The sequence below is a fragment of the Glycine soja genome, chromosome 1 (genome assembly GCF_004193775.1).
Source record: "Glycine soja cultivar W05 chromosome 1, ASM419377v2, whole genome shotgun sequence".
In the NCBI taxonomy this organism is placed as follows: Eukaryota; Viridiplantae; Streptophyta; class Magnoliopsida; order Fabales; family Fabaceae; genus Glycine; species Glycine soja.
In genome coordinates this window covers 4,025,827-4,097,915 of record NC_041002.1, presented here as the reverse complement: position 1 = coordinate 4,097,915, position 72,089 = coordinate 4,025,827, and the positions used below count along the sequence as shown (strand labels likewise).

The 72,089-nt window shown below is 30.9% G+C and overlaps 2 protein-coding genes and 1 pseudogene across 4 annotated transcripts; all 3 read left to right on the top strand.

The window, feature by feature from the left end:
* Positions 1–31,260: 31,260 nt before the first annotated feature.
* LOC114410488 (paired amphipathic helix protein Sin3-like 4) lies at positions 31,261–43,600 on the top strand. Of its 3 annotated transcripts, XM_028374473.1 has the most exons (25): positions 31,261–31,497; positions 31,593–31,888; positions 32,305–32,457; positions 32,599–32,785; positions 32,885–32,983; positions 33,113–33,277; positions 33,784–34,108; positions 34,521–34,657; positions 35,736–35,811; positions 35,889–35,921; positions 36,046–36,329; positions 36,443–36,597; positions 36,793–36,920; positions 37,034–37,288; positions 38,606–39,295; positions 39,439–39,509; positions 40,583–40,697; positions 40,770–41,215; positions 41,593–41,693; positions 41,797–41,935; positions 42,019–42,171; positions 42,274–42,437; positions 42,535–42,640; positions 42,758–42,941; positions 43,171–43,600. In XM_028374473.1, exons 2-24 carry the CDS (start codon positions 31,812–31,814, stop codon positions 42,914–42,916), a joined length of 4,218 nt encoding a protein of 1,405 aa, XP_028230274.1. In that variant the 5' UTR covers positions 31,261–31,497; positions 31,593–31,811; the 3' UTR covers positions 42,917–42,941; positions 43,171–43,600. The 3 variants fall into 3 exon arrangements, 2 of the variants coding, with proteins under 2 accessions (XP_028230274.1, XP_028230261.1); XR_003666306.1 differs by having other exon boundaries at positions 40,583–41,215; positions 42,758–43,024; XM_028374460.1 differs by having other exon boundaries at positions 40,583–41,215.
* A 4,695-nt stretch (positions 43,601–48,295) lies between these two features.
* Positions 48,296–55,808, top strand: LOC114410482 (DExH-box ATP-dependent RNA helicase DExH15 chloroplastic). The gene is made up of 8 exons (XM_028374447.1): positions 48,296–48,805; positions 48,897–49,072; positions 49,228–49,341; positions 49,967–50,075; positions 50,161–50,247; positions 51,434–51,552; positions 52,838–53,018; positions 53,296–55,808. Exons 1-8 carry the CDS (start codon positions 48,356–48,358, stop codon positions 55,546–55,548), a joined length of 3,489 nt encoding a protein of 1,162 aa, XP_028230248.1. The 5' UTR covers positions 48,296–48,355; the 3' UTR covers positions 55,549–55,808.
* Positions 55,809–57,085: 1,277 nt separating this feature from the next.
* Positions 57,086–63,113, top strand: LOC114410476 (annotated as a pseudogene).
* Positions 63,114–72,089: the final 8,976 nt, after the last annotated feature.

Sequence of the window (72,089 nt, the reverse complement as noted above, 5' to 3'; positions counted from 1 at the left end):
ATTAGTCACATGCATCAAACGCCACAAAGCAGTAGCAATAAAATAAAAGAGGAATGATTAATTAGCAGGAGGTCAATGAACTTATTACGTGTTTAATTAATTAATCTTAACTTTGATAGTTAATTCTAAGTTGGTTTGATTATGCACCTCATAATTCATTTTATAATGAAATACTAACAATAGTTGGCATGTACTAGAGAATAGCAGCACATGATGAAACCACATGTAACGCATGCCATTGCACAAGAGCATCTGTTGCTTCATGTGGAAGTGGAATTAATTGACAGAAAAACAAAAATAATAAATATTCATTTTTTTTCTAATAATAATGATCAGGAGAGTATCTTGCAAATCTAATTAAAGAGGACTAAATGTGGAGCATGTGAATAAGGTAAGGAGGAAATATATATAGTAATTTGTTATCCCAAAGAGCTAGCACAAAGGATTCAACTTGTATAGCTATCACGTGACCCTTGAATATGGATATCCACTTAATAGTAACCATTTCTTGAATGTTTTAAAATCTGATATAAAATATTTGAGACGAAAAGTCATTCAATTAAAGGATTGGAATCCTTGTTCTTGTTTTTTTTTATTCGTTTGGGAAACAGGTAAATTATATTAAATTCAAAATGATATAACAATAAATGAGGTATATCCCGTAACTAGAGAAAATCAAAAGTCTTTCTAATACAATAAGGTTTATATCAAGATGTTAAAACAAATACAACAAGTGTATTTGTCTATACATAAAAAACTTAATCTTGCTAATAACCTTTATTACAAAAAATTATAATCTTCAAAAATCAGTTTGTTCCTAGACAATCAGGATACAGTAAGCTGTAATTGTTATAACTAGACAACGAAATTTTTATTTGTTTGAATTGTACTGAAATGTGTGTTATGATAATTTTAAGCTGCAAATAAAACATGCATATATTTTTTATGGTAAAAAGCAAAACATTTGGATTGGTTATGGAGGGGAAATGCACCTTCCTTTCCAATTGGTTAGTACAAAGATTTGTTTCTGCTCCACAATTAGGGAAAAATCTTTTTCTTTGTCTCTCTCTAATAGTAATTAATAGAGATTCCTTATGCCTCATTTTTCACCAACTAAACCGTTATCTTTACAAAAAGCAAGGACCCAACCAAAAGAATTGTGGTTCTGGTGACTAATTGAACTGCCCCAAAAATTATGCCACAGTTATGATTTATGAAAGGTGAGAATAAAAATCTAGTAAAAAGAAGAGGAAGAACCAAGAAGGAAAAAAAGACGAAAAGGGCAAAAAAGTGTTATCATTCTAACTACCATTCTAGCTACTTGCAATGGAAAAGACTAAAGAGATTTATCTGCCACTCCGTGATTTAAGTTAAGAGGCAGCAATGATTTAAAGCATCAAGAGTGACCAAAGATAACCGGAATGGTATTGGCATCTACCAGAACCTACAAATAGTGTCTCATTATTATACACAGAAGCCTACATATCATATACCCCATAATTCATGGAATAAGAAAAAGAACAAAGAATAAGTTGATGAATCCATGTGACCATTTCCATTTAATTTTCGTGACAAAGACTTGGCAGTTCTTGGCCTTGTGCTGTAGTTATCACATTGATTAAACCAACCATATATATAGAGGAATCTGGATATATATCTGCATCTCCATCGTTGTTTATTATCACCAATGTTCTCGTTACACTGAAATGTGATAGGAATATGTGGGTAAAATATTGGGAGATCTTTGCAAACTTAAGGTATTATATTATATATGAATTACTGCGATTTATATGTTGTTTAATAGATTTTTTTCACCAATGTGGGAAGTTGTCAAAAACAATTTACACAAAGTTGTTCTTTGTAAACAATTTATATTGCGGGAGTTATTTTTGTCACGTTTAATTTATTTTTTTTCTGTAGCGGAAAATATCACCTTGAATAGTATCTCTTGTTTTTTAGTGTCATATTTTTTATATTAGTTATAAATATAATTCTTGCAAAAATTGTTTTAAAACTACACTATATCTATATTATTTTTCTAAAACACTCATTTTAGTAAAAAAAAAAAAATCTTATTTAACATGTGTATTTTTATCTAATGTGAGTTTATACTCAATTTTGTTATCTCTCAATATTTGTCCAAATTGTTAATCATATTCCACCATCAATTAAGATAATACTTTTATAAGAATACCATAGAATTAAAATACTATAAAGATTTTTATCAATAACTTATGAGTCCACTCAAAGTGAAATTGGCATTATATTCAACTTAAAATTTATACTGAGTCTTCATCGTTTATATGTTACTCAACATGTTCATCTTTATATAACATCTAGAACTTTCACGTTAACAAACGTTATTTGTTCTACAAATTCAAATTGTCATTTCTCTGTTTGGGGTGTGTTTTAGGGTCGATCGTGTGCTAACACCAAAAAAATCACATTCTTAATTATGTTCGTCTTTATATAACATTTAGAACTTTCACGTTAACAAAACACGTTATTTGTTCTATAAATTCAAATTGTCACTTCTCTGTTTGAGGTGTGTTTTAGGGTTGATCATGTGCTAACACCAAAAAAAACCACATTTTTAATTGTTTTGCCTTATCAGTTGGATTTAACTCGAGCGACAAGAATGAATTTTGGTAAAGGACAGAGATTCAATTTCTTAAAAATCTGGAAAAAAAAATTCCTCTCTAAAATTTCCTTCTGTTGTGGGATAGAATATCTTCAAATTGTAGTCTTTTTGGAATCTATAATCAAGAGAATATAATGCAGCATTTCAGGTGTAGCATTGTATTGGAACTGTTTTTCTTTTTAATTAATTTCTTTGCATGCGTAGAAAGAGGGTTAAATTAAACAAATCGCTTTTTGCATAAAATTCAAAGAGAAAAAAATAATAATGAAAGCTTTCAAGTATGAAATTTAATGTTCCCCGCCACGAGTTTAATTTAAATATAAGTACAGGAATTGTTGTACGAGGTCAGGGAATTCTCTTTAGACACTTGGAACAACTTTAAGAAACCCTTTAATACTAAGTTTAATTACTTAATTAAAGCTATTCCCATCAAGATGCCCTCACTTAATTTTAATTATAGTCCACTCCTTTTTATCTTTTTTATTTATTTACTTTGAACACAGTGCATCGATTGAAAATATGGCATGGGCAAGGTAGCATGGTATTAGCAATTGTATATTTCTTTAACTTTCACTCCACGAACGGTGAAAGCCCCGGATTAAGCGATTAGATTAACTTAACAGGGGAAAAAACTTAAGGAAGAAGTCATTAGAGGATGATGACAAGCATTGGTGAAAGGTAAATTAATTAGTACGAATATGAGCTCAAAAGTATATATATGTATGCATGTGTGTACATGTATGCACATGTGTGAAATTGTGAATGTTCACTTCAAGTTTAAAGGATTGGAATATAAAAAAGAAAAAAAAATCATTGACTCACTGGACTTTCTTTTCCCTCCCCCAACCAACCAAAAATAAAACTATCTCCTGTTATTTTTCTTGCCCTTAGATGAGAGATATAGTAGATTAATTGTATAGTATTAATTAATTATTAGAAATTATTTTTTAATTTTAATATATTAATTATAGTAAATAATTATTATTATAATACCTAATTAATTAATGGACATTATATCAAGATTTTATTCCCAATTGGACAAAAAACACAAATGAATATTTTAAATGACATGCCAATTTTTTAATTGATGGAATAGAAATGAGAATATAATTTGGGAACAAATATTTGAATAGCAGGACAAGATGACTCTTAAAATAGATTAAGTTAATTTATTTTATATATAATTAGGGTTATTTAAAATTGTGCATGGTACCATTGATATAAGGGATGTTGGCCGATTGGATTGAATTGGTTTTAAAGGAAAAATATTTGATTCAATCAATTCAATTTTTATAATTTATCATCCAAACGATTTTATTCAAAACTTTAATCTAATTTGATATTATTTCAATTGGACCAGTTTTTAATTTTAATCATACTTTTATTTTTTGATAAAATATATCATATTTTATTTACATGTCTTTATATAACTATATTTATGCATCTTAACTCAAATAATTAGTAAAAAAATATCTTTAATTAAATATAAATTTTTATTAATAGGTATAAGTTAATGATAATTTTTTAAATATATAAGAAATAAAAATATAAACATGAGTGATATTATCAAATTATGAATAAAAAATATATACATATATACAAGTTTGGTTTTGATTGAATTGAATTAGATCAGTTTTGAAAATTAAGTCTAAAATCCAATCCAAACCAATCAAGATATTTGATTTTTCAAACTTTTATTTGTTTGATTTTTTATTTTCAATTTTCATTAGATTTAATCGATTTATGAACACCCTGGTTGGCATGCATTGTTTACTACTCATCCCATTGATAAGTGGATAAACAAAAAAATCCATTTACTTTATTGGAAGATACTCATAAAATTATTAATCATTGAGTGCGTAAATTAAATGACATGCAAGACAACTCGAGTTTAAGTTTGAATATATAACCTAAATACTTGGATGGTGAATTTTATTACTCATACTAATTTTATCCAACTTAAACAAAAAAGAATAATTATAGTCTAAACAAAAAAAAAATCATAATTTTAATTTCAAGAGGACAAGAGGACTCTTGATTTCAAGAGATGATAAAGATATGGGCAACAAGAGGAGGTGGATAAACAGTAGCTATGATGTAAGTTGTAGGGGTTTGATGAGTGTGTTTATGAGGATCATTGTACTGGCCCAGGTCAATGTTGTTTGACTGAGAGGCAAGACCCCATCTATTGAATTTGTCTTAGATTGAGAAGCCCCTTCTTCAGTTGAGTTCACATGGGAAAACCCGAAAAAGTAGACCAAAACCATCCAACACTTTGCATATCACTGCCCTTGCTTCGTGAATCATGTGTCTTTTCCTTCTCAAGCGACACCCCCACATGCACTCTCTGCTTGGGGAAGAACAAAATTTAACACCGCCATGGGGTGATGCTCCATTCATTATACATTTTTATAAATTTTTACAAATATGTTATTGGTATAAAGTATTTATTCATAAATTAATATTCATTAGAAAACTTAATCAATCATTTTTAATAAATTTTTTCTCTTATCATATTATTTTCATTCATTCGCCAAATTTTATTTAAAAGATCGAGCTTAATTTCATTGAGACTAAATGATATATAATTGGTTGATGATCCATTATTTGATTATTAATTGGGGAGAGAAATTTGGTGTTGAGGGAGCATCTCCCTGAAACATTCCCTTGCTTCCTTCCACAATGCCCTTTGGCCACGTGACACTTGGCATGTGCCCAATAAATTTGGATAATGTGTCCTTTTGGCTTTTATCAACAACGCTATCTAAGCAAAGTTGTACTACTAGTATAAGTAGACACAATCATCGAATAAATGTGTGCGTTTCACGCTAGTTGTTCAATCGATCGGTCACATTGTCAAGAAATATCATAATGAAACTTCAATAATTGTATAATCAGCACTATTGTTATTAAAAAATTATAATCCGTTTTGTCTCTGGTGTATATGTGAATTGTGGTGTTTAATTATTATTCCCCTCACAAGCCAAAAACCTCTATTTATGATGTACGGGTATCACAAATTGTTTCCATATTATTGAAAAATATCCAAGTCTCATATTATTTGTTTTGGAGTACCGCTTATATACATATATTTGACAACTTCACTTAATGTCAATTGATTTTAAGATGAAATCTAACATGATATCAAAGCATGCTTTGACCTGCGACATCGCTCTCGCCTCCGATGAGCACCCACCATTTGTTGTTCACGCACCAAGCTTAATAAGTGTTGGGCGTGAAGGGGGTGCATTGGAAGTCCGACATCGGCTGTCTTAGAGTGCAACTTATAGATCTGTTGGACAACTTCACTTAATGTTAATTGGTTTTAAGATGAAATCTAACACATATGATAAGAATATGAGAGAGAAAAAAACAAAACATTAGGAAGTGGGGTTCATTCGGGATGCTTAACAAGTCATGCAACTGGAGGCTACAGCTAAGCTTGTTTTCAACTAGAAAACGAGAGTTTTGGTTGGTTTTTAATAATCTGAAAAAAAATATTTTTAAAAGTGGTCCTGAAATTAATGAACCGATGGAATCCTCACTATGTTAAGAATCAGTGTGAGTTTGTCCTTCTTTTGTTTCTAATAATCCAGTTACAAATTTAAATTGTTGTGTAAGGAATATTATAATTCGACTTAATATATTTTAAATTTCTGTAAAAATGATAATATTTGTTTTAATCTTTCAAAAACAAATTGTCTCCTTTTGATTCTTCATTTATAAGAATGGGTCAGATGGGTTCTGATTCTTCACAAAAAATTAATCTCACCCTTTTTATTTCTCGGTCATGAAAATAAGAATATCATACAACACGTTTTATATTATTTTATCCATAAAAATAAAAGACAAATAATGTCACAAAAAATAAGGTTTGCAGCAACTAATTCACCCTGCTCGCTAAACTCCTTGATACATATAACATTTTAATAAATAAAAGATTAAAAATAACACGATTTACTTTTTTATGGACTCAAATCTGACATTATCTTATTTGTAAAGACTAAAAACTATGATTAATCCTAATCATTTGAACAGCTTTTAGAATCAATAGGTTAACTTAAGAAATTAAAATAGTGAAATTTGTGTATCACTTGCATCTTTGGATCTCAGTGGTGGTGGTCCTTGGTCTGTCATACTTAGGTGTTAGTTCTGTCCTTATTCTGTCAAGAAGCATGGTACTGAATAATAATTAGTTAGCATTTGATACATTAAGTTATATTTTATATCAGCTAACCTTCATAATTCCACATGGAAGCTGCACAACAAATCATAGGTTGATTTTTTTTCTATGTCTTTAAGCTGAAATAATTTTAAAAATTCAAAATCAGTTTGAAAAAACATCAAATATGAGATAAGCAGACTTATCTGTGATCTGTCATACTATAATACTCATTGGCAACGCGATAGTCATCAGCACGAAAATACTTTCTTATTGTTTTAATCATTAAAAGAATACAATGATAATTAATCTAGATAAGAGATAACGTATTTTTTTTTTATAGAAAGATGAGATGTTATAACATTTTATCAATTATTTCGTTTATATAGCTCGAAATTATTAGAAGAATTTAATTAGGAGGTGAAAAATATCCTCATTTAATTATAGAATCTTATAATTAAAAATTGTTAATCTATAGTGTATAGCTAGTAATATAAAAACTATCCAACAACCATCATGTATAACTTTTACATCAAATACTAACTTTTATAATGGACAGTTTGCTTAAGTTTATTTTAAAAATAATAATAAAATAAATAATTTTTTAATATGTTTATTTAAAAAAATTATTTAAACTAACCAATTTTCTATTTTTTAAGAAATAAATCATATCTATTTCTTAAATAAACGTTTTTACAAAAAGTGTTTTTTTTTTAAATTTAAACAAACTGATCCAATTACTTTAAAAGTTATATTTCAAGTGATTAACAGTATAAAACATTTACACTAATAAATACTATATCAAAATTAAAGATTTTTAACACTTAAAAACACTTACTAAAACGTAAAATAAAACAGATTTGTATGGTAGAATGGTTTGCCTTTCCTACCAAACTAGAAAATGTGCGTGGCCCTGTTTAGATAAAGTTTTCTGTAAATATTTATAAGATAAAGTAAATAAATTTCTTTCAAAAAATTAAAAAATAAATTGAGTTTTTTTCATAAATTAAAAATAATTTACCTACTTTAAATTTTGAAAAAAAAATCTTTAATTTATAGAAGTTAAGTATATAATTTGATTTTAACTCTTGAGATATGCTTAATTTTTTTCCTCCTTCAAACATTATAAGTTTATCGAAACATAATTGTTTATATGTATGTGCTTTGGACAATGAAATTTGAATATTTTTTGTCAATGGAATTTGGAAGTGCGAAAAGTTTTATGCAGCAAATTCAAATTAAAACTTTTTCCAAAATAAAACTTCCAAATTCCATTGACAAAAAATATTCAAATTTCCAAATTGATACTAATCTGGTCGTACATTGCTGCATATGTTTTCTCCAATTCATTGCTCCATTATTTATTATTTTTTTCTATATAGGGTTTCCAATGGACCCAATGTTCTGGTTGAATATTTTTGCATGTTTTTCTTAACATTCAGAAAAGTACTTTTGGGAATACTTTTTGTATTCTAAAAATTACTTTTTAGAATGTTAAAAACTAAAATTGTGTTCTAGAAAGTAATTTTGAAATGTAGAAGAACAATATTTGAAATGTAGAAAACAAAATATTGTTCTTGAAAAATACATTTCAGAATAATAATTATGTATCAATGTTATTATTTATGGGTATAAAGATATATGTGATGATAGAAGCAGGCAAGAAAATAAAGGGAAGTATATTTAGGAAAAAAGGACCATGAATATAGGAAAAGTCTTTGTATTGGTACTTTGTATCATTTTTTTGGTTAAATTATTATTTTAATTTTCTAATTTTTGAAGTTTGATATGGTCATCTAATGGTTTAATTTAGTTTTTTAATTCTTAAAAACAATCCAATTAAGTATTTCGGTCCAAACTGAAGCCTCCGGCGTGACCGTGACAGAAATACTTGTCATTTTTATACTTTCTAGCGGTTAAAAAATCGCCAGTAAATGATTTTCAACTAGTTCCCTTTCAGCTTCATCTTCGTTCCTCGTAGATTCCACCCAACAACAGACCCTTTTATTTGCGATTCTAAGTGTTGGTGTACTGCGACAACAACAATGCACCAATACCTCTTCGTTCTACTTCGCAGCAGATCTACAACGACGTGGTTTTGCTCGCAATTCTAGACCCTGAATCCAATTCCTCGTCGAATGGTGGCTTTTCTTCTTGTTGTTCACTTGCTGCTTCGGCAATGGGATCTCCACAACATCATTCGGGCCCACAGAAGGAGACGATGATGATGGGGCTTAGGGATTGTGGCTATGGTGAGATTTTTTGTTGTGGTGTTGCATGCGTGTGGCTTTTCTATGATTTTACAAAGCCTTCATGTCCATTGGAGGCCAGGTGAATGTTTCTGGGATTTTCAATTCAACGTTGTTTTTTTTTTTTGTATGTGAAGGGTGGAAGGTTGATTGGAATTAAAATCGGGTGATTAGATTTTGTGTGCAGGTGGGGCAATGGCTTTTCTTTTTCTTTTTTTTGATTATGTTTGTTTTAATTATAATTTTTTGAATTTTGTTTAATAAATGATACACTCCAATGAAAAAATTAAAAACAAATTGAATAGCACAGCTAAAAATAAAGATAATTGATTGTTATAAGAAAATCACAGTAATATTGACTTTGAGAAAACATTCTCCCTCTTCCTTTTTCCACAAATTGCTTCCTTGTTGGCCATCACAATTTTCAATTGCATATCCCAAAATGTCTGTTAAATTAATTAAAACAATAATTAGTAGCAAACAAAGGAAATTAAATATAAAAAATGTGTAAGAATAATTTGAAATTAAAAAAACTAAAGACAAAAGTTAATTCCTTGAGACTTTGTATTGTACTTACTTTATGTGCAATGACTAGAAAAAGTCAACTCTACAACATAATCGGTCTCCCCCTCCCACCACAGTCCTTCTTTTTTAATTCTCATTCTCAATTTCCCATCTCAATATAAATAGATAATTATACGATACAAATAATTGGATAAATCAAGATGAAAGAGGAGATATAAATGAAATAGTGAATAGTGGTTAGTGAGTGATTACCTAATTTGGTTAGTGGATTAGTTTTAATCATCATAATATTGTGTTGTTGTGGTAGAAACTAATTTATTGGGATAGAAGTGAGTAGTAAAACAAAACCGCAAAATAATTCAAAAAAAATAGAGATTAAAGAGGCTTAATTGTTGTTACTACTTTAATATTATTAAGGATAAATTAGTCTAAAAATACGGAGACAAAAAATAGTTACACAAAGTTGTATTCCCTTTATATATTAGCATTTAACGGAGGTTTTTAGACCTCCAAACAGTGTAAAAGTGACACATGTTCCTACTATGTTAACAGGGTTAGTTTCAATTTGGAAGAAAAGACTTAATTGGATCATTTTTTAAGAATTAAAGGATCAAAATGAACCATTTAATAATTAGAGGATTAAATCAAACTTCAAAAATAAATTAGAGGAAAAAAAACAATAATTTAGTTGGGGCACACGCACAAAGACCCATGAAAAAGTTTATATTGTGTTCTAAAGGCAATTGTTTCGTGTACCCCCCTATGCTTCCTGCACCCCCTAGAGGACAATAATACCCTTCCTCAACTTATAACTCTAATGCGCACCTCATTCAGGTAGCGACAACCCCTTTCCCCTCCCGGCAATGGTAATGAGCATCACTCCCCATTCCTCACCACTCCATCAAAAAAACCCATCAAAATGGAAGGAAATCCATATTACCTAAAAATCATATAATGAAATGATCATTTAAGAAGCGCACATGTATCCCAAAATAGTTATTTCATAATAGGATTTTTCGTATTATGGAATAGTTATTCTGGAATGCCTATATACCTTTGGAATAGCTATTCTAGAATACTTATACACATCTAGAATAACTATTTTGAAATACATGGTACACTTTTACAATAACTATTCTAAAATAGGGTGGTTGTTCCCTTTATCCTTTCTTGACCTAATTTTTGTTCTCTCTTTCAATCTCCTCACCCTATGTCACAAACCCCACTCTTCCATCTTCTTCAACCAATACCACCAAGCCACCATAGCCCAACATTATCACCAAACCACCGCACCACCATTAACGTCAATGCACCAACTTACCATAGTGCCACCACAATCTCTAACCTAAACAGCCACCATGTTTGAAGTTTCGACACCCAACAATGGAAGGAGTGGTTGCACAATCAATGACGTCAAGATATGTTGTTGAGGTTATGTGTATTGGGGTTTGGATGTGTTGGGTTTTGGTGATGGCCATTGGCAGCATTGATGAAGATGATGGTGATGTAGTGGGTGTGGGGGTGCTGAGTCTTTGGCCTTGAAGGGCAACTTTATCCTCTAACATTATTCCAGGGGGTATAAGAAGCAAAAAGGGAAGGTACAGGAGGTAAATGCATGTTCCTTATCTTTAACAAAGGTGGCCCATTTTGTTCTTTATTATTTTTTACGTAATTGTTGTTTGTTTTTTGTAGTTGTTAGATGAATTAGAGATAAATGTCTCTCTTGTTTCGATTAATTAGAAACTGCAAGGAATATAAACTCAGACCCGAGCCCGTCACTTACCACCATATGATGGCATGATGAGATCCATTGGTACATGGGCTTTTTAAATTATAAATTATAATTTTTTACAGTAAAAAATTGTCAGTATTAACTAAAGGAGAAAAAAAAAAATCCGCCCAACCCGTTTAACTTTTTTCTAATTTTTGTTTTATTTCTTTTTTCCCCTCTCTTATTTTCAAGTTACCCCTCTTTCCCCCACCTTCCCCGCATCACATCCCAGTAATTTCTCCTCCTCTCTTTCAAACCCTATAGGGTGGTTTATTTAAAGAGAGAAAAAAAAATTGAATTCAAGTAGAGAAATAAAGGTAATCCACGCATAAGTTTAAAATTCTTTATGGGTAAATAGTTATTTTATGAGTAGAATAGTGATAAATTTATTCTTTTAATAATGATAACCGATGAAAAATAGCAAATGGATCAATTTATCAGATTCTTTTTACTTTCAAAAACTAAAATTTAAATTTTATCAGATAATAAATTTGTCAGCATTCTTTAAATTTGAGAGATAAAAATTATTATTTTTTCTTCTTTTATCTATTTAATCTCATCTAATGGCTAAAATCTGGGAACGCACCCCACCCCAAACCTGTAATTTCCCATCAAGATCCAACAAAACAGACAATACTTAGCCTAGATCCATCAAAATGGTAAAAAAAAGATACCGCATCCAGATCCATCACAAGCACCCAAAAGTTTCTGTTTTGACATCAACCCATATTCAGTAACTCGAGTTCGTCGTACTTGTCGCCGTCGCCACCGCTACGACAGTGACAGCGGATGAAGTTTGCGGAGGGGAGACTGAAGATGAAGTTTGTGGGAAGATTCACATCCAGACAAATTTCTCAAACTATACATTCTCTCTCTTATCTTTTCTCAAATTACATAAGTTTATAAAAAAATTTCCCATATACATCACATTTCTACGTTTGCTGAAAAATTGGGTTTGCCACTCCAACATCTGGCCTCTTTTTTTAATTTATATGTTTAATTTTTTTAATTTAAATTATTAAAATAATACAGATAAAAATTAAAACTTTTAATAATAAAAATTATTAAAATTGTCTAATAATATATTTGTTTTATTAAAAAAATTAATTTTTTTAAAATAATTATTTTCTCCAATTTTTTATTTAAATAATTTTTATAATTTTTTAAGAGATATATATAGATAAAGAAAAATAAAAAAATTTAAGAAAATTATAGTATAATTTTTTAGTTACATGCATATATTTTTTTAGCTAAATTTATGTTCAAGTGAAGGTTTAGAGTAATGTTACAATCACAAAAGTGTGATGGATGAATAGTGTTCTCACGTTATAGGTGTATGTAAATTTGTCGGTATTGATCGAATGTGTTGTCGTTATTCACTTTACAACATAACATATTTTGTATGTCTAAGACAACTCCTAGTTTAGTTTATTGAGGAGGACCGTAGAGGATTGTCTGGTTTCAACTCTCATCCCTATTGAGATGGACAAAAACGAAAATGAACAAAAAAATAGAAGAAAAAAAAATGTGAAATTTATCGACAACATGATCATAATAGAAACAATTATTTCAACATGTCTTCATTTTAATTGTTTAAGTACTTTATTTATAATGTAGTATAATGTTCTTCTAAATTGTTAAATAAAAAAATTATCATTTTAAAAAAATTCTAATGATATAAACAAATAAATTATATTTAGTAACATAATAATATTAAAATTTTTAATTTTTTTACTAAAACAAATATATTATTAGATAAAATTCATATTTAAAAAAAATATTCACCTACAAAAATGTCTTATATAAATTAAATATACAAGATATAAGTAATTATATTTAATAATATTATTTTCTTATTAAAAAAATTATTTTAATAAAAAAGTATTTTTAAAATCAATTAAAAATATATTGATATAATATAATATTTATATTATTTTAATAATTTAAATTAAAATAAAAAGTTGAAAATAAAAATTATTTTAGAAAAATAAGAGACCGGTACGGAAGTAGTGAATATAAAAATGTGATGTAGATTGAAATTTTTTTGATAAACTTATGTAATTTGAAAAAAGATAAGAGAGAAGGTATAATTTAGAAAAAATTTCCACATCATCCATGATTGTTTGCTACCGTACTCACGCGTCTCTGATTCTCGCTCACGTTCCTCTTTCTCTCTCTCTCTCATTCACCGACAAGCGGAGAACGTCGAGGACCTCCTAAGGTTTGGCACCATGTGCGGTTGATTCCGAAGGAGTGGCTGAGCAAGGTCGAAACCAATCTCAGATCTGAAAATATTTATAAACTTCTATATTATTGTACAATAATATTTTTGAAAGATAAGAAATAATTAATTTAAATAATGTTAAATTGTTACTTTGTTCAAAAGTCTTTGATAAGAAAATTATTAATATATATTTTTTATTAAATTTATATTATATACTTAAACTACGCGTAAAACTATTAATATGCTTCATTCAACGTGGAATTACATGTAAAATTATTAACATTCTAAATTAATTGTATTTTATTTATGGCTATACATGTAAAATCCGGGATTCTATAAGTTAAAAAAAAATAGACACTAAATTGATATCAATTTAAGGATATAAAATCAGATCAACTTTTATTGTTCTTTTAGAAAAAAATTCCATTTTTATGAATGTGTTATTTTTCAACTCGTAATATGTAAATATTAAATTTATTATAAAAATGAAGTCAAATTAATATTAAATTATTTTATATTAAAATAGAAAACGGAATTTTGTATAGAAAAAAGTTTATAATAATTACCACCGAAAAAGCAAACTCTGTTTGCAAAGAATATTATCACTTAAATATTTTAAAGTTTTTTTTCAAGCACATCATGGTTTAGACATTTAATTTGACAAATGTAATCTAACAAATATTTTTTTAAAATAAGATATTGATTCCGAATGACTTGTTCAGTAATAACATCCATATATTTTCAATCATCATTTAACAAACCTATTGTTTGCATAATAGGATAATAGGATATGATTGTTGTTCTCTTGAATAATTAAGCAATTCAAGTAATATAACTTTCCACTTCCCGAAGGAGTACAGTGAAATCTTCAAATTGTTGTTGTTTTTTTTTCTATGACCCATTGATTTTTTCCGTTGTTTCCAAACAAATTGAGACGAAAATTAGACATATAAAAAATTGATAAATTCAAGATAAATTTTATTTCCATTCATTTATGTCAAAAATTTAGATGTGTTATTTTTTTGGATTTTGAACATCTTCAATGAGATCATATTCATTAAACACAACAGCATGTCAAATTTGGAATATTTTTCATCTTTATAATAGTAGACAATTATACATACTTGCTTGATTAATCAACACAACACGATCTTCTAAAACAAGTTTTATTGTTTCTCCTGCATTACATTAGATTAAAAAATTAGTAAATAAAGAACAAAATATTTTCTTAAAAAATTGAAAAAATTTAATAAAAGTTGAAATTTACCTTACAAATGTGTTATATTTATACCGTGCATGAAAATGTTGTCCACATTATTAGATATATAGTGTTACTCTTTAATCATTTAAATCCAAATTCGTATTGCACAATTTACTTCTTTTAACATTGTTTTCCTTAATAGTATGTTTGTTTGGATAGAGAATTTTAATTGAGAAAAATAATTTAGAAAATTTGAATTTCTGTAATTTAGAATTCATTCTTTGAATGTTTTTTTTTAAAGAATTTAAAATTTTGAAATTTTAAAACAGAATTTTAAACAACTAAATATTTGAAATTTCAATTTCCAAATATCGATAGAGTCTGAGCATAGATCAACACGTATAACTAGTACACCAATCATATCTTTTTTTTATTCATTTTTTTTCACCCTCATAATTTTAAATTTTTTTATCCAAACACAAAATTTTGAAAATAAAAAAATTTCAATTAAAATATTTAAAATTTTTAAAATTTAAAATTTCTCAAAATTTAAAATTCCTCCATCCTAACACATTCTAGATATATTTACCAAAGACGGTATATCTTGCTAATATCATTAACAACAACATCCTTTCCCTTTCCTTTGTAAGCGCTTGAATTTTCTTGATTATCTATTTGAAATAAACCACGATGACATTAAGATTAATATAATTACCTCAAAATGCAAGAAAATAAATATTAAGAAAACCCTTTTTTGTGTATATTTGTTGTTTTCACATTTGATACTATTCTAAAAGAGACTTAAATAAAGTCTTGTAATTCTGCCGGAGTATTCTGAGATTAAAAAAAAAATCATGATGCTTTTTAAAACTAAAAATATAATTTTATTAAGTTTGATCCATACCTTCCGGATAAATATAACCAAAAGAAATTCATGATGCTTTTTAAGACTATCAGATAAATATAACTAAATTTATATTCTGTCTTACATTTTTAAAGTTGGAATGAATAAAAAAGATTTATAATATTTTAATCATTTAAATTTCTATTAAGCTGGAATGTATGTTGAGAACCATTGGTGGTTTTTCTTTTCTTAGCTGAAGATTTGAATTGTTTAAGAATTTAATTTACAAAGATACATAAATATAAATAATAAACTATAAAATTATAAAAATTATTTTAAAAATTTTAAATTAGTTATTTTAATACTATATTTTATTCTATAAAATTCATTTATTGCTTACACATAAATAACAGAGAAGTAAAGTGTACGAACATTCATGACTAGATTAGAGACATACAATCTTGCAATGGTAACACATAGATTTGACGACATCATTAAAATATAATATTTTTAAAATTTTTGTTTTTATTTGTTTTAAGCTAATATTTGTTTTTAAGAATTGACTTAAATAAGTTTAAGATCCCTGAAATATATCTTAATTTCGCAACTGATTCTTAATAGATTTTTACTTCTTGTTGGATCTTTAAAACTTTAAAAGTTTAGTGGGAGATCCTTATCATTAGAAAAATATTTTAGATTTTAGAAAAACATTTTAAAAAGGAAATTTTGTAAACATTGTCATTTTGGATTTTGGATATTTTAGAGTTGTTGATATGAGACGAGGATTTATGCTTTTTATTGAAACATGATTAGGTTTGTGTTGTGTTATGTTCTATGATTTTAAATTGCTTTTGTTTGTGATTGCAGGAAGTTAAAAACTGTAAATTTTGGATTTGGGATGATGATTTGAAGAAATCATTGAACCAAGACTTTGAAAGTAATGGTGGCACTGGAAGTAATGTGGGCAATGTGGGTTGTGGAAATAATGTGGATGTGAATCATTCGTTGTCACAAATGGAGGAGCTGAAGTTGAAGGTTGCAACAAATGAAAAAAGAATTTGTTTGTATGAGGAAAAAATCATGGAGTTGAAGAAGATGTTGGCTAAAGAATAACATCAATCTCAAGCAAATTCTAAAATTGTTGAACTAAGGAAAAAAATCGCAAAGCAACATACTAAGCTTACTGAACTAAAGATTATCAAGGTTTTAGGATGCATTGTAGTGTTCCTTTGGGGTTTATTGAGTGTTGTTACCATTGTATTTGCAATGAAATAGTGTTCTAGTAGGTATGATAATGTTATTTATAGTGAATCATCAACAATTGTAATGACATGCTGGTGGAAGTAGAATTATGTGAATCATGTATATGGTCCACTTGGTCCTTATATAATATGATGTTTCTATTTTAAATCCCTATGAAATTTGAATATTTTTGTTTAGGAAATTGATAATTTTGCTATAGGTCCCCACAAAAATTTGTAAAGTTTGTGCTAGGTCCCTCTAAAATTAGATGGTACTGTAGTTGTCCCTACCATTTTGGAATATTCATAAACCATATAGTTGTTCATTACATGATCATTGCCCGTTGACAAAGCACACAAAATAAAGTAGGGTCTAAAAGGAACTTTACATACATAAACTTGGGACTAAAGACGGTGTTTTTAAAAGATAAGACAATGTCTCAAAGGCTGTCTCAAAAAACAGTCTCAAAGACACTTTACATACATAAATTTGGGACTAAATAAGCACACATTAACAAACTAAATCTTCCATGGTGACTTCTTTGGATTGCTAGTGACTTCTTGAGACAGATTTAGTCTTATGGTAAAGCCCCTAGTGACTGGTCTTGGAGGCTTAAAAGCTTGAGCTTTATGCTGAACTTTAATGTCTACCTTGTTGGTTTCACCCTAAAAGAAATATAGCATTTTTCAATGTATGAGTTGGATTTCGATCCACATAGGACAAATCTAATAGTTGTCAATATGCATAATACCTTGTGATTAAATGTCTTCAAACTTTATATGGCTCATGGGGCTATAGAAGCAGATGCCTCTACAAAAAACTTACACATTATCCTAGGAAATACATTCTAAATAAGTGGTCTGATTTTCTTCCTAGTTTTTGGTCCTTCTCCAGAAATGGTTGATGATGGTGGTTGAAGCTTGATGGGGTTGGTGTTGATGTAGATACAAATGGTGATGGTGTTGAGTTAGTCATTCTATTGGTTGGTGCAGTTGGGTCATTTGCTTCTTGGACTTTCGTGTTGTTGCAGAAGTTTGTGTTTTTTTCTTACTATCATTTGATGTTGTCTCATGTTTTCTCTTGTTATTTGCCTTTACAAATAAATAAGATGATAACATTTTAGCAAATGGCAATTTAAAATTAACAAGTTATGGATAAAAACTTTGGAAGGAACAAGGAAACATTACCTGAGTCTTTTCGACATTGGCAGAAGGCTCATTTTCAAACATTTGTGACGAAACCAAATGACCTAGGTTGGCAACAATAACATCTTGGTTCCCATCAACTTAGTTCCTATTAGCATATGTGCTTGCATCTGCAGTTGCCCCATCATTTGAAGCAGGTGGTTCCTAGACCACAGGAGGAGGTAAGGGACACCTCCTATAATTATGGCTTGATTTCCCACACCTACTACATTGATATTTGGTAGTTTTTTCCCCTAAGTTTGGTTGGGTTGGACTCTTCATCTAGTTCCCTTCTTCTAAGTTTTTTTGGCCTACCCGGACCTCTTTTATACTCAGGTGGTGAAGCACTAGCAGGATTCCTTGAACCCTTCCACATTCTTTGACTGTTCATAGCAAAGATCTTATTTGAATAACAAATGTCATAAAACTTCCTACTATAATAATTATGGACAAATGACTCTAGTTTTAGACCAACATACCTTATGGCAGTCACTGCATGGCGGCATGGAATACCAACTATACCCTAAAAGTTACAAGTACAAGTCCTATCAATCAGGTTTACAATAAATTTTTCACCTTTCAAAGCATGAGTGACCTCAACTATTTTGTATGCAGAATACATAGTGGTCCAATTACGAGCATGTTATATTTCCCTATCTATCTCTTTTTTGGTTTAGGCATGATTTCAGTAACATATTTTTTTAAATTTAGCCTTTTGTGTTACAAACCTAGCCATTAAGTATGACCGAATCCACTCAAACAATGTTATTATTGGCTTCTCCCAGCAGTAACAACTTCATTCCCACCTTGTGCATTTTCATTCCCACCAACAGCAACTTCATTCCCACCACCATTCAACACCTTCACATACATTTTCACAACATTGTCAGTGCTCACATAGTGGTTGCACAATTCCACGACATGGCTATCCAAGGCAAACTCTTTGATCTCATTATCAACCCTCTTCCACCACAACTTAAACACACCCTTACATTCTTTCAGTTTCATATCTTTCTTCAAAATCCCCCACAAACTCAAAATACAACCATTTGTCAACATCTATGTCGGCCAACAACATGACATCTCCACCAACATAACCCCAAATAGGATGGACCACATGCCCCCTGTGATGCACCTTGATAGAAAATGCCATCTCTGACAAACAGTCCAAAAAATAAAATTAAAAATTAATAAATAGTTTTTTTAATCCACTTGGCAGTCCCTTCATATGCAACCCCACATTTTGGACAAGCACAGAGGCAAAGGAAAAACCCTAAAGCTACATCAAAAGCATTAAAGAATAACGAATGCTTACATAAATGAAGCATCTTTTTCTGGGACCACACTATTGTCTTCAATCTCACTTTCACCAAACCGCATTGTCTTCAAACTCCCTTCCACCAAGAACCCTACAAAACGCGTCAACTACACAGTCGACGTCCAAAGCAGAAAGCTCTCGTTGTCTACACCAACACATCAGGAAGCTCACCCTTCCATGACAACAATTGATTCCCCCACACTCGCAATCAAAAGAAAACCCTAGACACGTTTCAAGTCTCTCTCAGAAGTGGCACTATGTGAACAAAGAAAAAAGGAGGCACAACGTTGCAGGTCTCTCTCAACAGTTTTCAAAACAACACTCACTAGCCACGTTTCAGGTCCTTTAACTTTATTTTCTTTTTTAAAAATAAAATAGTTTATTAAATTAAATTAAACATAAAGATAAAAAAATCCACGTGGCACAACATATCAAAGATACCTCTGATGTGGCTTCGCATGTGTATCATTGGCATGTCCAACTAATGAACACGTAATCACGTTTTAGACAAAGACTAACAACAAGGATCTCCCACAAAACTTTTGAAGTTTAAAGGATCCAACAAGAAGCAAATTTTTTTTAGGAATTAATTGCGAAATTCATATATGTTTCAAGGATCTCGAACATATTTAGACCTTAAAAATTTATTGAGGACAAAAAAATTCTTATTTATGATATAAAAGTTATATACAGTTAGATTTTGCAAATCACATTTAAAACATAAAAAAAATCCATACACAATGTAAAAAAATAAAATAATTAAAAAATAGTTTTATAGCATTTTCGTGATATTGTTAGTTTTTCTTCCAATTACATTAGTAATTTTATTTTTATTTTATTTTTTTTTCTTTTTATACAAAATTTATTCCATAAAAACAAATTTTCAAATTTAAAAAAATAGAGTAGTAGTCAACAGCCTTAATAATGTCTTTAAAATTTTTCAAAGGCATCATCCACATACTTGCCATCATTTGAGTAATTTGGTGGTGTTCTTTTTTAATAGTCCATAATTTAGATGACTTGAAATGTTAAAATAGAAAAAAGAAACTAAGTGAAGGAGTATAAGAATTTTATAGATATTTGCATGATATATAAATGAAAAATCAACAAGATAAAAATACATGTCATTCATATAGATGTGTAACTTGTTTATTGTATAAAAAATTCTAAAAAAATTAAAAGGAAATTAATAACATGAATGAACATTCTTGTAATTTTTTAATGTATCAAATCACATGGTGATCTTATATTTTTAAAGTTGTCAATGAGGACCGCTTCTTAAAGTTGTTAATCAAGATGGCTCATGAGATTTTATGGGCTCATGATGAAATGTTAAATAAGGCCCTCTTATATATAAATATTTATAATTAGACATGTAATTTCATAAAAAAGTATACATTTTATTTCACTAAATAAATAACAATTTTAATAAATCTAAAAAATATATATCACATTTTTATTTAATTTAGTCTTATGTTATTGTTTGTTATTCAATTTATATCTTTTAAAAAAATTATATACACATAAATATCTATATATAAAGTAGACATGATAAAGGGGTCAAGTAGGAGATAGATCTGACTCTTACAATTTTCATCCCCGCATAAGGCAAGAACCATTTGGTTTAAAAGAGGTGATATTATATTTTTGAAACTCATTCTTACTCCCATCAAATTTTATCAAGTTTAGTTAAACTCACATGAAACTCCCCTCATTTTTTAAAGTTTAATTTATTTATATATTTTTAAAATATTCATTATTATGATTTAATTATTTTTACTATTTGGTTGTTATTAGCTCATTGACAAGTGCACCAAATTGTCATAAGTAATAAAGTAAAACGAAAGTTTGAGTGTTAAGTTTACATGGACTTGTTTATACTTAAATTGGTGTATATTCAATTCTCCGGTAATTAATGAATTAATTTAAATAATTATGATAAGGAACAATAAAATAAATTGATATAAAATTAAAATAATTATCTAAAACATGCAAGGGAAGACAAATAAACACTTGGAGCGATGAAACAAAGGTTAATTCAGAATATGAAGGTGTTGGGACTTAGCCTACCACAATTACTCTAATTGTAATGTTAATAATTTTTTTATTTAATATTATTTCAATGATCACCTACATCTACTCATATACTATAACCACAATCCCTCGTATGAAATAACCTAATTTATCTAATTTTGTTCTAATCCCTTAAAAGATAAACCAATTAAATTGCATTATAAACATAGATGTATAAGAGGCTAAATAAAATCATTCTATCCCTAGAGATAAATTATTTAGATGCTTTAATCCATTTCTTAAGAGATAAACATTTTCCAATGTCTACACCAGAAAACATACCATGAATATGAGTGATCAAACCACAATTAATAAAAGGGAGGAATGACTCCTAATGATTGATTTCCCTTGTTCCTACACAAACCCTAGCCTTTGCTCTGTCTCTGGGAAGCCCTCTTTTTTCGTGGAGACTTGTTATCCCTCTTTCCCCTTCCTTTTTCCTCTTTTAAAGAGGTAGTCTACTCTAATTTTTTGCGATCTCGTGCTAAGTGCGACTGCCGCACTTAGCGAGTGTTTCCCATTGAGCGCCTCTGATTTTTTGAGGAAGGACTCTTTCACGTGATATTAGGCTTCTTAATGTGACTTCTATGTGCTAAGTGAGTGTTTTCCGCCGAGCGACTACGTCGCGCGAGTGTGTCTAGCGTGCTGAACAAGAGTGTTTATGCAACAAATACAACATCAAAACAACATAAATTTACCAGTTTAACACTTAGTGACCAGAAACTCAGATTGTGTTAATATCCTAACGATTCACACACAAAGAAACAATAAAAGAAGGAAATTTCAATAATTTTTATATGACTTAATCACAAAATATATCTATGCACAGTAGTTATCAGTTGCACAAAAAAAATTCTATAACTTCATTATTATCATCTATCATTAACAAAATATCATTTTAAATTAAAACTTACATATATTTTGTTCTTTATTAATATACTAATTTTAACTTTATAATTTTATTTTTTGTTTGTGTTACTTATCTTATTAAAAAAATGAATATTTTAAGTTTATTATCATAAATCTATTATATGTATCATAAAGAGTTTAAAACTTGTTCAATATATAAATTTATGACTATAACATGTTAGGAAAACTAATTAAAATTGATAGTTTTATGGCATATCACATTTTAATTTGAATAAAAAAGAATTTATAAAATAAAATAACAAATTTAATTTATTTATAAAAATAATATAGAATAATATAATTTTTTCTTACAAAACTATATTTTTTTTAAAAAGAAAAACCTCCTTTTAGTCGTGGGCCCAAGCATGACCCTTAAGACTGACCCTAACCCGTGTTGTCAATAATGACTTATTTCTATTATTAACTAAAGGGAGTGTAATATGGACAATAGTGGAGGGTTGTATAAGATGAAAAGGTATGGTAATAAAGAGTTATTCTTTTATTACTTTTAATGTTTTGTTTTTAGGTTTGAATCTACTATGATAATGTAAATTTTCAATCTACTATTCCTGTTGTATAACGAAATATTCATAGTCAAATCTCAAATCTCTCCTTGAAGAATAATAATTTCACAATGAAATATCTTAAAATAAACAAGAATAAAATTACGAAATATCCAAGCTAAACAAATATATAACCATTATTTTTTAAACTGTTAAACAAAAACAAACATAACAATATATCCTAGAAAAATAATCCAAATCAACATCCGTTATTTTCTTCTTTTCTACTGGAATTTGGAAGGAAGGCGTTACCATATGAATCTTCGAGATTTATTTTTTCAGGAATTTCATGACCTAAATCAACAAAAAATATATTACCCAACCTGATTTTCTCTGCAAAATGCTAAAAGAATAAAACCATTAGAAATGAATCAATGAGAGCAAAGAAATGTAAACACGAAAGTTGTGAGAATTAATTTAGCCCAAATAGTAACAGAATTTGAAACAGAAAATAAAATGTCACAAAATAGAAATAGACAATTACAAATATGACTGAGACAACATATATAATAATAGAAAACAAAACAAAATAAATATTTATCGCCAATTATTCACAGTGAAATGTTTTGTTTTCTCATGCTTGCAATGATTTCTTGATCATCATAGTATAATGCTTCACTATCCATTATAAGAAAAATAATATTTTAGAAGCCATTTTTTTTAGAAGAAAAGAATGATATTTTGATGGAAACTCTCGTTTGATGATGGTAAGGATATATAGAAGGATTGAAAAGAAAGGAAATAGAACTAAAGAAGAGGCACGAGAATGAAATGTTGCCAACCATAACTTTGAAACTACCAAATAACAGTAATCAATAATTCATGGCATCAATTAAAAACAAATTAATAATAATTTATTGCAGCAAATATGAAGAGGCAAACACTTTCAACAGCGTCATTCACAAAATTGACTGACAAGTTAAAAGAGTGAAGAAAAGCATACTTAGTATTTAAAAGAAAAAAAAATCTTACAAAACACATTAATAAAAATAAAGATTTACACATAAATTATTTCCACAATTACAAAAATGCCCACGAAGACTACAAAAATGATTTCCAATAATGTCTTCATCTACTTCTTTATATATATATGTGTGTGGAGATTCTCAATGGACTTACATATTTTTTTTTAATATTAGTGCATTAGCGATCAATACAATAAAATCTGGATAAAAAAACTCATTGAGTTTCTTTATTTAACATAACGATATTATAATATTTTATTATTGAATTTAAAAATCATTTATCTCTCCTTTTTTTATGTGCATTAAATTTTTAGACACTGTTCTCTATCCTCTCATAAACATTAATCGTCTCTCCTCTCTCGTCTATCATTAAAATATTAATATATTGTGAAAATTTTTATTATAAAAAAAATATATTTTAACGTATTTTTTATAATTGCAGGATTAATATGAAATTTTGATTTCTATATAATACATGATAAAAATAAAATTGAATATAAAAAATGATTACCTATTTTTTTTAAAATTAATTGAAAATAATTGCTTTAATATAAATTAAACAAGCATAACGTTAAGATCACAAAAGGTTCTTTTTTAAAGAAAATTATGGCTCACATAGAGAAACAATTTGGTTGATTTGGTTAAAAAATATTGATGATCCAGATTTATATAAATTGTATTATTTTTTATTTTTTTTCAACCAAATCAACGTTGCATTACTTTTTACTGTAAATTATTTTTAGAAAAAATTTATTTTTCAAATTCATTTAAATAGAAAGATCATCACTATTTTTTAAATAATTCTACACTTATTATTTTTAAAATAAATATATATTATAATTTAATGTTTATGAGAGAGAAAATAATGTTTGAAAATTTAACTATAACGAAAGAGGAGAGGTAAATATCTTTTAAATTAAATAATAAAATACTATAATATTTTTAAGTTTAATTTACTACAATAAAGAAACTCATTGATTTTTTGTCTAGATTTTATGGTGTTAGTTGTTAATGTATTGATACTAAGAAAAGGATATAAGTACATTAACAATCTTTTATATATATAAAGGAAATATCATACGAGATAGACTAGACATGAAATTGAATAACATTCTTAAAATAATCTCAAGTAATTCCACATAGTATCCTTGTATAATACCTCATGTATAATAAAAAATTAAATAAATAAGTCTTTACAAAAAGAAAACATTATCCTCAAAACATGAGTATCTAAATTAAATAAACTCTAAAAAAACGAAAGTATCCACATCCAAGGTCTTATTCTCGAGTACTAACTAAACTAAAATAAACGTAACTAAGAAAACTATGTCTTCAAGTTTGCTTAAACTCAACAACTTCTTTCTGGTGCTCCGAAAACAACACTACAAATATAGCTAACACGTCATTTGCAGCCTCTACTTTAGCATAGAACAAAAGCATGTATCCTTGAGCCCCTTCAACTAAAGACTTAAGGCAGGAAACAATGAAAATAATGGAATTGGACATAGAAGAATCAATTGACATTGGTTGTAGAGCAATGGAAATAGTTTTATCTGAACAATGTATGACGACACGATTTGAAGACAACCAATTTATACCAAGTATGACATCCAAACCAGAAAAGGCAAGCATATAAGATCAACAAGATAAGTCACATCGTGATACACTAAAAGACAATTAAAGCAAGCAATGGAAATAGCAAGCTTCTCTTTTGTAGAAATAGAAACACTAAAATCAAAAGGCAATTTAGAATTAGGCAAGGCTAAATCTTTCACACAATCAAGAGATGTGTCGTTCTTGAATCAAAAAATATAATTGTTTTTCTTTCTTTAATAAAACCCATACCTTGAATCAAACCATGAGACTCCTTCACCTTTTCCTCTTAGAGTGTAAAGACTCTCCCCTGATACGGTGGCCTTGGTTGGGATTTCCCCTCACCCTTGCAACTTCTAGCATAGTGTCCCACTTTCCCACATTTGTAGCAAGTGGTTTATGCTGCAAGACATAGACGGTCTTCATGAATCAAGCCACACCACTGATATTCGACACCTTTATCAATCCTAACTCCTTGCACATGTTTTCCTTTGTTAATGATGGGCACAGGTCACAACTACTTCTGAAACTTGTCATCCTTGCTATGGAATTTCTTCCCATCAAAGCTAGCTTTCTGCTTAGATATTTGAGCCCTTATTGCTTGCATTTTCTGCTTTGCTATGCGACACCTGTTCACTAAGGTAAGATAATCTCTAAGTTCCAAGATGCCGATAAAACTTCGTAACTCTGGTTTCAATCCTTCTTCAAACTTGATAGCCTTCCAATCATCTTGAGGATTATCCTTCAAATAACAAGAAAACCTTGCTAGGCTCTCAAACTTAGCCACGTACTCGACAACAGTCATCTCTCCCTATTGAAGTTGGAGGAACTCAATCTCCTTTTGGATATGAACAATGTGAGGAAAGTACTTCTCCAAGAAAACTTCCTTGAACTCCTCCTAAGTGATAAAAGCTCCTGAAGTTGCCAAACTCCCTTGAGTGTTGTTCCACCAATGCTCTGCATCAGACTCTAGCATGTAGGTAGCAAAGTCCACCTTCTGTGCATCATCGCATATCATGACTCTAAGAAATTTCTCTAGCTTTTGAAGCCATTCTTCTGCTTCCATAGGATCTACACTGTCGCGAAAAAATGGTAGATCATTCCTACGAAATTCAGATAATCTCGTGTATTGAGGGTTTAGAGGCGCAATCGAGTTGGTGACGACTGTGCTTCCATTCCCATTCATTTGACAGATAGCCTTCATCTGTGCTTGCATAACTTTGGTCATTCGAGCCAAGGTCGTTGCAAGTGCATCATTCACAATTGCCCTTCACCTATTAGGTGCAATAAATTTGCATATCACCAATCAAACATTCGGTCGATCAAGTCCAATATTTAAAAGAATAGCATGTCATTTATAACTCTAATAAGCAGTCCTATGTGCCCATATTTGATCTTTTGAAAACAACCTACTACCATAGTCCAACTTAGGATCAAACTGCTCTGGTACCAAAATGTAATGCCTTTTGTTACAATAACAATCCGTAATAAAATATACAAAAAAGAATATGAAATCCTAAAATTATAATAGTATGAAAATATCTCATGTGTAATAAAATAAGTTAAATAAACAAGTCTTCACAAAAAGAAAACATTATCCTCAAAACATGAGCATCTAAACTAAATGAACGCTAAACATATAATGAAAATAACTGCATCCAAGGTCTTATTATGAAGTACTAACCAAACTAAAATAAATATAACTAAGAAAAATATGTCTTCAAGTCTCCTTAAACTCAATAACTTCTTTCTTGTGTGTTTTGAAAACAACACTTATAATGAGATGATAATCCTAGTGAATAAAATAACTAAAAAGAGTTTGCAAATAGTGTTATCTTCAGTTGGCACGGTAATCCAAAAAATCAACCATGATATTCACAATGAATTTAAAATAAGATTATATATATACACACACACTCCAGTAAAAATCATGTTAAAATAATTATAATTCATGACATTATGAATAAATAAGATATTTAAATAAACGACAACATCTCACCACATCTAAATAAATATAATAGACACAACTCAGTGATTCTCAAAATCACAAGACTTGATTCTTTGATTCTTGGAACTAGTGTGAATCTTAGATTCTTACACACACATGCACACACAGAGAGATAAGAAATTCATGCTCTTCATTATTCTTTTATCAATTGCGTCGAAATAATTTTTTTATTTTTTTTTTATTTTTCTTAATCTTTGAGCAACCCACTAATACTAAGATAGACCGTTTATATGTGATTCTAAGCGAAGGTACCGTGTACCTTTATATAAGAATGATACCTAATTTAAAATTTGTTTAACCGATCTTTCTTAATCTATTATTTTTATTATCTTTAATTATAATTATTCTTAACCAATCTAATATATTATTATACTAACATCTTTTCAAATAAAAAAGTAACAATCTAATATTAATAATTTAATCTATCTTTTTTTATTAAACGATATATTTATATTTTTTCTAAATAATTATTAAATTATTTTAAAGATGTTATCCTATACACATACATAATGGTTGCATAGCAACTTTCAAGACAACTTTCATATATGATAAAATTCAGCGAGTATACTTAATCAAACTAAGTCATAACATATCAAATTTATATACCAATGATCAATGGACTTCAAGGCAGTCACAATTCATTTAGGTAGTGTTCGGTTGGTAGGAAAGAAAAACAATGAAAGTGTAAAAATAAATTCATCCCTCTTTGATACACTTCTGGATCTATCACTAGTCAAATTTGAAAATACTCAAATTCACATTTTTATTATATTCTTTATTCGCCTTTCATCTCAGTTTTGTGAAGAAAAATACACCAGTGGATCCCATCATTTTCGTACACATTTTAGTGTGACTTTCAGCTCAATCAAACGAATGAAAATATACATTTCTTTTCTTTTCATTGTTGTTGTAACTTTTTCCGCTTCTCTTTTCTATGAAACCAACACAGCCTTGATACGAAATACACATAGCTTTATATCATGATAAACACAATTAAATTACAACACAATAGATTCACAAATTATCCTAACATACACATTTTCAAATCACCAAATTTTGCTACAGATATCATAATTCAATCATGTAATTTAATTCTCACCAAATCAACATGACTAGAACTTAATTGAAAGCAATTTGAACCTTTTAAACCTTAGGGGGCAGATTTTACAAATTATGGCAATAGTATATTCAAAAGTCATTAATCGCAAATCACGCAATTAAACATAAGAATATAAAAAACATGCTCTTTGAGCAATTGAATCAATTGGTCTGCGTCAAGGTTTGCCGAATAGTGAGAAAGCAACGCACATATATGTGGACTAGAAATTGAAGAATATTGTAAGACATATTGTTCTTTATAAATAAAGTCTTAAAATATTATTTGTGATGTGTATTATATTTTGCACAAGTTTTAAATTTAACATTATTTGTTTCTATAAAAAGATTAACATTATTTGTCATGAACATATATTAATTTTTATAAATATTTATTTAATATTTAGTAACATATATTTTGTAAATTAAAAAATAATATAAAAATTATAGAAAAATACTAACCTATATAAAATCTGTAGGTTATAAACTTATTCGTGCATAACAAGAATTATTACACTAGTTTAGGTTTAAGAGTTTGTTTTCTTGAGATATTATCAAAGCAGATAGTTAAAAATTCAAATCTTTTGCCATTTTTCCCCGCTTCAAGTAATGTCTCCTGAATCTTATCCAAAAACAATAAAGATCATGTTTTATTTCAGTGAAATTTAAACAATTTTGTAATAAAAGAGGTATTTGGTGGAAAAAAAAATTTTGGTTTCCCAGAATTAGAGGTTGAAAAACTTAATTTATATGTTTTGTATGCAATTTAAAAGAATAACATTCTTGAGAAAAAATGTTTTCGAGTAATATTTTTTAAACAGCTTCCAGGAAAAGTAAAGATCTGACTTTTTTTAGTTTAATTTTTTTACTATAGTAAAAATATCATGTTATTTTTTATTAAGTTATATAATGTGATACATAAATATAATAATTGATAAAAAAATATATATAATTCTTTAATTCTTAAAAAATTTATATAAATTTTTGAATGATTAACTAAATAAATTTTATTTATTCCCATAATTTATGATTCCAAACTTTTCTCCTATCAAACTTTTCTTTAAGTGAATTCTAAAACATTAGCTGCCACTTGAACTAACTCATAATGATATTATAATTTATAAATACATATACCTTTATCGCTTTTTCTTTTCTTTTGTGTTGCTATTTTGTAAATTAGTTAATCATGCGTCGTTTTATTTATAGATTAATTAGTCACATAAAAGGATAAAAAATGACTGTGTCGTGAGATTCACTCCAAAAGATTAATATTCTTTAGAATGGCAAACAATAATTATTTTAAGTGCCCACTTATGTTCCATTCTGGATTTTTTTTTTTATTTCGACGATATTTTCCTTTTTTTTTTTTTACCTCCAATTACATTATGCATAAAAAAATCTAATTGTTTTTTGAATATGTCCACGTCCATGAGGAGGAGGTTCCAAGACGTTCATAAATGGATAGCGTTAGCAAGAAAACTACAAATCTGTTGCCTAATTTCAATAGTCTTGAATGTATGCATATTATTAAATTATTAATTATTGGTCATTAAAATTAATTACATAATGAATGAAGCATTTTTAGTGTCTGTTAAACGGTCAAGTTGTTTCACCATCATTAATAAAACAGCATAAATGAGCACTGTTTCCTTGATATGCCTTGTCCTTTGAAACAAAGCACCTCTTGCCTTCTTTAACAAGTGAACGGGTTATAAAACTAAGATATGTTTAGTTCATTCATGTCACAAACGAATCATAGCAATTAAAGTAAACTAGTATTTAATAATAAACACTTTTCTAGTTCTCCCTCCTTATGTTATGTCATAACTAGGTGGGCCTTGGACATAGGGGTTCAATTGGGTTTGACACCCATTTTCAATATTGAAGCTAAGTTAACAACAAAACGTTAGAATTTTACCACTTCTTTAACATACAACAGCCCAAGAAGAAGAAGAAGATATCAACTATGTCACAACTTTTGAGGTTAATTGGCACAAATGATTCATACCTCGAGGCTATATATTACAACTCCCTTAACGACCAAACACAATAGACCACAAAGCGAAACTATTGAACTATAATTTAGGACCAAGATTTTTCACCTCATTATGAGAAAGTTCGAAATATCTAACCCACACAAAAAAATGAAACAAATCTATTACCATAAGGATAAGGGTAATAACGAAGCCCCATTTAAGAAAAAGCAGAAGAAAAAAAACATTATTAAAAAGTTTTACCCATTCTCTCACTATCTGTTAGACCTAATTTCATCATCATCATCCATCACTTAGAACGAGTCTTGCAATCCATTCTATTCACCAACAACTACTACTCACAAACTCATACCAAACAAAAAATAAATAAATAAAATAAAATAAAACCCTATTATCACCAAAATCCCCAAAAGGCCACTGCATGATTTTCATATTTGCCTTCTTAAACATTACTACACCCTCACGTTAGAATCTCTCGATTTGCCCTAATTTCTTTTCAGAAAACGTGTTTAGGGGAAGGATTAACCGCTTATAAACGGTGAATACTAGGGTGACCGGGAAACGCAGGTCAAATTTTACTACCGCCACGCCACCACCCTCATTTTTTTTTCTCCTTCTTATATTATATCACAATGTTTTAACTCTCTCCTTCTCTCTTTTTATTTTCTTCTTTCTCTCTCGCTCTGTTTGCCCAGAAAATCAAAGAGAAAAGAAAAATAAAAATAATAATCCTCTTTGAAATTCAAACTTAGAGAGAGAGAAAAAAAAAAAAAGAAACTTCTCTGTGGAAAAAACATTTGTGTTCGTTCTCTTCAGCACTTCCACGTTGACGCTTTTCTGAAGAATCACAAAGGCTCGAGAAAAGAAATAACTTTGTTACACAAAGCATTTTTCTCTATCTTTCTTTGAAGTTCAGAGAGACTTGGCGATCACTCTGTAAATTTCTTCTTCCTCCTTCGTTCCAATTCATCCTCACGTTGCTTTACATTGAAGTAATGCGAATTTCGCTTGCGATTCTCTTTCTGTTTCAGGATTTGGCTCCTCCGAGGTGATCCTCTTCGCGGAGGCAGGGGTTTGGATTCAAGCTTCGCGTTGATTCCTCGTGGTTAGATCTGAACTGTGCTCGCTGCTCTTGCTCGATTGAGAAGCTTGAGTTTTGAGGATTTTGAATTCTTTCGGAGTTTGGAAGCATGATTTGTTGTAGAAGATAGATAGAGAGAGTGTTTGTTTCTGTGCTTTTGTGGTTTGAGATGAAGAGGTCCAGAGATGAAGTTCTCACGAGTTGTTCTCAATTGAAACGGCCTGTGTTGTCTTCACGAGGAGAAGCGTAAGTTTTTTTTTATTATTATTTTTTTTTATTTTGGTGTTTTGTTATCTTCAATTTAATTGTACTGTGCTCGTGTTTTGCCTTTGTTGTATTTTCTGCTTGATCAAAAGTTTGCATCTTCAATCGAGTGATGAGGCTATTTGATTTCTCGGTGTGGTGAAGTTTTGTGTTTTTGTGTGTTTGTGTGAAATCGAAGGAGTTTCTATAGTTGTTTTGCTCTGTAATTTGTTTTTGTATGTATAGGCTTCAGTGAAGCGTCTAGTTTTTGTTTTTGTTGGTTTTTTAGACTGTGAAATGAGATCGGATGTTTCTTATCTGGATAATGTTTGAATCGTTCTCATCATAAGTCGATTTTTACGTTTTATTTGTGCACCGAGTTACGGTTCTTAGTATTTTATGAAATTTTTGGAACGAAGGTCTGGGCAACCGCAGATGATGAATGGAGGTGCTCAGAAACTGACAACTAATGATGCCCTTGCATATCTCAAGGCAGTGAAGGATATATTTCAAGATAAGAGGGACAAGTATGATGACTTTTTGGAGGTTATGAAAGATTTCAAGGCTCAAAGGTTTGATCATATTGTACCATATTCTTTGTCCTCCCCGCCTCCTGCTCAATTATTTGTATATTATTTTGGTATTATATTGGGGAAGGGGATCTTGGTTTTGTTAGTAGAAATTGAGTTGTGTTTCCTTTTGGTGCATTGTAGAATTGATACTGTGGGTGTCATTGCAAGAGTGAAGGAACTGTTTAAAGGCCACAGAGATCTTATATTGGGATTTAACACCTTCTTGCCTAAGGGTTACGAAATCACACTTCCATCAGAGGATGATCAACCTGCCCCAAAGAAACCCGTTGAATTTGAAGAGGCTATAAATTTTGTGAACAAGATAAAGGTAAGAGCATTGTTGAGTCTGATGAGTTCTAACTATACAGATTTGTTCTCAACCAATGGATAGCTTTGCTTTTGAGTCTGATGGATCCTTTTCATGCAGACTCGTTTTCAAGGTGATGATCATGTGTATAAATCATTTCTTGACATATTGAATATGTACAGAAAGGAAGACAAATCTATTACTGAGGTCTACCAGGAGGTATGTGTGTATGCCTATGTTATGTGTTATCATGCTATAACTGGGCATTATTCTTTTTCTTTTCTTTATTTCCTCTGGTAATAATATTTCTTTTGATTCTCATCTTTGTCGCATATTGGATTTCTTCAGGTTGCTGCTATTTTTCAGGACCACCCTGATCTTCTTGATGAGTTTACTCATTTTCTTCCAGACGCTTCTGCAGCTGCCTCTACTCATTATGCTTCTGCTCGGAATTCTATGCTTCGCGATAGGAGCTCTGCAATGCCAACAATACGACAATTGCACGTTGAAAAGGTTTATCTCCAATTCTTATGTCCCTCTTTGCTGTTGGGGCATACCTAAGGAGCTAAGGTGAGGTGCCAGAAGGGGTCAGCACATCTTGCTTATTAAAGTGCTGTCCCTTCAGTGAGGTGCTTGCCTCTAGCACTGTTATGGTTCCAGTGAGGCACACCTTTAACATATTACTGATAGCTAAAAATAAACCAAAAGTGCCAGCCATCTAATTTGCTAACTAAGATGTTAAATTGGGTAGAAGTGTTATGATGTCAAAAAATTAACAATTGTTGATGTTTGGGACTCTTGTCAGCTGCTAGGATTTGTAAATTGAAAATCTAAATCATTTATTTTTTTACTGAAAATGTTATGCCTAGTTGTCAGTCTTTGATGATTTTTGCCCTGAGAAATTAAAACCCTGTAGAGCCTCAAGGCCCCATCTTTTGTCTTTGTTGACCTCCGTGGCTTTGTGCCTACAAGTTTTATAGTTGCTCATCAAGCTAACATTCTACTCATCTGCATGTCAGCGAGAACGGACCATTGTTTCACATGGTGATCATGACCCCAGTGTTGATCGTCCTGACCCAGATCATGACAGGGGTTTGTTAAGGATAGAAAAGGAGAGGAGACGTGTGGAGAAGGAAAAGGAACGTAGAGAAGATAGAGACAAGAGAGAACGTGAAAGGGATGATAGAGATTATGAGCATGATGGGGCTCGAGATAGGGAGCGATTCTCTCACAAACGGAATCGTAAGGCTGAAGACTCTGGAGCTGAACCATTGCTTGATGCAGATGAAAATTTTGGTGTGCGTCCTATGTCATCCACTTGTGATGATAAAAATTCTCTGAAAAGTAAGTATGCCATCATTACTTTTGATCTTGAATCTACAAAACTTAATTTTGTATATTTTTTACCTTTCCTAACTAACCGATGATGTACAATGCACAAATTATGGAGCATATGCTTTGATGTTTACTCAGGAAAGAAATAAATAAATGGAAAAAACACTAAAAGATATCAACTTAAAAGTTCATTAGTGAATGCTAAAAAATTAAAATGAAAAAGAATATGTTTTCTTTTGGTGATAGAATTATCCATAATCAAGAAGCGCTTTGAATTTTATATTTATCATCTAGGGCTATGTCAGTATTTTCCTTGTTCTGTGTACAAGGAGAAACCTAGTTTATTACAATTTTTTTTGTGCTTTTAACTCCTCCCTTTCTTTTTGTGGTTTGTTATTTATCTTAAATTTTGTCATTTCAGGTATGTACAGTCAAGAGTTTGCTTTCTGTGAAAAGGTCAAAGAAAAATTACGAAATCCTGATGACTACCAGGAATTTTTGAAGTGCTTGCATATCTACAGCAGGGAAATAATTACCCGACATGAGTTGCAGTCATTGGTATGGCTTGCATATTAATTTTTATAAGATACTTCACTGATTTTAGTATTAGATTCTGTTAAGATGGATGACTTTAATTTGTCAATCTATGTTGGTTTGGTTGGAAATGAACATTGATTGACCTAAATTCCTTATAAATTGTGAAGGTAAACTATGGAAGGAAGATAAATTAGATTATGTTATTGTTGCATAATCTTGAGAATTTATTTAAGTGTTGTACTGTGAACTGTCAATTTGGAGACTGAAGTTGGGCCAGGCAAAATTTGGTTTGGGCCAGCATAGTCCTATGGGGGCTATGAGTGTGCTAGCAGACAAATTTCAAGGAATAATAAAGTCCTGTGATGAGAATAGATACTCAATAAATTGAAGGAATAACCGATTTCCATGCAATAAATTTAAGTACTACTAAGGCAATACATTGACCGAAGACCATTTTGAATGGAATGTTAGAGTAGCTATTGAAGGAAAGGACTTCAATGGGTTTATGTTATTTCTAAAGTGATCAATTGCTTTCTATGTGGTTTCAGTTTTTGTCCATTTATTCTTGACAAAGCTGGCGGACTGTTCCTTCTAAATCCCTCTTCTAACTTCTACATTTGTCTATCTAGAAATATAACAAAACGAATTTGGGGCATTAAAGTAGATCTATTGTCAATGCTGAAGCTTACTTCAACTTCAATAATCTGCTAAAACTGAACTTGCTCATGAAAAACTATTGATCCCTCCCCTGGATGAACCATATAGACCAGATAAACCATGAACTAGAATAGAAGAGCTTGCCCCACCCATGAGTAAATATTTCGTAGTAGCCTCATTAGATTGTACATCTTTCTTGAAGTAATAGAACAGTTGATTGCTATCTTTCTAGAAGGTCATTCCTCTCTCCTGAAAAATTGTATAAATAGAATATGATGTTAAAATCTTGAAGATAACTGAATTTTTCTCTTGATCATTTTAAATTCCAGCTTGACCTGCTTTTAGTGTATTTCACACTGTAATATATATTTCCATTGAAGTATAGTCCTTTTACTAGTCATGCAATGCAATATGATAGACTCTTGGTCACTTATTCTTCCAGGTGGGTGATTTACTGGGAAAATATCCAGATCTTATGGAGGGGTTTAATGAATTTTTGCTTCAATCTGAAAAGAATGGTAACATTCAAACTAATTTATTACTTTCTATGAAGTTAAATTTTGTAATTTATTTCTAATCAGGTTCTATGATGCAGATGGTGGATTCCTTGCTGGTGTTATGAATAAAAGTAAGATGTTTTGCAGTTATCTTCTGATAAATGCTCCCCTTTTTATTTTTATGTAAAGTGATCTGGGTTCACGTGAACATTTTCAGTTTATTGTCTCATCCAAAAATTTTGTTGTGTTTAACAGAGTCCTTATGGAATGATGGACATGGACTGAAACAAATAAAGGTTGAAGACAAGGATAGAGATCAGGATAGAGATAGAGACCGTTATAGGGATGATGGGATGAAAGAAAGGGACCGTGAATTCCGAGAAAGGGACAAATCTACTGCGATTGCCAACAAGGATGTTTTAGGTTCTAAGATGTCTCTATATCCCAGCAAGGAGAAGTATTTATCCAAACCTATAAATGAGCTGGACCTTTCTAACTGCGACCAGTGCACTCCTAGTTACCGTCTCTTACCGAAAAATGTATACTTATTTTATTTATTTATGTCTTCATATTTTTTATTATTTTTCTAATGGAATCTCTGATGTTCTCTAGCTGATTGTGTTCTGCGTGTGTATTATCTGTGCTTATGCAGTACCCAATACCTGTAGCTAGCCAGAAAACAGAACTTGGTGCTGAGGTGTTGAATGATTACTGGGTGTCTGTCACTTCAGGAAGTGAGGATTATTCCTTCAAACATATGCGCAAAAATCAGTATGAAGAGAGTTTGTTTAGATGTGAAGATGACAGGTCAGAGCTTGCCAGTGATGTTTAAGTACATTTTAAACTAATTGTTTTGTTGATTTATCTTTTATTGATGATCACTGTCATAGTTGCCAAATTGTTCCAGTTTTTGTTTTTGCCATCATTGGGTTGATTAAGACATGATTTCCGTAAGTTGTCTATCACTGGCGCTTGCTGATATTATGTTAACTGGGCTGGCAGGTTTGAACTTGACATGTTGTTAGAGTCTGTAAATGTGACAACCAAACGAGTAGAAGAGCTGTTAGACAAGATCAATAGTAATATAATTAAAGGAGACAGCCCAATTCGTATTGAGGAGCACTTAACAGGTTATAGTCTTTTCAATTGACCATTGGAATTTCTGAAAGCAGATATGCAGTGCGATGTAATTTCTTTTTAGTTTTCTATATTCTGATGTGACTTTCTCTGTATGTTTCTTTAGCTATAAACCTGAGGTGTATTGAGCGATTATATGGTGACCATGGGCTTGATGTGATGGAAGTGTTAAGGAAGAATGCACCTCTAGCTTTGCCAGTGATATTAACACGCTTGAAGCAGAAACAGGAAGAGTGGGCAAGGTGCCGTGCTGATTTTAGTAAAGTTTGGGGTGAAATATATGCTAAGAACTATCACAAATCTCTTGATCATCGTAGCTTCTACTTTAAGCAACAGGATACTAAAAGCTTGAGCACCAAAGGTAATGAATAACTTTTCATTTCAATAACTTTGAATTCTCGAAGCTTTTAATGTTTGGATCAGAGTATTCTTTTAAGGCTACAAAAATTTAATCATGTAAGATATCATCATCATTTTGTTGATATACCTAAACCAGAGTTGTCAATTGCACGCTATAGCGCTGGTGCGTTGTGGCTATTGCCGCTCTGTTAAAGCCCATCTTGTCACTGCTTGCTGTTGTGCTTGGAATGGTGCAAATCGCGGCCATTTTTTTTGGCTATTCGGGGCATTAGCAGACGCAGCTTTGATTAATGGTTGAAAACCCCTGTTTACCCCCACAATACTGCGTCGTTTAAGGTTTATTTTGGGGGACACACTTACCTTATTTAGGTTTTGAAATTGAAACCCTATTACTAAGAGAGCTGGTAATACTGTAGCTGACCAGTTAGCTAGTTTTGCTTTTTTGTTCAAAGAGATGTATTTGGGTTGGGGGCTATCTCCATCAGATTGAATCTGCTATTTTAGCTGATGTACAGACTTTGATTTCTAAAGAATAGAAACAGTATTTGACGTCAAAAAAAGAAAAAAAAAACAATTGTGTGCCCTTGTGTATTTGAAATATGACTCACTATTCTCTGGCGTCATCTCCAGCCATTTCTGACACCAAAGGTAATAGATAACTTTTCATTTCAATAACATTGAATTCTTGAAGCTTTTAATGTTTGAATCAGAGTATTCTTTTAAGGCTGTAAAAATTTTAATCATGTGATATATCATCATCATATTATTGATATACTTAAACCAGAGTTGTCAATTGCACGCTGTAGTGCTTTCGCGTTGTGGCTATGGGCCACTCTGTTAAAGCCCATCATGTCACTGCTTGCTGTTGTGCCTGGAGTGGCACAAATCATGGCCATATTAACGGCTATTTGTGGCATTAGCAAGCACAAGTTTGATTAATGGTTGAAAACCCCTGTTTACCCCCACAATACTGCGTCATTTAAGGTTTATTTTGTAATTGAAACCCTATTCTAAAACAATCGTGTGCCCTTGTGTCTTTGAAATGTGACCCACTATTCTCTGGCGCTGTCTCTAGCAATTTCTGACGTTTTCTGGCACCTTCCTAGTGTTACTCGGTGCAATTGGCTTGATTTTTTTATTTAATTTTATATTGATCACAACTCACCATTGTTTCTCTAAAGTCTAGACACCATGCAAAACAAAATCAGTGGGATGTGATTTGAATACAGTGCAATTTTCGCATATGTTGGTGATCATGATGCAATAATTCTTTCCATTTTTCTGACACTGACACCTTTCTTTTATGAAACTTTTACAGCCTTGCTGGCAGAAATCAAAGAAATCAGTGAAAAGAAACGCAAAGATGATGTTCTTCTTGCTATTGCTGCTGGAAATAGGCGGCCAATTCTTCCAAACTTGGAGTTTAAGTATTCTGATCCAGATATTCATGAAGATTTATATCAGCTCATAAAATATTCCTGTGGAGAAATTTGCACAACTGAACACGTGGATAAAGTTATGAAGGTTTGGACAACATTTTTAGAACCCATGCTTTGTATTCCTTCTCGGCCCCAGTGTGCAGAGGATACAGAAGATGTTGTCAAGGTTAAGAATAATTGTGTCCTAAATGACACAGCAACTGTTGCTGAGAGTGACTGTAGCCCTGTTGTGGGTGCTACCATAATGAATCCAAAGCATATAAATGTTTCCAGAAATGGGGATGAGTGTATGCCATTAGATCAATCAACTTCTAGTAAAGCATGGCAGTCAAATGGTGATAGTGGGGTTGAGGATAGGTATCTTGATGACCATGCATTGCGTAAAACTGAAACTTTGGGCAGCAATACACAGCATGGTAAAATGAATAGTATTGCATTCACACCTGATGAACCATCAGGATTTAACAATAAGCAAGACCAGTCCAGCGAACGGTTAGTGAATGCAAATGTCTCACCAGCATCTGGAATGGAGCAAAGCAATGGAAGGACAAACATAGATAATTTGTCGGGTTAGTAACTTACTTCAACAATGATGATACTTCTTGACTCTTACCCTACCATTTATTTAAAATACTGTCATTAATTTGTCCTATCATCTTAAATTGTTGCTTTCTGAGAATGTATGGAACTGAGATACATTTTTTTGTTCAAGGACTCACTGCCACTCCAACAAGACCTGGTAATGCTTCTGTTGAGGGAGGACTTGATATACCGTCATCAGAGGTATGGCTTAACTCTGGGTGCAGCTTATGTCAGTCTCAATTTAAATTTTGCTTATTCATCTTGAGGATAAATTTTGATTTGCTGTCAATAAACTAACATACCCTGGCACCAGAGGCTCCTCGCTTCGTGAAGGTGTGGGGAGGGTCATTGTACGCATCCTTCCCCTTGCATATGCAGAGAGTCTGTTTCTGGATTTGAACCCATGACCAACCGGTCATCAAGGCACAACTTGACTGTTGCGCCGGGGCCTGCTCTCTATGATTTGCTGTCTTTATGAAGGTTTTTTTTTTTGCACTGTCAGTAAACCAATTGATGCCATTCCACCTTCTGAAAAAATTATTAAAATACTTTCTAATGCAAGGGAAACACCAATGTCGCTGCACTTTCTTGTTTTCTGATATCATATAATTGCATTGAGTATGCCTGTCTTTAGGTCTAAAAAAAATGACAGCATGTGGTATAATAAAAAATATATCATGTGAATTAGAAAGGCTATATGGTAGCTTTTTATGGATCAAGTTCTGTTTTCCCTTGTATGTGTTCTATGATTGACATTTCTCACTGTCCTTAACATCAATGCGAATTGACTTGGATATCTTGAACTATTATATTGCAAACCATATTTTTATTAGGTGGTATTTCATCTCCTTGAATTTGGTCAAGTTGATTGTGGTAAAAGTATGTTCATGATTAATAGATCTTGTAACATGTATATGGTTAATGAATATCGTTCTACAATGAATTGATCCTCATATTATAATTACTAAGATTAGAATGCTAAACCGTAAGTTGTTAGCTTTTCAAAACAGAGTATGAAGAACACTATTTCCTTTTTACATGTGTTTAAGGGACTATAATTGATTGCCATCCTAGCAAAATTCATGGATATCATTATTCTTCAAATATTTTCTGCATTATAACATAATCAAAATTGTTGACTAAATATTAATGTGCTTTGTCCTTTTTAAAACTAGTCATTCTGTGGCATCATTATGAGTGATGTACTGAATTTTGCTAGACCAGGCATCATTCTGAATAATATGGTGAATTTTTGTTTCTTTATCATCGCTTAGGGTGGTGATTCTACAAGACTGGGTACATCAACAAATGGGGCCATCACTGGAGGCACCAAAGTTCACCGATACCAAGAGGAATCAGTTCGACCCTTCAAAAATGAAAGAGAAGAGGGTGAGTTATCTCCTAATGGAGACTTTGAAGAAGATAACTTTGCATTTTATGGAGGTAATGGTTTGGATGCAGTGCATAAAGGAAAAGATGGTGGTGTGAGTCGGCAATACCAAAATAGGCACGGGGAAGAAGTTTGTGGTGAAACTAGAGGAGAAAACGATGCTGATGCTGATGATGAAGGTGAAGAAAGCCATCACAGGTCATCAGAGGACAGTGAAAATGCATCTGAAAATGTTGATGTTTCTGGAAGCGAGTCTGCTGATGGTGAGGAGTGTTCTCGAGAAGAGCACGAGGATGGGGAACATGATAACAAGGCTGAGAGTGAAGGTGAAGCTGAAGGAATAGCTGATGCCCATGATGTTGAAGGAGATGGAATGTCATTGCCATATTCTGAACGCTTTCTACTAACTGTGAAGCCTCTAGCAAAGCATGTTCCTCCAATGTTACATGAGAAGGACAGGAATTCACGAGTTTTCTATGGAAATGATTCCTTTTATGTGTTGCTTAGACTTCATCAGGTTATCCCCCCCCCTGTGTTCTGGTTTTCATAACCTATATTGATGATCTTTGTCAGAAATATAATGTGTAAACTACTTCTTGGTTTTTGCTTCTCTGTTTTTTTTGGTTTAATTCTTGCTAGTGCCAAGAGATTGGGTATGTTTAACCGATAGATTCATCCCAAAATTGACTCCGACCAGATGATTCTTTTAGGAGAGGGAGTTGTTTGTACTATTTGAAATTTGAGGAAGTGAGGAACCTTTTATGTAGGTTTTGAAAAGCTGGATGGGTGTCAATCTCGGGGGTGTGTGAATATATGTATGGTTGTAGACAAAATATATATTTTTAAGTTTATTATATATTCATTTTGAAATATTTCCTTCTATTAATCTGACAGACATTGTATGAGAGGATACAATCAGCAAAGATAAACTCATCATCTGCTGATAGGAAATGGAAGGCTTCAAGTGATACAAGCTCCACTGATCAATATGACAGGTGATATTCCTAGGAAATGTCAAATGTATTATATTACAAAAAACCAATTTGAATATATGTGTGAAGATTTATACAAGACTGAGGGGTCTCCTTTATGCTACAGGTTCATGAATGCCCTTTACAGTTTGCTGGATGGTTCTTCTGATAATACAAAATTTGAGGATGATTGTCGAGCTATAATTGGAATTCAATCATATGTCTTATTCACATTAGACAAGCTGATATATAAACTTGTTAAACAGGTCACATACATAAATTCCTCTTTCTGTCTTTTGCATACCATACTATCTTTCCTACCATTAAAATATCTCTTATTTTATTTTAGCTTCAAGCTGTTGCCGCTGATGAGATGGATAATAAGCTTTTACAACTATATGCATATGAGAAATCGAGAAAACCCGGAAAATTTGTTGACATCGTTTATCACGAAAATGCCCGTGTTCTTCTCCATGACGAGAACATATATCGTATTGAATATGTAAGCTTTTATTTTACTTTCTTGTCAACTTAGGTCTGCTCCTGAATTAAGTTTTAAATAGTTATAAGTTCTGTAAATGTAACCTAGTTTGTTCCATTGCAGTCACCTGGACCAATGAAACTGTCTATTCAACTGATGGACTCTGGACATGATAAACCTGAGGTGACTGCTGTGTCAATGGACCCTAATTTTTCAACCTATCTACACTATGACTTCCTGTCTGTCGTCTCTGACAAAAAACAGAAGTCAGGAATTTTCTTGAAGAGGTATTTGATTAGTCAGTAGAATTATAAATTATTAGTGTTATTGCATACTAATGTTTATTTTTGTAAATTTATTTATTTATTTAATTTATATTTTCAGGAATAAACGTAGATATGCCAGTAATGATGAATTTTCAAGCCAGGCTATGGAAGGACTACAAATTATTAATGGTCTGGAGTGTAAGATAGCTTGCAGTTCATCTAAGGTATTGATAAATAAGATTTTATACTTCTCTCTTATTTTGTCAAAATGTGTCATTCTTCCCGCAAGCCTGTTAGATTGTGTTGCAGTCTTACATTTTCTTCTCGGTACCTGTTCTTAGGTCTCATATGTTTTAGATACCGAAGACTTTTTGTTTCGGATAAGAAGGAAAAGAAGAGCCTTGCGTCTGAAGAGTTCAGGTGCTCACGAACAGGCACAGTCTTCAAACATTTGTTCAAGCAGAGTACAACGATTCCGCAATTTGTTTTCCATTACATGAAAGTGTCCATTTTGAGCTGGGCATGGTATGCAAAATTCTTTATATTGATAAATATGTTATTTGGGCTTGACGTCATACAGATGCACAGAACACATACTCCCATCGGAGGTCAATGAAATTAATTTCCTCTTTACTGCTATATCAATATTAGATAACAATACAGCTAAAATTTGTCCTTTGTTTTTTTTTTTGTTAGTATGAATTTCTATTGAACAAAATCTGATTAATAATTATTGTTTGGTTGTCCTTTTCAGTAACATTTGTCAAATGTAAACATTGGCAGAGGCGCCTGACGAAAACGCCATCCTATCCAAGAAGTTGTTGATCAAGGGATGTTTTTCTGAAATTATTTTTGCACATTTTCTTTGAGCAACCTAATAAATCTTACAGAATGGGTAGCTGGTGCGGCATGGAGAGGAGGAGATTGTTGTATACTGTAATTTGATGGCTAACGATGGCTCACAATAATGTAAATAAATAGAGGTAATTTGTGATTTAACTAGAGGACTCTTTATTTCATTCATCCATATTTTTGTTATTTAGTTTTTCTTTTCCTCTTTTAACTTTAGCTGCTACAAATATTGAGGTTTATTGATCATGGGACATTCGGTGGCTGCAATTGGCCCTGCCGTTTCAAATACAAAGTGTGTAGACTGAGAGTCTGCCCACATCCTTCGTTCTTCTCTTTTTTGTTTCCTTTCTCTTGGTCTAGCATGGAATGCTGTGCGCTCTGGTTTAACATTGGGTACAGTCTAAGACTGAGGGTATTTTTGCTTGTCTTGAAAGCTACTTACTGCATGGAGGTGGATGGACTGAATTGAGCAACACTAAAATATATATATATATATATATATATATATATATATATATATATTTGGACATGTTAATGTTGGTAGCCGATATGGCAAAAAAACTAACTAATTTGAAGTTGGAAGTTTACCAATCATAAGCTATAGTTGAAAAGTTGGAAGTTTATTAGTTAGCTAATTTAACACTTTGGATGAGTGTTGCTCTCTAAAAGGAGATAAATTATAGTGGTGATCATTTTGTTAGGTGTGTGATGGTGCAAAGAGAGAATTATATTATTTTTCTTAAAACATTCTTATAATTTTTTTTTTTACTTGCATCAACTATTTTATCTCACAATTATATATTCTTATTGCTTCTTCTTTTTTTATGCATTGTGTGATGAACATACTGTATAATATAACTTCACTGAACAAAAAGCCTTCTAAAACGCCTATTGAAATACTGCCATCTGGCAGGGTGGCAATGAGTCGTGCCCATTTTTGTAACTTTTCCCGGTTGCCAACACGCCACCTTGCGCCCAATTCACCGGTTTCAGGTAGCGGTTCTCATGGATTTGAGTTTAGCAGTGATTTAATTATATTTGGTTGGATTTTAATGTGTTTGAGTCAGATTTGATCAAATCTAATTAAGACTTGATCATAAACAGATTATCTGCTGACTTGATCATAAAGAGTTTTATTTTTTTAACTATACCTAATTCGCCTCAATCCATATTATAATATATATATATATATATATATATATATATATATATAAATTAATTATTGAATACAAAATATATTAATAATTTTTAACTCACATAATTTATTAAAATATTAGAAAATCATCTATAATTTTTTTCTTTTTTAAATTATTTTTATTTTTATCTTGATTTTGTTTATGTTTTAATATGTTAATATCATATTTTATTTCTATTTAAAATAAAAAACGTTGTATTAGAATTGAAATCATTAACTATATTAGTCAAATACAATTTGATTTCTTTTGAGTGTATTTAATCATTATATACTTACAAAGCATTAGACAAAAATAAATTACCGTTTTAAAAATAATTTTTAAAAATAAAAAAATTATTTTTTAAATATTAAGATCCAATTAACTCTACGTATTTATGATTGAATTGAGTCTGGAAAAAAAAATTGTATAAACTCAATCCAACCCGACCTAAAAATTTTTGATCAGGTTGGACAATGGGTTTAACCAAATTTGATCTACCTTGTCCCGTGAACACTTCTAGCTTCATCCATTACTTTTTCAATTTTTGAATGAATAAACATCAGTTAAAATACAAGATCACATGGCACTTTATAACTCAAACAAGAGGTGACTTGCCCAGGAATTGTACTAAGTTAGTGGGTCAGAGACTTAATCGGTGAGTCATTATATATATATATATATATATATATATATATATATATATATATATATATTAAAATATTTAAAAATGTATATAATATTTTTAACATAATGTGATCAATTCATATTTTTATAATCTAAAATTAAATTTATTGTCATGATTAAACTATAAAATATTATATAGTCATTTATTACTATAAATTACTACTATTTTGTTGGGTATTATCATTTTAAATTATTAAAGAAATTCTTATTTTTCAGGACTAACTATAAAAGTTATTGAATGGTCATAAGCAATTCTGTTGAAGATATATAAAAATACATAAATGTTGAATTATATCATGATCAAATGATAATAATTAGTTACTATATATTGTTATCAAGATAAAAAATACCATAAGAGTATATTTTATGTTATTTAATAATTAAATATTAACAATTTAACATGATCCCATGTCAAATTAGATCAACTGGGTCTGGATAATCAGATTTATCGAAACTCGACTAAGTCAATTCGGATCAAATTGGACTGAATGCATTTTTTTGTCCTTTACCTTAAGTGTCTAAGACATTAGGTCCCAGTCAAATTGGTTCGACCAATCGGATTAGACCAATTTTTATAAGTATGTCTATATCACATAGAACTAATTTGTTTAAACTTATTATTAAAATAAATATTTTTTTAAAAGCAGTTTTATAATTTTCTAGTATGTTTGTTTAGATTGCTTTTATTTAAAATAAATAATTTTCTTTTTTTAAGGAACAAATCTTATTTATTTATTTTTTAAAATATTTATTTTAAAGTTTAAAGAAACTCATTCGGGATTGTTGGTTTACAATGCTTGAAGTGTTGAAAATTTCCAATAATTACTCGATTTTGACTACACCTTCATTATTGACATTTATAAGTCGAGTTACATCAAATGTGACATTTATAAGTCAAGTTACGTGCAAATTAGGGACTTTCATGGACATGACTCATGAGAAGTGTAATATTTAAAGCACTTAATAATATTTGTTCAAAAAAATTCACTTAATAATTGATATTTTCTCTGTTTTTTAATAATTGTTGTGTATCAAAAAAATATTTTAAAATCATTATTATTTAAAATTTTCAACATAATATTAATTATTATTTTCAATTATATTCCTTATAATATTAATAATATGAATTATGAGCTAAAAATAGAAAAATAAATTAATAATGATAAGGTTAATTTTATAAAATTATTATTTTTATTTATTTACTGGTTTTTTTGCTGTGTAAGACAACGTAAACGATAATTATAATGAGACCGATAGAGTAATATTTAAAGTCAACATATTTCTGCATGTGAATTCTTGAAATCAAACATTTTGTTTCCTTGCCTGAATTTATAGTTTTGGTATTGCACAATTTTTATTTTTTGGTAGAACTTTGGTATTAATGGCAATTCCTACTGTGGATCTATGAGATAGGTCACACCACTGAGTCAGTAGTTATATACCATTGGATTTAAATTAAAATAATGAACCATTCAAATTATTGATGTTTTATTTTTTAAAAGTTTTTCTTTAATATGTTTTATCGACTTTTTTAACCTTAGTAAGTAAATTAATAATTTTATACAGTATTATTAATTAATTTTATTTGATAGAATTATTTGAATATTAATAATAGAAAATAATTTTGTAATAAAAGTAGTTGTTAAAATAAAAATAACCTAATACATTAATATAAAATAAACAATACAAATTAAATACAACCATCAAATTGAAAAGTAGAAATAATATTAGTGGTTAATTTACTTTTATAGACAGTTTCTATGATTATGTCTTTCAATTTTACACAATGAACATTTTTTAGGTCTATTTGAAATTGATTCATTCATCTCATTATGTATAACTAGTGATTGACTTTCTGGTTGTGTCTATTTAATTTGTCCATCTAATTTAAAGTGGTTAAAAATTAATTTAAAAATAATTTTTTTGGACAACTTTAAAGAGGTATAACCTTTTATGACTTCAAATAATTAATTAAAAAAAATTAAACGACTTTGAAGTCGTTAATTATCTTACGACTTCAAGTAAAAATTAAAAAAACAAAAACCAAAATCGTTTATCTTTTTAAGACTTCATTACCAGAGAGGTCAGGTTGTGAGTCACCTTATGACTTATTCGTATTTAAGGATTAATTCAAAATTTACTTCATTTGATAAATTTTTTTAAAAAAAAACCCCTTTTGCTACTTTTGCCTATTTTTCTTTGTACTTTGTGGCACTGATCCCTCCTAAATTTGGAGCCCATTTGGGACACGGGTTCATGGTAGAATATCATCCATTATATAGTTTGACTTCAAGTCATGACTGTAATTTAACATTGTCCTCAAATTCAAAGACTCTTTTTATTATAAATAAAGTTTATTTTTATGTTGAAAGTCATGGCATGTTTTGATGTTGTGAAATTTCTTCACAGAATCTATTTTTTATTTGAAAAATCACATGTTAGATTTTGATTATATATATGGTGAGGTTGATGTGTGAATTGTTACCCTACATCCATAGTACTATGCAATCATACGTTAGATTTTGATTATATATAATTTCAATGGTAAGTTTGCAGTTTGAATTGTTAACCTACATACGTCAATTTTGAAAAGAAAAAAAAAATTCATAACAAGAATGAAGAGGTAAAGAAATGTAGTAATTCTAACACAGTATGCAATCCTTAAGGCTTCAGAATCTTTTAGCTTGAAGAAGTTTTCATGCAGAACCTAAGGTACAATGCCACATGCAGAGGATAATACATTCTAGACAGCATATTAGCTCCATAAGCTTTAAGAACAAAATTATCGTATCATATATATCATCGTATTCAAGTTCCAAGCACCTCAGTTTTATTAACTTTAGCTTACAAAAGAAATCACAAGGAAACGGAACTCAGAAGTCAAAGTATAAACAAGTTAACTGCTGCACGACTCAAGTGCTATGAAACATCGATACTGACACAGATACCAGACATGACACGGACACAGACACGTGGACATCTGTCAAACACATTAAATTCAACTCGGACATGGACATCGGTGTCGTGTTGGACACCAAACACGACAAAAAACTAGAGTGTCCATGTTTCATAACTCAAGTGTTAAAAATCAAATTTGTGAAATATCAACAGTAAAAGGACAAAAATTCATTTAGTAAAATATTAATGAACTGAACTGGGCCTCATCGGATTTTGGATATTTAGAGATAATGCAGAGGGAAAAAGCAAAAGCCGTCCTCTCCCGCCACTATGGCCAGCAACACTGAACTCCTCCTCCAACGTTACCCTTTTTCTTCTTCTTTTAGATTTCTTCCCTTAACAACAACCACCACTCTCTCATTCTCTCTCCTTCGCCCTCGATCCCTTCCTTTTCCCCTCAAATTCCATGCCTCCTTCTCCTTCAAGTCCCCGACCTCAACCCTCCGCGCCTTCTCCGACGCCGAGGAGGACGAAGAAGACGATGAAGAAGATGATGAAGAAGAAGACCAAGACCATGACCAAGACAACGTTTCTGCCGACGAATACGACGACGTTTTGGGTGAGGCTTCCGACGACGAGGCCGACGTGTTCTCTCCGCACGATGGATTCAAGTGGCAGAGAGTCGACAAGCTATGCAACGAAGTCAGGGAGTTCGGCGCCGATCTCATCGACGTCGACGAGCTCGCCTCCGTCTACGACTTCCGCATCGACAAGTTTCAGGTTCGTTCGTCGTTTGTTTTTGTTTCTCTTCGTTTTCGAGAAATTCGAAACTTGTGTGTTGAGGTTTTGATTTGTTTTTGTTGAGTTTCAGCGGCAGGCGATACTGGCTTTTCTGAGAGGCTTCTCGGTGGTGGTTTCCGCTCCGACGAGCAGCGGGAAGACGCTGATTGCGGAGGCCGCGGCGGTGGCCACGGTGGCTAGGGGACGGAGAATATTCTACACGACGCCGCTCAAGGCGCTGTCCAATCAGAAGTTTCGCGAGTTCCGGTGTGCAATTATTAGAATCTGAATTGCCTTTGTTTTAGCTTTTTGCGTTTTTTGTTGTGTGTGTTTGAGTTTGAGTCAGTGAGTGTGGGGAGAGTTGCTGTTATAATGTTATTTGGAAGTTAATTTTGTTGCTGGTTTTTGTTGTGGATTTTCAGCGAGACTTTTGGCGGCAGTAATGTTGGCCTTCTCACGGGTGATTCTGCAGTGAACAAGGATGCTCAGGTTTTGATTATGACCACGGAGATATTGCGCAACATGTTGTATCAGAGGTACATTTCATTAAAATACGGGGAAAGTAGCGATTTGATGCCCAAGTAGTTGCTATTATGCTGTAGAAGTGTGGATTCTGGTTTTGTACTATGTAGGCCTTGTGTTTCCAATTTCATTAATAGCTCTATATTGAGGCTGGTCGCAATAATTAAGAAGTTGAGAAGGTTGAGTTGCCCATGGTGTTAGAAATAATTGCTGGATTTGGTGTCTTGAGCTAGGAGAAATTTAGTATCCAGTTCCAGTCTTAGGTGGTGTTTGTTTTAAGCCATCCTACTACATTTCCTAGTGACATCCCTAGAATACTATAGTCATGAATGATATTGCTTAGTAAATTCAGGAGTTTGTTAGATTTTAATATTCCTAGAAATACTTTTCAAAATTCTAACACACTCCTAAACTCCTAACTTGTGTTTAATAATTTGATTATGACAATGTTGTTGTCATTTTTATTTGTTCCCATCTTAAGTTGTATTATTATCAAATTTATTATTTAATCATATCTCCCCTATTTTGTTGGCGATGGCTTGTCTAAAGTAATGGCATCTTCCCTTCTGAATTATTATTTTGTCATTTGAATCAGTGGTTGCAAATATGAGTACTTATTGACTACTGCTTTTCATGCAGTGTTGGTAATGTTTCTTCTGGAAGTGGACTTGTAAATGTTGATGTGATTGTTTTGGATGAAGTTCATTACCTTAGTGACATATCTCGTGGTACAGTCTGGGAGGAGATTGTAAGCATTATTTATTGACTTTGCATGTTACATAGCTTGCTCAACTTCTCCTATTTGTTCATGCATATTAGGACGATTTCTGCAGGTTATTTATTGCCCTAAAGAAGTTCAACTTATTTGCCTGTCAGCAACTGTTGCAAATCCTGATGAGTTGGCTGGGTGGATTGGTCAGGTATTCAGATTATGCTGTTGATGTCTATTAAAGTTGTAGAATGCACTGTGCTGGCTTTCTGCTCCTGTAAAATGAACCAACACTAAACTTCATTCATTAATCTAGGCCCCCTGCCCCTGCCTCATGGAATTTATAGTATTTCTTGCGAACAAGAAAAACATATATAACAGTAAGACAAGCAATAGATCAAAAGAGAAACCAGTTACATTGCATAAAAGACAAATGAACCCCTCCCTTAAAAACCATATCAGCTGAAATGCAGCAAAAAATATCCATGTCCCACAATTGGCAATGGGAATGTTAATTTGCTAATTTACCGAATCATCTAGATTCTGGATGTCTATTATATTTAATAAAATGCCAAGCTTCAAGTAGGGATTGAAAACTTGCTTAAATTTGTTAAGTATCAAGCACTTAATATCAATTGGCGTATAAAGATTATGTCACAATGGAAAGATTTTTCTCCTGTTCTAAGGCATGAATGATTTTCACAATTTAGTTGGAAACATCTAAATTTTTTGAATTGAAGATAATTCATTTTAAAATTTTCCTAACTTCATATTGTTTCTAAGGAATTTTATACAGTTGATTATCTTGATGGACTTATGGACACTGACGGTGGGATACGAAACATTGTTTCAATGTTTGAAATTGCTAATATTCTATCCATTTAAGTACAGCAACCTGAATTCTCAATTAATGTGATGCTTGGTATTCAACTTTTATTTATCAGAATTTTTTTCATGCTAAGTTTGGGGAGAAAGAACTAGACAAATAAGTTACATCATTTTATGTAAAGCTAGAACAGTGTGCCCATGCAAAAAAGAGAAAGAGAGAGAATAAAAGGGAGAGAGTGGAGTGGGGTGGGGTGGGGGGTGGGGGAATCAATGGGCCCTTACTGCACAGAATGCTGACATATGTAAGTGTAAAATGGTGGCTGGACAGATTTTATATTACTATCAATTACCTTCCTTGATAAGGACTTCTGTTATTCTGGTTTCATTTTATGTAATTTAAGTGTACCACAAGTACTGGGTTCAGTATTATTGCATCTTCACTGACTGATGGAAATGTATCTAGTAAAAGACTTCAAATAGAAAATTAAATATAGCTTTCTATCATTTTATTTGGTCATTTACCTCGGCTAATTCTCTTTGTAATCTCTGCAAAATGTTCTTTCTTTCAGATTCATGGTGAAACAGAATTGGTAACATCATCAAAACGCCCAGTTCCATTGACTTGGCATTTCTCTCTGAAGAATTCCTTATTACCACTTCTTAACGAGAAAGGAACACACATGAACAGGTGCTATCTGAGATCCGTATTGCATTTGTTCAGTTTAGTTGTTAGTCTTTACTTTTGAAATGTATTCTATGTCAGTAAAAGCCTCATTTATTGGTAAAGAACTGTCCTGTTTGTTTTAACATCATACCATCCATGATAATTGGAATTGCTAATGGCCTAATTGTCTAACTTGTTTGAAGGTGGTGTCTAGAATATTGTCTTTTAGGTGTGGATGTGGTAGTGTTCATATTGGACCAACTATTGGTTGGTATTAAGAAAACAATCTTTGCGGCAAAAAGAATCACATCATTATTGATGAGCATTAAGTTTAATAGCAATAGCAATATAGCATCCTTACCTGGTGGAATTTTTTATTTTTAACTTTTGCAATTTGATATATTTAATTTTAGCCGCTTAATACTCCCATAACATATGGGAACTGGGAAGAGCAGAGGATATCTGGTTATTTGATTACACTAAATATTCAACACTGAAATTTAGATAATTGAACTGTGAGTGATGATCCTATGTTATGTGAAAGTTTGTTGTTCAAAATGGATGCTTATTCTTTGTAACCCAAACATTTCCTGGTTCACTATGATACTGATAGTCAATAGATGGGGCTGATGGTTACCATTGTTAGTGCTTGCAGCAATGAAGAATAGTGAGAGATTGGAATAGCATGGATTAGGCTGCACTGAAGTGCAGTGTTGCCTAGTGTGCTTCAATAATAATTGCTGACCAAGTTAATTGATTAGACTTTGGTCTATTAATAAGACAAGGGATGATATCCTTGAGATGAGATTATTTTCATAAATGGTTACCAATGTCCACTTTAGGTTAGTACTAGTGTTGTAACTAGTGATTGATCAAGCAATGTTGTGGGACTGTGGTAGTGATTGTTGTAGCATCAATGTTGTTCTTAGAGAATTGTGTCAGACAACAATGTTTCTGGTGGTGGTGGCGCTACAGCAATAACTTTGGTGGCATAATTGGTGGTGAAGACAATATTGATCGAGATAGTTATTTATATATTTTCTTTGATCAATATGAGAATACTAATATAAAGATAACTGCAGGATTTTCTATAGAATTGATGATTAGGTGTGGCATGGTGAATATACTAGTATTAAGTCTTCTTTCCATATGACGATATCATTATTCTGATATAATATACATAGCAATAAACTACTATAGATTATTTATTATATAAGAAATTTAAAGCACTAATTACTGAAGATTATCATTATTTTATTAGTGAATCAAATTTAAATGGAAACTTAGTTTCTTCTTTTATTTAAAGCAGGAAACTGTCACTCAATTATTTACAACTTCAAGCTGCAGTGGCTAAACCTTACAAGGATGATTGGTCTAGAAAAAGGAATCCCCGGAAACGAGGAACTCTCTCAGGCTATGATAGTGATGATAACATGTTTGAACAACGTTCCCTTTCAAAGAATAACATAAATGCAATTCGTCGTTCACAAGTAGGGTCTCATAATCAATTCTACTTATACTTTGTACTCTAATCATACTGTCCATCTGTTCCTATCTTTCACAACATAAAATCTTGATGATGGAGTGAGGATAATTTGGCTTCTATTCAATAATCACATGAATATTGAATATGCTGTCTGGGTTGTGATACGCATTTGGGCTAAAACCAAACTCATGTTTTGTTGAAAAAAAGAAGACTTGTAGATCTTCTATTTATAATAATGGACATACATTCTTATATGGAGTATAATCTTAATCTTTTTTCAGGTTCCTCAAGTAATTGATACATTATGGCAACTTCAGTCCAGGGATATGCTGCCAGCTATTTGGTTTATTTTTAGCAGGAAGGGTTGCGATGCGGCTGTGCAATATCTTGAAAATTGCAAACTTTTAGATGAGTGTGAATCAAGTGAGGTTGAACTAGCCTTGAAAAGGTTCCGCAAGCAGTACCCTGATGCTGTCAGAGAATCAGCTGTGAGAGGACTTTTGGAAGGTGTTGCTGCTCATCATGCTGGATGTCTACCTTTGTGGAAGGCATTCATAGAAGAGTTGTTTCAAAGAGGACTTGTCAAGGTTGTTTTTGCTACAGAAACCCTGGCTGCTGGAATCAATATGCCTGCTAGAACAGCTGTTATTTCATCCCTCAGCAAAAGAGGTGATAGTGGACGTATCCCATTAAGCTCAAATGAACTGCTTCAGATGGCTGGGCGTGCTGGACGCAGAGGCATTGATGAAAATGGTCATGTAGTTCTCATCCAAACTCCTAATGAAGGTGCTGAAGAGGGCTGCAAAGTACTGTTCGCTGGACTAGAGCCTCTAGTGTCACAGTTTACTGCTTCATATGGAATGGTTTTGAATCTTCTTGCTGGTGTGAAAGCCATTCATAGGTCAAATGAATCAGATAACATGAAACCTTCCACAGGTAAAACTTTGGAAGAAGCTAGGAAATTAGTTGAGCAGAGTTTTGGAAATTATGTTAGTAGCAACGTAATGCTGGCTGCTAAAGAAGAAATTAATAAAATTGAAAAAGAAATTGAGTTTCTGATGTCAGAAATTACTGATGAAGCCATAGATAGGAAAAGCAGGAAGGCTTTATCACCACGACAATACAAGGAAATTGCAGAATTACTGGAAGATTTAAGGGCAGAAAAGCGTGTTCGGTCTGAATTGCGGAAACAGAAGGAAGCAAAGAGAATATCTGCCCTGAAACCTTTGTTGGAGGAGCCCGAAAGTGGACATTTACCATTTTTGTGCTTGCAGTATAGAGATTCTGAAGGAGTTGAACATTCAATTCCTGCTGTGTTTTTGGGGAAGGTTGACTCCCTTAATGCTTCAAAACTCAAAGATATGATTTCTTCTGTTGATTCTTTTGCATTGAATTTAGCAGACGCAGAGCCAAGTGTCGCTGATTCTGAATTGAAGGATGATCTTAAACCATCATATCATGTGGCTCTTGGTTCAGATAACACATGGTATCTATTTACAGAAAAGTGGATTAAAACGGTATATGGGACAGGCTTTCCTAATGTTCCATTGGCTGAAGGGGATGCTCGACCTCGAGAAATTATGAGTATTCTCCTTGATAAGGAGGACATGAAGTGGGATAAGCTTTCTCACTCCGAGCATGGTGGTTTATGGTTCATGGAAGGATCTCTAGATACATGGTCTTGGAGCTTGAATGTTCCTGTTTTGAGTAGCTTGTCAGAAAATGATGAGCTACTACTACAGTCTCAAGACTACAAAGATGCCATTGAACGTTACAAGGAACAAAGAAATAAAGTTTCACGGTTGAAGAAAAAGATAGTTCGTAGTGAAGGCTATAAAGAATATTTTAAAATCATAGATGCAGTCAAGTTTACTGAGGAGAAAATCAAGCGCCTGAAGAATAGATCTAAACGTTTGATTAATAGGATAGAACAAATTGAGCCCTCGGGTTGGAAGGAGTTTATGCAGGTTAGCAATGTCATTCACGAAATCAGAGCTTTAGATATTAATACACATATCATATTTCCACTTGGTGAAACCGCTGCTGCAATTCGAGGAGAAAATGAGCTATGGCTTGCGATGGTTCTTCGCAATAAAATTTTACTAGAACTAAAACCTGCACAGCTTGCTGCAGTGTGCGCAAGTTTGGTGTCCGCGGGTATCAAAGTCCGACCTGGGAAAAATAACAGTTACATTTATGAGCCTTCTGCAACTGTAACCAAATTCATAACGTTATTGGATGAGCAAAGAAGTGCCTTATTGGCAATGCAGGATAAACATGAGGTGACAATCTCCTGCTGTTTGGATAGCCAGTTTTGTGGTATGGTTGAGGCCTGGGCTTCTGGGTTGACATGGAGAGAATTAATGATGGATTGTGCAATGGATGATGGTGATTTAGCTCGTCTCCTTCGACGGACCATTGATCTGTTAGTTCAGATTCCAAAATTGCCAGATATTGATCCATTGTTGAAGCACAATGCCAAGGCTGCTTCTAGTGTCATGGATCGGCCACCAATAAGTGAACTTGTGGGGTAATCTCTCTGCCTCTGTTGAAAGATCGTCTGTAGATTTTGTATGATTAATTTTCAACAATGTTTTTATGATATTATTATCATCATTATATTATTATTGACAAAAATTTAGGAGAAAGAAAATTACTCCAATTCAATGTAAATTAAACCCAAGCTGGTCAGTTGTCACTTGGGCTAATTCATATTGGCATGATAAAATCATTGATGTTAGAATATATTTGTCAATTTGCGATTTTCGTTAAATTAAATTTTGTATCCGTCAGATATATATTTTTGTTTGTATGATATTAATTATTTAAAATTTATCAATTTAAATATTAAGTTATGATTTACTTGTATGGCATGTGTATTCTTCTGTTTGTATAATGTAAATTATTCAATAAAGTAATTTACATTTATCGACCGTCGCAAAAGAAATCATACTTGAGTATTTTAAATGTTAATAATATTTATCATAAAAAAAAATCAATTTTAGTCATTCCTAGAAACTTGCCTTTGTCTAAAAAAAAAAAAAAACTATGATACCCATGGGTCATGATTTTTAGGAATTACAATTTTCAGACATTTTTTCTTCTTCTACCAAACACATCCAAAGTATATTTGGTAAACTACTTTAGTACTCCCTTATAAGCTAATTTGGTCATTATTTAAATAAACAGCATCAGTACAATATTATTATTGCATTAAACTCTTATTTCAATGTTTTAATATTGATTGACCAAAAAAATGTTTTAATATTGTATTTAATTTAGAACTTCAGGTTCATTTTCTTATTCAATGCTGATTTGTTAACTCATATTCATATAGGTAGTAGTATTTTTATTTTATTTCACTTTTTTTAAACACTTCCTTAAAAAAAAAAAAACTGGACTAAATACATTTTTTTTTTTGAAAAATTCAACAAAACAAAAATATCAATGTTTGGTTTAAGTCGAGAGACTCTCAAACGACCGTTGAATAAAAAAAATTCAATTCCTACTCACAAAACATCCATAAAAACATTTGTTAGTTCAATCAAACATTAAATTAAATACATCCAATAATTCTCTTTCGTTCACATAACATAACTAGATAAAACATGAAAGAGACACTTTAATATTTTTTGTTATCAAATAGGTAAATAAATCATTTAAAAATATATATATAGGCTTCAATATTTTTATAAGTTTTTTTAATTCTTGTAAATTTATATTTTTTCAATTTTATTTTTTAAAATTTTAATTTTTTATTTATAATCCTCATAAATTTATACTTATAAAAATCAAAATTAGAAATTATGTAAATTTACAATCACTGAAAATGAGAAAAATATATTAAAAGGACTAAATTTTAAAAAAAAAACACAAAGAATTAAAATGTATAATTCAAATTAAAAAAATCCGAACTTTATATCAATTAAAAACATATTTAAAAACATGTTTAAGAACAAAATATAATATATATATATATATATATATATATATATATAGCTTATTGATAGCAGTGAATCAAAAGGTGACACGCAACGCGACCGTGATTCGTCAAATACTGAAAGAAATACCGAAAGTACTCTCCCTGTCTCTGTCTCTGTCTCTCTCTCTCATCAATCAAGTGAATTAACTCACTCCTCCCCACACTTGGTTTCTCATCTTCTCTATTTTTCTGCTTTACATAACCCTTCTCTTCTCTGTTCATTGCTCCATTGCTTCCCTCACCAGTAACCACAACCCCATTCCCATTTAACCTTCAAAAAAATAATCTATAATGCATAGTTTTTTTCTTCTTTTCGTCACAACAGATCACCATGCTTCTGTCACGCATATCCCACCGCTGCATCGGATCCACTCTCACAAAACCCTTCTCCGCCGTCATCTCCACCTCCGACACCCCCCTCACCATCGAGACCTCCATCCACTCCACCGCGCACAACTGCGAACCCCCCTCGCGCGCCGTGGCAACCTCCTCCTCGGAGCTCCTCACCTTCTTCCTCGATATGGCCCTGATGCGGCGCATGGAGATCGCCGCGGACTCCCTCTACAAGGCCAAGCTCATCCGCGGCTTCTGCCACCTCTACGACGGCCAGGAGGCTGTCGCCGTCGGCATGGAGGCCGCCATCACAAAAATGGACTCCATCATCACCGCTTACCGCGACCACTGCACCTTCCTCGGCCGCGGTGGCACGCTCCTCGAGGTCTTCGCCGAGCTCATGGGCCGCAGGGATGGGTGCTCGAAGGGGAAGGGTGGTTCCATGCATTTTTACAAGAAGGAGAGTGGGTTCTACGGTGTGCATGGGATTGTTGGGGTGTGGGTTGGCGTTTGCGCAGAAGTATTCTAAGGATGAGAGTGTCACTTTTGCTATGTATGGAGATGGTGCTGCCAATCAGGGACAGCTCTTTGAGGCGCTTAGCATTGCTGCGCTTTGGGATCTTCCTGCTATTTTGGTCTGCGAGAATAATCACTGTGAGTGAGTCAAGGGTTGTGTCGTTTACTTGTTTTTGAGTTGTGTTTTTTAATTATTTTTTTTTAAGTTTGAGGTTTGGATTGGTGAATGCAGATGGGATGGGGACTGCGGAGTGGAGGGCTGCCAAGAGTCCTGCTTATTACAAGCGTGGGGATTATGTGCCTGGCTTGAAGGTGAGTTTGGTTAATGTGTTCTTTGATGCACTTGTTGTAATGGTTTATCTGTTAATGGGTGGTTTTAATGTGTTTCTGGTGGGGTGAATGTTTTTTAATGGGACCTGTATTAACAGAGAGCTGTGTGCAGCAAAGAAATCTCCAAATTCTCATTATTGGTAATGAAGAGATACAAGGTTATATACATGGTTACGAGGCGCAAACCAGGATTATCACTGGTTTGTATGAGAAAAGGATTGGAATCATCCATGGCACCCATGGAACTGAAAAAGGAGAAGAAAAGCTAGAAGGAAATCGCTGTGCAAAAAAAAAAAGCTAGAAGGAAATCAGAGAAAGCAGAAGAAATGTATCTCTGCTGATACCATATTAACAGAGAGCTGTGTGCAGCAAAGAAATCTCCAAATTCTCATTATTGGTAAAGAAGAGATACAAGGTTATATACATGGTGTTTTTATCCAGCTTAACAGAATTAGTAACTAACTTTATTCTAACTAATTGCCAACTAATCTAACTAACCTCTAACTGAAATAACTAACTTCCATCCCTTTATACAGCTTTAATAACCTGCGTGAAGTATGTCTAGTATTAGAGAGTCTATGGCTGGCTAGTGTTGTTCTTGCTAGTTGAGGATAGAAGTGCCTGTGTACTTTGACAGTAAGGAGTGTTAGTCTGTTACCAACGGCCAACGCACTTTTCTTATACACTCTTTTATTGGTTGAAATTTATTCAAAAGTATAAAATCATAGCGAAATTTTTAAATTTTCAACAAATTTCAGTCAGTAGCTGAAGGAGTGTTATAGAATGAGTGTAGTGCGTTGTTAGCATTTCTCTTGATGGTAATGGACCGTGTAATATTTCAGTTGGGAGGGATGGTTGTGTATTAGTTTGTCTGCACTCTGGTTGATTGCTGAGGGGATTTAGTTAATTAAGGGGCCAATATGGCGAAATGCCTTTTGAAGGTCTTATGAATGAAGGGTCTGAATGAGGTTTTGATTTCTGAGGGATGTATGCCTTTCCTGTTCTTGCATTATACGTTGATGCTTCTGTGGACTCTCCTTTTTTAGCTTCCTCATTGGGCTTTATTCCTGTTTTGCATGTTTTGATGTCTAAATATGTAGGATTATGTGGGCTATATGTTGTCTTTATTGGTTGGACTTTGCTACCGTTGCTTAGGTGTGTATTTTTACAAGTGTTGTTATGCAGTTGAATAATACTTGTCTGCATATCTATACATAGGTTAATTAATTACATAGTAAGTAGTCTTTTTGAACAATATTTTTTAATTTTTAGACGAATATTACTTTGTACAGGTTGATGGCATGGATGTTCTTGCTGTTAAACAAGCTTGCAAATTTGCAAAGGAACATGCTTTGAAGAATGGACTCCTTGTGAGTTAACTTTTTTGCTGTTATGCATACTTGAATTTCTCTTCTAAAAATTAATCATTGGCAATTAGATGTTATGAATCACCCATTCATCTGCTAAAGCTTGACATAATTCTTTAGATTAGGAGAGATCAAGTGCAGCAGTTTTGTTGATTATCAAATCAGTTTTAGCCTTAGGAACAGGGTGCTATACTTTGTCATTAATGTTGCTAATAATTGACAGAATGTTAAATCAACCATGAAAATGGTATACTAAGTTGAAAGTATAGATCTATGAATTAATTCATACTCAGTGCCTATAGGATGAGATTGTTTGGATTTTCTTGCACATAACACAAGTCTTGATCATAAAATTAGATTGTTTTGGCTTTCTTGCCTAGTGTTACTCTCCGATTGACTTGGAGTTGGAGATGAGATCAGTGCAGTTCATCCAATCTGGTTTTGTCAGAGATTGTTATAGCTATAGTTTAGTAGTGTTTACATGAAAATTTCACCTTTTTTGGTTGAAATTTGATTCCAAATCTCTATTCAGGAGAAGAAATCATTTCCACCTTGGATTCTTCAGTAAATGGGTAACCTCAGATCACAAATGTAAAAATTGAAGACCAAAATCTGATCAAGAGAGAAAAATATAACTATTTGAGTATTTGGATATTTTTAAATTTAACAAGGAAAAGAAGAGATCAAGAGTGATGGAAAAGAGAAAGTAAAGAATAAAGTAATAGACAAACTTTCAACAACCAACTTCCAACCCTTATTACATTGTACACATACAAATGATATTTATAGGCAAAGGTCGTAACCAATAATAATTTTACCACCCATCCCTAATAACTTCCACTAACCACTCTTGATAACTTGTAGTGGCCACTGTTGTCTATTGATAATTTCATGGTCTTGATTCTTCTTTTATCATCAAATCTTGCTTTTCAATTGTATTCTTCCTGAAGATAAAATGTATGGCAATACTCGGTTGAAATAATTCTGATATCAACTAGTAGATAGTTATGATCACTTGCCCAATTCGTAGGACCTGACATTGAAGGTGTTTGGTTGATTTTATGCCTAGTTTGTATCTATATTATTTATATATTTTATAATTTATTTTTCAAATTTATGGAATTGACATTTGGTAATTTGATTCAAAATTATGTTTTTTCAATCCCAATAGTTCTTAAGAAATAGTATGATTATAAAAAGTTTGTATACTTTGACAAATGATCATCTCAGTAAGAAGCCATTGAGGATTGGTAAATTCTGTATGTTACTTAACTAATTAATTGCTGTTTGACCCTTCTTGGGAAGGAAATATTTTACTGGAAAGTAATTGAATTTGTGGGTCATTTATCTGAGGAATGTATTGGTTCTCTTTTGGGATTTTTTTTATAATTATTTATTGCTTTTGTTTGCAATAAGTTGAGCATATGATTTATTATTTGATAGTTTACATTCTTAAAATTATGGTTTACTTTTGGCAAACAACATTGTTTGTCCTTCCGTCAGATGCAGTAGGTAAAAAGAGTTTATCTTCCATTGTGAATCTGGATGTATGATTTAGTCCAATAGCAGTGGCTCCCCTCTTTTTAATCATCATATAGTACAGCGGCATAAATTGCTTGGCAGAAAGGATTGATCTAGTTTACAAGTAGTTTATATTTTAACATAGCTGTCATTTGTGTAGTTTTGATTAAATTATCAAAGTTTATTCTGTTAGATTTGATTGATTTCTCTATCTTATTGATTATTCTGTCCAGATTCTTGAAATGGACACTTACAGATACCATGGACACTCTATGTCTGATCATGGCAGCACATACTGTACACGTGATGAAATTTCTGGTGTGAGACAGGTTTGTCACACTAGTCCCAGCATACAATTTCTTATTTGTTTACTATTTTGAGAAATTTGTTTTAATAATTTTTCTTGGCTGATATAATTGGAGGAGCGTGATCCAATTGAGAGAGTAAGAAAGCTGTTATTGTCTCATGATATTGCTGCTAAAAAGGAGCTAAAGGTGATTAAATGAAATTGGAGTTCGTTAGATTCCTTGAATTGTGAAACAATATATTTTCAATTGGTTATGCATAATATAATATTTTTTTCATCTTGATATCTATGGCCAAATTTGCTGTTTTTTTCCTCGAAGACAGTCCATGATAGAAATTTGTTTCTTTAGTATTATGATAAGGGCATCTGATTTATCTTGAAAATTCTTACGAATCAGCTTATACAGGCTTTTTGCTTCCAAAGATGTTGACTATAGTTAAGTGATTGTCATGGAACTGTAGTCCAAATAGGGTATCTTATTGATCAGCAGTTCTTTGTTATGGTAACTAAATGCTGCATTGAATTTTATTGTGTAAGATGAAATGGCCTATTTTGTGGGATCACAAATAATATCTCCGGGTTTTCTTCACATTTTTGTTATATTTTGCCATTTTTTCTGCTTATGGGATTTTAGGAATATCTGTTTGAAGTTTGAGCAGTTTCTGGTTTATTATTATTATGCTAGTGTCTTCATGTTTGTGTGTATTATGCTACAGTTGAATTCGATGCTATGCTAGCCAAAATTGTTGATTTCATTCCCTTCTTTTAGGACATCGAGAAAGAAGTCAGAAAAGAAGTTGACGAAGCCATTGCTAAAGCAAAGGTAAAAAAAAAAAACATACCTTTTCTGTTTTTACTCTTACCTTAAACTTTTGTCTGTATACATTGCATTTGCATATCCTGTAATGACTGAATATAGTTTACAATCTGAGTTTTGTGTTCATTTCTATTTTCTAGGAGAATCCAATGCCAGACCCATCTGATCTATTTACCATTGTCTACATTAAAGGTTACGGAGTTGAGGTATTGATTTCATCCAACAAACTATACGTGCTTCAGAATTTATAGGAGAATGGATCTATAGTTGAATAGTTTGATTTAGTGTTTATACACAGTTCAAATATCAATTTTGGGGAAACGACAGGATCATTGTTTTTTAAGATTACATGAACAAGTTACAAGATGCAACTACACTGACATAGTTACATTCAATCAACTAATAATTGATAGCAGTGCATAGTTATATACTATGGCATCTACCCCTCCCCACAATGGTGGGTAGCCTGTGGTGTCTATTAATTAGCATAGCATTACTTAATAGTTGGTATGCTTAGCACTTATGATTGGTGTTTTTCTGTATTGCAGACATTTGGTGCTGATAGGAAAGAAGTGAGAGCTACTTTGCCATAATTCAGAACTTTGTCCTTTGAATATCTTACCACCGTGTGGTAGCAAACTCTTCCAAATAATGAAGAATAAAAGGTTCTACCGTGGGTCATCTCTCCCCTTTTCAATGAGTTTTTGCCCTCATGTATAGTGAATTTATGCTTGGGTAGCAATGGGGCGGAGTTTATTATTTTTTTGCCATGTAATTTTTGAGGAGCTAACAGCCAAAGCATCACTGTGATTGATGCAACTGGGGTGTTCTGCAAATTTGAGGAATACATTGTGCACTACTGAGGATATGTAGTTCAGAATAATTTAGACACATGTCTCAATCATATTCAAACAGTTCAAAATCAATTCTCTATGACTCTAACCCCCCAAACAGTCAATTTATTTTCGGCTCTGTTAAACACAAACACAATGCAAAATGCAGCATTTTACAGTAAATTGTGGCGCATACTGATGATTTTTTACAATATTTTCTTATAATTTAAATTTTTCTCTTTATATATATTATTTTATTTATAATTCATTTTATCTTATACTTCTTTCTCTTTTCATATATTTCTTAGTCAGAAAATAATATTGTAAAAATGTCGGATAGTCAATACCACTTAGAATAGAATTAGTCATCAAATGACTTTTTTTTTAATACATGAGAATCAAACAATGTATTAGAAAATTTATAATAATTATGAATCATGTTCAATCAATTGAGTTAAATTTTTTTTAGTCATCAATTGACTAATAATACAAAAAATATTGTCCAAATGAACTAATCATGTATGCTTGGAAGATAACTAAAGTCAATTCTTGTCAATGGAAAGGTTCAAAATTTATCTATGTTAAAATAAATTTTACTCACCTCAATTAATTTTAGAAACAATAAATTTTACCTAATACAGTTGAGTTGTATTTTTAAAATGCATTTTAATACTGGCAACCGTGATTTTAGCCTCGATCAAACAAGCTTTTTTTTTTTGTCCTGATACGGCATACGAAAGCTGTAACTTGAGACTTTGATGAGTCTGAAACTGTTGATGAGTCTGAAACTGTTAGGATGATTGTTTTATTAAAAAAATGAAAAAGTTTGAGTTTATTGAGTTTGGTTAGGTGTTTTCGTCATTCAAATTAGGATCATCTAACATATAGGAGGAACCACTGACACCAGTGTAAAAGATTAATAACACAAGACAATGTATGATGAAGGATGGATTCATGCATTAAGCCATTAAGCTGACAAACATAAAACACCCATTGTAACAAGACAACTGTATGAAGGATGGATTCATGCATTAAGCCATTAAGCTGACAAACATAAAACACCCATTGTAACGAGATCGAAAAGTAGCTGAAAATCATTAATTAAAGAAAGAGGAATAGAAATAAGAGGTTTTGGAGATATTAATCTATGAACAAGTAAATAAAACTTATTTATCATTATAGGTAAATATAATACTTCCTTATATTAATTTATTGTTAAATTATTATTATTTTAATTATATTTTATTATTAATTATCTATTTATTAAAATATCTTTAATCACTTTACAACTTGTTTCTAGTCAGTAAACAATGAATATGTAAACTAAGACAAACTTTTTTTTCCTTTTTCATGAGAATTGATCAGAAAAATGGAATGAGTGACATGATGATGAGTCTTAATAATTTTATGTGGAAAAAGTGACATGATATGTGCTAATAATTTTAAGAGTAATTTTTTAAAAAATAATATAAATTAATTAATTAACTTTCTTAATTTTCATGAATTAGTAAAAGAGTCTAATATAGAGATATAGCGAGAATAACAATTAGTTAGAGTTGGTACATGGCACTTGAACCATTTGTCATTTTGTTAGAACCATATGTTAGAGTTGGTATATAGAGAACTACACTTATTTTCTTTTAACATTTTTATCTTACCCTATAAATTCCTATAAAATACTTATAAACGCTATAATATCAGGTTATTGTTCATCTTTGACTTGGCTTTTAAGAACTTATGTTGTTAGAATCTTTATCTTTCTTCACTTGCACCATTGGATCTTTTGTAGCAACTTAAATCTAATAGCTCAACTAACAATGCATGGTATGTAATCTGGCACATTCTCTTTGGTAATTATTTATTTATGGTAGGAAATTGGATAAGAACCTCAATTGCAGTCTTTCAATCTCTAACTGAAAAAAACTACATTTTGAATGCAGTATGCTGAATGAAGTTTCATGTATTGAACCCCTTACCATCTAATCTAGTTCGTTGATTATGGTAAGTCCTTCATGTGATGCTATTGATAATTTGACATGTAGTTGAGTGACCATATTGAGTGATGATTAATGCCTTGTGTTAGAAGAGTTGTATGAAATTTTAGGATTTAATGAACATGCTTACTTGCCTAGAATTAATCTGTTTGATGAAATCACTAAATTAGAGGCAACTTTGATTAATAGATGTTAAGTTTATGTGATGGTGTATTAAGAATAAACTGAATGACTAAATATGTTGTCACCCTTTTGGTATACATAGCTAGGTGAAGTAAAAAGTTGTTTTTCCTTCTGTTGGTTGAAAGTTATAATGTTAAAAGTCAATTATTCATAACTAGAATGCTAAATTTTTGTAAATAAAATGAGAAATATCGAGGTGGTTATATAATCGTCATAATTTTTTAAAAGAATATCACAACAGTTAAGCAACTGTCACAAATTGATTCATTAATCTTGTTTTTGTACTTTGTGTCGAGTTATAAATGGACGCAAAGTGTGCATGCACATAGAGATAATTTGTCCAATGATTTTTTTAACTGTCACAATATTAACCCATGACGAACAATATTGCGATGGACAACCATTAGAAAGTCTTCTTCGGGATAGTTGTAATCGTCTCCACTTACATTTTTTAACTATCACAATTTAGCGATTTTGTTGCATGCCTCTTTATGTCGTGTTATTGTGTAATATCTTTTTCATTCCTTATATAACACCGCTAGGTCATTTTCACGGGAAAAAGTAGGACCTCATCTTCGATTATTTTATGTATTTTTATGCATCATGTCATTCATGTGTATGCTTGTTCATGTCATGAAAAATTTAAGTTAACTTGAGTTGGTTTGATTTTATTCACCAAGGTTGTTTACTTAGGTATGTTTGACACTCAGATTGAAATTGCTAGATATCTATAGATATCTATGTACTTTGTTGTATCCTCTCCCAATTTCAAGATTTGAAAATTATGGCACATTTTTTTATATAGGACTCATGACAAAGCAACAATAAAATGTAACGGGAATGACATCAATTTTGATTGTAGCATGTATGATTAAGATACCATCCCAATACAAACTTCCCTCACAATGCATAATATTGTCCCCAAAAAGCTTTCTAATAATCATAAAACCTCAAAAAACCAACTCCCAAAGCTATTCCAATGATGATAGAAGCCTTATTCACACATCACAACGTTGTGTTAAACCCCCTCACCTTTTCAAATACTCCCTTCATCCCTTATTATAAGAACCTTTCAACTAATTTATGTTTCTTAAGAAAAATAATTAGTTTAGTTAATCACATTAAATTTATCAATTATTTATACTATCATTCCAAAATTATATTTTTATTATTTTTCTATCCACTTAATTATTTCTCATAGATATTTGGAGAGAGAGTAATAAAATAAAGATATGAAGTGGAAAAATAATAATTAATGCATCTAGAAATTAAAAAAAAATCTTATAAAAAAGGACAAACAAATTTCTAAAAAAAATTTTATAATTGGGACAAGGGAGTATTATAGACATACAATTGGATTCATAACTCAATCATTATATAAAAAATGTGATTTTTAATAAGCTATTAACTGCTTTAATAATTCTCATGAGATTTATTAATTTGTATCGTTGGTAAAAAAAGAATTATCTTTATATATATATTTTTATCTGAAAACATTTTATTTTTAATTAGTATTCATTTTTACTGATTTTATTGTTATTAATATTAATAGTGTATAACGGCATAAAGACGTTGCACAAAGAATGGAGAAAAGTAGCAAACCCTTACGGCAAAAACACGTCGATGGATTTTGATGCTCACTCAACTAAGTCTATGAATTTTGATACCCACTCAATCGGCTATATCTATGACTATGACTTTCTTTTGAGTAGTCTATTAGCCATGTCCTGGAAATTTTAGTCACGTATGAGGTAAGTATTGTGAAGGACAATTTACCATAAATTACTTAGCTAGGGGCTAAAGACCCTAATAATTGGTAAATCCTTCACCCGACCTACAAATAAAAATTAGGCTCGTAAGACTCTATTTTATTTAACTTTTGCTTTTTCGAATCTTGCAAATTCTTCACAAAGAAAGTGTCTTTTTTTTTTTTTTACCTTATCTCCTTTATATGATTAAGAGGAGTAACGTACTAATTATATATTCTTTTCTTAATGTTTTTATATTATTATTATAATTTATTAAAAATTATAAAATCACAAATAAAGTTTATTTAATGAAAACTGATCGAGACCCATAAATTTTCATGATCTTCAATGAATTTTACTCAGTAATAAAAATATATTAAAATGAATATGTTAGAAAATGTGTTACCTTGTGATCAAATAAGCCATCTAGAAATAATTCACCTTCTTTGGGTCAATTGATCAAGCTAGTATTGATCTTTATGTTAACTCTTACCTTTTGATCTTCAATATTCTTATGGCGAAATCCAGCAATTTGATTAACAATAAAACTAATAGTACGAAAAAAGAATTCGTGAAATTGTACGAACACTGTATTTTTGTTTTTTTTTATCTCATTTTCCGAGTCCTGTTTTTATCCAATCACCTCATGCTCTTCGTTTTTTCTCATTTGTATATGTCACATAATTTGTCCTTTTCGTTAAAATAAAGGTTATATTAACAGAAATAATTGTAAATTCTGTTTTTATTCTTCGGCCATGACAATTTTTTGTGCTTGATAGCATCTATTGGCTATTTAATTTTCTCTGTCTTTTTTGTGCAAAAAAATATATATAGTAGAAATGTCTACAGGATCTCCCAAAATCTTCCGTAGGACATTGATTAATTTATGGAAGAGGGAATAGAATTAGAATAAGAGAGAGAGAGAAAAAATGAAAAGATATGAATTAAATTTTTATGTAGCTTCTGTAAAAATAATCTGCATTATATTATATATTATACGAATATATTAGACTATAATTCCACCATTGTTGATGTTTCGTGTCACAGTTTTACCAAACACGATAAAATAAGTATTTTTGCATGTAAAGCACGTATACAACACCACGCACCCTTTATACATATTTTCATGTATTCTTATCATTTAGCTTGTTGAGTACAAATTATTGATTCATTGACGAAGAAAGATTCAAAGTCTTAGAGATTAAGAAATCTTAAAAAGAAAAAAGAAAAAAACTTGCCTTGAAACAAGGCTAACGCCTAACGTAATCATTTTGAAATATTGATTAATTATTTCTAATATAAATTATATATATATAATTGATCAATAACAATCATAGTCTTTATTCAATGACCTAACACATACTAATTAGGTGTTGTTAAGCATCAACAATTCAATTTATATTCTAAAAGTATAATCTTCAGAGAAATAATGAAAGACCCTTCCTTTTTTATATATATGGCAGACCCAAATTGAATAAGACTCGAAAACTCAATTTTTGTCTTGAAACTAAATACTTGAAGTTATAATTAAAATGAAATACGTTTTCTCTCAAGAAAAATAAAACAAATTGAAATACAAAACACAAAACCATACCGAAATTAAGAGACTTAGAACATGTTTGATTTGCAGTTGTAAAATTACGTTTGAGGGAAAAATTAAAAAAAGAGAGAGTCAAATAGCATATTCCATAGAAATATAGGCAAATATATAAAGAAAATGAATTAGTAGCAATGTTTAATAGCATATTCCATTTTCATACCATACCATACCTGAAGGCTGAAACTGAAACTTGGAAATTGAAAGTGGGGATGCATGTGGTCACATGGGGTTGCAGTTGCAGCCAATTTGGCCAGTGGGGTTCTGCCAGCCAAGCAATGTCTTCATTTTAACTGGATGGACCCAAAGAATATGACCTTTTTATAAAAGAATCATTCTAAATAATTTTAGATATTTTTAAAATATATTCTAATAATAGTTTTCCTACTTACTACAAGATAAGATATTACATATGTTTATTTATTTTTATTCAAATTATTAATAAAATATAATAAAACAGTAAAATATTACTCTTCATATTTCACAAAATTATTATTATGAAGAATCATGTTTATTTTTCACTGCATTCAGTTTAATAATATTTATAGATTTACACTCAATTCCTATGCTGCTTATGGATGGACGTGGCTTTCTTTATGTTAATGAGAAGGTTGCTTATGATTAAGACTTTCATTTGTCTAAATTTATCCAAAATATCTTTATATTCTTAAAAAATATTTATTTTTAATTTAAGTTTTTAGTATTTATTTTAATAATTTTCATTGATTTTTATATGTCTATGTAAATTTAAAATAAACTATTATTATTATTATTATTATTATTATTATTATTATCAATTCTTAATTTTGAATTAGCATCTAATTTATATCACTGTAAATAATTCTCTATTAAAATTTATATTATTAATTAGTCATCTTTATTTTTAAGTTAAAATTTATTTATTTTCAATATTTTAGTTATCTTTTTTTCATCGTCTTTTTACTTAAAAACAAAAAATTAAGAACTTAGATAGATCTGAATTGGAAGAATATTGCATCAAAACCTTTTAATATAAGCAAAACATTCTAAAGATGCATGTATATTGTTATATGAAAAATATTATTATTAGTTATTGACTTATTGGTGTTGTCATTGTCAAATTCATGTATTGTTATGTAAAACATTATTAATAATTCAAATGCATGTTTTTACCTAACATCTCAAAAATTTTAAACACAAAAGAGTACTTACCTTTCAAAAATTATAAATTATTTTTGTTGCTAGAGATATAAGGTGAAGTAAATTTAATATTTTCTGTTAACAAAAATAATATTGTAAGAAATTATTATGTGAACTGTCACTGGTTTCTTTGACGTTGGTGGTGGTGGAAACCACGCCACTGAAAATGCTTCTGTATATAAAGTGTCTCTTACCTATCATCATCATGGACATTGAATAATTAATATCATTTCCATTGCTTATCTTGACACCTCTCTCTTCTGTAGTGCTCTGCAGTTGTTGGTTTTCATTTTTTCTTCTTCTTTAAATTGTCAATATTTATTATGTTTTGGTGAGTTATTTTTCTTTGGGAGTAAGTAGTGTTTGGTTTTTACAGACCTTCTTCCAGTTCTTTTTACTGTACTATTTTATAAAAAATATTAAAATTGAATGTAAATGAATTTCATATCTTATTAAAAGTATAAATTACATTTGATACTTATTATATAGAAATAAAAATAATAATAAAAAGATATTATCAAAGAGTTTAAAATTATTCTTTTCTAAATAACCTTTTGGTAAGCTTTTTAGTTTTTACAGGTTGTAAAAAGAGTTTCGATTTAAACCAATACAGTTCTTTATGCTATTAATTATTTTAAAAGTTGAAGATATAAAATATATTTTATAGTTACCGTAAAAAGTAAGACAATAAGAAGATGTAGAAAGAAAATAAAATAAGTTGCAGGACTCCTAAAAATGGGAAGTATGAGTGAAAAAATATAGATATAACAAATAATTTATGATAAAAAATAAGAAAAATTTGAGTTATTTTTTTTAAAGAAGTACTAATAATAATTTAACAAGAAAATATAAATATATAATAATAATAATAACCCATAAAAAATTAGTAAAGAAAAATAATAGATATTAATTATATATCTATTTGTTTATTATAATTATGGTCTTAAATTATTTTATACATATAAAAAAATTAATAAATAAATAGATAATAATTTAAATATTAATATTAATATTAATAATTTATTTTTAATATTATTTATCTATCATTAATATTATAAAAAGTATAAATAAAAGTAATTAATATTTCAAAACTTATTTATTTTTATTATACAACAATTATTATGAGTGGAAAAAGTAAACTGTTCACTTTTCATCATCACTAGTTAAAATATTACTACTAACTCCGTACATTTATAACAGTAGTAGTAATTTGTAATGTAATGCATGAATGCATTTTTCAGGGTTTGTAGAATTGAAGAGAAGACTTTCCATTTCCCCATGAATTGAAACACAGAGTTGCATCTTGCATGGGCTTTTCTTTTGTATCGAAGTGGTCAAACATCATTTATGTTCTGCATCTCCAACCACGATAAGCAATTTCAATTTACTCTGCCTGGGATTGGATGGGCATGCTCATAGCTAGCTGTCACAGTAGTAGTGTTGTAGAAAAGATAAATGAACTAAATGTTGGAATAAATATTATAGTTAAAATATCAGATGTTACTAACAGGTGTTTTTAAGAAATTAATTAAAGAAATAAAAGAAAAAAATATTTATTATATAAATTATAGAAAAATCATAAATAATATAAATTTTCATCTTTTTAATAAAAATATTTTTATTTTAAATTTCTTAATCAATGTCCTTAGACCATTAATTATTATTTTTCATGAAATAATCTAAAGTATAAAAATTAAAAAACAATTTTTTTTGGTATTGAGTGAAAAATAATTTGAAAAAGTGCATCTCAATAACCTTTTTTAATTCTTTAATTAATTCCAAATTTAAAATATTATATTTTTAATATATTAAATATATTATTTTTATTGGATATATATTTGATCTTTTAATTAATTGACATGTATAATGATGTTTTATTAACGTATGCTATCAATATAGTGCAAGGTAGTGCATTTATTAATATATTAAAAAGATTAACATATGCCAATATTTAATATCTTTAAATTTTTAAGGCATCTAACAATTTTAAAATAATTGATAAATAATAAAATGTGATTTTTATGTAGTAATCTACTTCCTTCATTTTAAAATAATTCTTGTTTTAGGTTGTTTTACATAAATCAATTTTTTTTTTTACAAAATCAACCTTTCATTATCATTAATTCAATTTTATATTTTGTAGTTCTTCATTAATATACTATAGATATAAGTGAAAAAAATAATTAAAATTATATTAAAAAATTAAAATAACAATTCAATAAATATTTTTTATATAACAATTATAATGAAACATGTAAGTTTATCTGAAGTCATAACAACAGGCTTATAAAATTTACTTGACAGCAACGGACATTCCATGCTTTTCCTTAAAAAGTATTATTTGTTATCAAATGAATACTATACGAAT

Bases quoted from the DNA above. Each gene is read 5' to 3' on its own strand.
- LOC114410488 (XM_028374460.1), top strand. From the start codon at position 31,812: ATGAAGAGGTCCAGAGATGAAGTTCTCACGAGTTGTTCTCAATTGAAA. The intron at 37,289-38,605 runs GTAATGAATAAC...AAACTTTTACAG, and splicing joins TAAAAGCTTGAGCACCAAAG to CCTTGCTGGCAGAAATCAAA. The intron at 41,216-41,592 runs GTTATCCCCCCC...TTAATCTGACAG, and splicing joins TGTTGCTTAGACTTCATCAG to ACATTGTATGAGAGGATACA.
- LOC114410482 (XM_028374447.1), top strand. From the start codon at position 48,356: ATGGCCAGCAACACTGAACTCCTCCTCCAACGTTACCCTTTTTCTTCT. The intron at 49,342-49,966 runs GTACATTTCATT...CTTTTCATGCAG, and splicing joins CGCAACATGTTGTATCAGAG to TGTTGGTAATGTTTCTTCTG. The intron at 50,248-51,433 runs GTATTCAGATTA...TCTTTCTTTCAG, and splicing joins TGGCTGGGTGGATTGGTCAG to ATTCATGGTGAAACAGAATT.